The 72,089-nt window shown below is 44.5% G+C and overlaps 4 protein-coding genes across 4 annotated transcripts; all 4 read left to right on the plus strand.

Annotated features, from left to right (window-relative positions):
* Positions 1 to 12,841: 12,841 nt before the first annotated feature.
* Positions 12,842 to 18,087, plus strand: LOC130679654 (uncharacterized). The gene is given in 2 exon segments (XM_057489033.1): positions 12,842 to 14,993; positions 14,996 to 18,087. Coding segments are annotated over 2 exon segments (5,244 nt in total).
* Positions 18,088 to 20,937: 2,850 nt separating this feature from the next.
* Positions 20,938 to 26,183, plus strand: LOC130679655 (uncharacterized). The gene is given in 2 exon segments (XM_057489034.1): positions 20,938 to 23,089; positions 23,092 to 26,183. Coding segments are annotated over 2 exon segments (5,244 nt in total).
* A 2,850-nt stretch (positions 26,184 to 29,033) lies between these two features.
* LOC130679656 (uncharacterized) lies at positions 29,034 to 34,279 on the plus strand. The gene is given in 2 exon segments (XM_057489035.1): positions 29,034 to 31,185; positions 31,188 to 34,279. Coding segments are annotated over 2 exon segments (5,244 nt in total).
* Positions 34,280 to 45,987: 11,708 nt separating this feature from the next.
* Positions 45,988 to 52,245, plus strand: LOC130679657 (uncharacterized; the record flags this gene model as incomplete). The annotated part of the gene is given in 2 exon segments (XM_057489036.1): positions 45,988 to 49,714; positions 50,636 to 52,245. Coding segments are annotated over 2 exon segments (5,337 nt in total), but the record flags the coding sequence as incomplete, so codon positions are not given.
* Positions 52,246 to 72,089: the final 19,844 nt, after the last annotated feature.

Consider the following 72,089-nt stretch of genomic DNA (forward strand, 5'->3'; position numbering starts at 1 on the left):
GACTCACTATCAAACCTTACTCCTGAATCGTGATCGTGTGGAATTTGCCCCGCCTGCCATCCTAAACCCGGCTACTCTGCTCCCCGATGTGGGAAAAGAAGTGCTTCATACCTGCCAGGAAATCCTGGCTGAGGAGACGGGGACCCGTCGGGACTTACGAGATCAGCCCTTAGAAGGACCGGGACTCCTGACCTGGTACACAGAAGGGAGCAGTTACATCATGGGAGGTAAGAGGATGGCAGGAGCTGCAGTAGTAGATGATGACCGAATTGTGTGGGCCAGCGGACTCCCAACGGGCACTTCTGCGCAGCGGGCAGAGCTCGTTGCCCTGACCCAGGCTTTAAAGATGGCAGAAGGTAAGAAACTTAATGTCTATACTGACAGCCGTTACGCTTTTGCCACTGCTCATATACACGGGGCTATATATAGACAGAGAGGGCTGCTGACTTCTGCCGGGAAAGATGTTAAGAATAAACAAGAAATCTTAGATCTGTTAGAAGCCATCCATAGACCTAGAGAAGTAGCAATAATACATTGTCCTGGGCATCAAAAAAGTGACTCTCCAATAGCTCAAGGAAACAGAAGGGCGGACCAAGCTGCAAAACAAGCAGCCCAGGGAACGAACATCTTACCCCTCCAGGTGTACCCAGAAGCCACATGTAGTAAGAACTTTCAGTATACCCCCGAGGATCTTGCTCAGATGGACAAGTTGGGGATCCAAAAATCCCCACCCCTTGGAATGTATAAGTCAGAAGATGGGAAAATTATCCTGCCCCAGAAAAAGGCAGGAGAATACTTAAGGCAATTACATCAGTTGACACATTTGGGGGCCAATAACCTGAAAACCCTGGTTCGAGATTCCCCTTATCATGTCATTGGTTTGGGAAAATTGGCAGACGAGGTTGTAAGAAATTGTGTTCCTGGCCAATTAGTAAATGTGAACAAACATCAAGTAATATGCGGAAAGAGACTTCGAGGGGATCGGCCAGGAGCCTACTGGGAAGTTGACTTCACTGAAAATAAGCCTGCTAAGTATGGATATAAATACCTCCTAGTTTTCCTAGACACCTTTTCAGGATGGGCAGAGGCGTTCCCCACCAAAACTGAGACAGCTCAGATGGTGTCCAAGAAGATCCTTGAAGAAATATTTCCCAGGTTCGGGATCCCAAAGGTAATCGGCTCTGACAACGGTCCTGCCTTTGTTGCCCAGGTAAGTCAGGGATTGGCCAAGATCCTGGGGACAGATTGGAAATTACACTGTGCATATAGACCCCAGAGCTCAGGACAGGTAGAAAGGATGAATAGAACTTTAAAAGAGACCCTGACTAAATTATCCATAGAGACTGGTTTATGTGATTGGTTAGTCCTCCTTCCTTTCGCCTTATTTCGAGTCAGGAACACCCCCAGCCGTTTTAAACTAACACCTTTTGAAATAATGTTTAGAGCTCCAGCTCCGCTAAATGCAACTCTCCTCCATACATCCTCTGAATGTGTGACTAATAAGTTTCTGCTTGAAAGGTTACGGGCTCTGGGAGCTGTGCAGAAAGAAGTGTGAGCCTCTATCCGAGAAGTCTATCGGCCAGAGGACATCTCAGTACCTCATCAATTCCAAGTGGGAGACTCTGTCTACGTGAGACGACACTGAACGGAAAATCTTGAGCACCGGTGGAAAGGACCCTTCATTGTCCTTTTGACTACTCCCACAGCTGTGAAAGTAGATGGCATCTCCTCCTGGGTCCATGCTTCACATCTGAAGAGAGTGCCTCAACCAGGCCCGGATTGGCGAGTAATTCGAACTGATAACCCCCTTAAACTTCGTTTGTGTAAGAATGATTGTGTCACTGATGATTCTGATGCTCCTGCCACTTCCAACTCTCCAGAACCCCAATTCCCATGAACCCAGGTTGTTGACATGGCAAGTTTGCTCTCAGACAGCAGAGGTAGTGTGGTCCATTTCTAAGGTTGCCCCCCTTAAGACTTGGTGGCCATCCCTGCACCCCGATGTTTGTGCCCTGGTCGCTGGATTAGATACCTGGGATATACCTAATATACCTTGGGAACAGGCCCACAAAACTCTCAATCACCCCCTAGTGAGCGGTTGGTGGCCTGCCTGTTTGGATGCAGTACACCCGACGCTCGAAATAAGACAAAAGCTACTACTTTCTATGTCTGCCCCCGTGACGGACGAACCCATCAACTAGTCCGACAGTGTGGGGGCTTGGAATCTTTTTATTGTAGCTCTTGGGGTTGTGAGACTACGGGTAACGTTTATTGGAATCCTGTGTCGGACTGGGACCTCCTTAAAGTAACCCAGAACCGCACATCCCCCAACTGTGAATGGACAGGACTGTGCCTCCCCTTAAATATCACGTTTAGTGATAAGAGACGCCAGTATGATGAGTGGATCACTGGACGACAGTGGGGACTTAGATACTATAGATCTGGAGATGACAAAGGCCTCATATTTACTGTCCGACTTAAAGTTGAGACACTTCCAGCTGCCCCAATAGGACCTAATTCTGTCCTAAGAAATCAACCGCGTCTCCCAGCCTCGATCCTGAAACAGACTCCGGTGCCTCCAGTAGACCCTACCACTATTTCTGCTGCCCTCACCCCTGACCAAATAGCCCCCTTTCCTGACACTGGACAACGCCTCTTCAATCTTCTTGAGGGGGTTTTCCAAGTTCTAAACACCACCAACCCTAATACTACTAAATCCTGTTGGTTGTGTTTCTCCTCTGGACCTCCTTACTATGAAGGATTGGGGCTGTTGAGAAATATTAACAGAACGACTAGCCATGAGATCTGTAGCTGGGGAAGCCATAAGAAGCTGACCCTGACCGAGGTGACTGGGAGGGGGAAATGTTTAGGTTCAGTTCCCCCCACTTATGAAGCTTTGTGTAATGAAACCATATCCGTAAATTCCTCAGGTGAAAATGAGTATTTAGTCCCTCCTCCCGAAGGGTGGTGGGCCTGTAATACTGGATTGACCCCATGTGTCTCTACTTCCGTCTTCAATTCTTCCCTCGACTTCTGTATCATGGTTCAATTAGTACCTAGATTGATGTATCATGATGATTTCTCATTCGTAGCTGAATTTGAACCAAAACACAGGTATAGAAGGGAGCCAATCTCGCTGACCTTAGCTGTATTATTAGGAATAGGAGTTGCAGCTGGAGTAGGAACAGGGACAGCCGCCATTATCCAAGGGAACCAACATTATGCGGGATTGAGGACAGCAATTGATGAAGACCTAAAGACTATAGAACAATCCATTACCAAACTTGAAGAATCTCTAACCTCCCTGTCTGAAGTAGTCTTGCAGAACAGAAGAGGATTAGATCTGTTGTTTTTAAAAGAAGGAGGATTGTGTGCAGCCTTAAAGGAAGAATGCTGCTTTTACGCAGACCATTCTGGAATAGTAAGAGATTCAATGTCAAAACTTAGGGAAAGGTTAGATCAAAGAAAGAGAGAACGGGAGGCTGGACAAGGGCTATTTGAGTCCTGGTTTACTAGATCTCTGTGGCTTACAACCTTGATATCCACCTTGACTGGGCCTTTACTTATTCTTATACTACTCCTCACTTTGGGACCCTGTATACTAAATCGGCTGATAACTTTTGTTAGACAAAGAGTGAGTACCGTTCAAGTGCTAATGTTGAGGCAGCAATATCATTCACTCGCACAACAAGAGGACACAAGCATTCCATGATTGGAATGCTTCTTAAAAAGAAGTGGGGAAATGTAGAATCCTCCACTAAGAATCAACCTTATTGAAGATAGAAAGTTAGCATAAGTATAGCCATCTTAAAAGCTTAGACTCCGTTTTCTAACCTAGAAGGAAGAAAATAGGAAAATATTAGAACCTTGAAAAACAAGTTAGTCAGCCAGCATTGATTGCAGTGACCTTTAGTTAGCCAACCTCACTCAGTTAATCATACATACCAAGCTTACCTTACTAAGAACCACCCTAACATTCCGAGGGTGATCTTATCTCACTAGACCCCCAGGATGTGGCGTCAGCCAAAATGTATGTGTTTTTTTAGAAAAACAATGTGATGTGTTTGTGGAAAAATACTGCCCTTTTTGAAAATGCTATAAAAACCTCTGACTCTAAGTGCTCGGGGTCCTTGTTGAGACCCGCTGCGTCGGGCTGACACTTGGACCCCAGCTAGCTGGTCTCTGAATAAATTCCTCTTGCTTATTGCATCAAGAGACACCTTATGTGAGTGATTTGGGGCGGCGCTCTCCTCTGGGAGAATCCAACATTTGGGGGCTCGTCCGGGATTGTGCGCTCGCCCCGTTTCACTCCTGAAAGTCGCCCTTGGAGGGAGAGGTAAGACTAAGTGGCGCCTTGAGTTGTCTGTGTTCTGTGTTCTATTTCTTGGTAAGACCGGTCAGAATTCTGAAAAGGGGTACCCTTGTCTGGCAGTCGTCCCGATCCCGTAAAGGGATCGAGACTGCGGTCGGTAGACGTACTTGGAGAACCGCAGGCTGCAACCCTGGGGGACGCCTCAGGGAGATTGGAGGGCCAGGGACGCCTGGTGGCCTCTCATCTGTTTTTCCGGCAAAGTGAATCTGATGAGATAAGGTTGATATTCGGGCGCCAAGAGTATCAGCCCACTGATTCTTTTCGGTTTTTGGTCAGAAATCTGTAGAAAAATTAAGTGCGGCCGCTGTGTGTCTAATCTCTGTGTGTCTCTGTTTTTTGTGTTCTGTACGTGTCTAATAATTGTTATACTGACCATGGGACAGACGGTAACGACTGCACTCAGTCTGACGTTAGATCATTGGACCGAAGTGACAGCGAGGGCACACAATTTGTCAGTAGAAGTTAAGAAGGGGCTATGGCAGACTTTCTGTACCTCCGAGTGGCCCACTCTTAATGTAGGGTGGCCCCCGGAGGGGACTTTTGACCTCTCCACTTTACTTGCAGTAAAAGCTGTTGTTTTTCAGAGTTCGTCTCAAGGACATCCGGATCAGCAACCCTATATTGTGGTCTGGCAGGAGTTAGTGGAAAATCCACCACCCTGGGTAAAGCCCTGGGTGCAAAAGAAAATGAGCTCTCGAGTCTTAGTGGCCCAGGCCCAACCTCAGAGCAAGGAAAAAGAGACTACCAAAATTCACCCTGACACTCAAGATTTAATTATGGTTGATGATCCCCCTCCCTACCCTCCTGCCCCAGCCCCAGCTCCTCCAGCCCCGGCTCCCATAGAACCGGCGCCCTCAGCCCCGGCGCCTCCGGCCCAGGTGCCCCCAGCCCCAGCGCCCCCACTGCCCCTAGCTTCAGGCACCGGGGCAATGGCACCGCTTCCAGGACCGGCCCAGGGAACTCGACGCCGCCGAGGGGCCGCAATGGACCCACCGGGTATTTTTCCCCTCCGGTCTTATGGGGCCCCCATCCTCGGAGAGGAAGGGGACCCGCCTTTCCAACCTCTGCAATATTGGCCTTTCTCCTCTGCTGATTTATACAACTGGAAAGCTAACCACCCTCCTTTTTCAGAAGAACCACAGAAACTAACTGGACTGATAGAGTCCCTAATGTTTTCCCTACAGCCCACTTGGGATGACTGTCAGCAGCTTTTACAGGTGCTCTTCACCACGGAAGAAAGAGAAAGGATCCTCCTGGAAGCCAAAAGAACATGCCTGGAGCTGACGGACGACCATCACAACTCCCTCATGATATAGTAAGGGGGTTCCCACTGACCAGACCCAACTGGGACTTTAATTCTCCAGAAGGTAGGGAGCGACTAACCATCTATCGCCAGGCTCTGGTGGCGGGTCTTCGCGGGGCCGCGAGGCGCCCCACCAATTTGGCCAAGGTAAGAGAGGTCAGTCAGGGAGCCACTGAGGCGCCTGCAGTGTTCTTAGAACGCCTGATGGAAGCCTTCAGGCGGTATACTCCCTTTGACCCCACTTCCGAGGAACACAGTGCCTCAGTGGCTCTTGCTTTTATTGGGCAATCAGCACCCGATATTAGAAAGAAGCTTCAGAGATTGGAAGGCTTACAAGATTTGTCGCTGAGAGATTTAGTGAAAGAAGCTGAGAAAGTTTATCATAAGAGAGAGACTGAGGAAGAAAAGGAATTGAGGAAGGAGAAGGAAAGAGAAAGTAAAGAGGAAAAAAGGGATAGGAAACATGAGAAAAATTTAACAAGGATCTTGGCCGCAGTGGTAGAAGGCAAGGGACGCCCGCCCTCTAGCGGCAGAACTAGTAAGGCAGGGCACCTGGGCAACCGGCCTCCTTTGGATAAAGATCAATGTGCAAATTGCAAGGAAAAAGGGCACTGGGTAAAAGAATGCCCTAAAAAGCCTCTTAAAAAGCCTCCGAAGAAGGCGTTGTCCCTGCTGGAAGACGAGGATTAGGGAAGACGGGGCTCAGAGCCCCTCCCCGAGCCCAGGGTAACTCTGAAAGTGGAGGGGCAACCCGTTGAATTCCTGGTAGACACCGGTGCTCAACATTCTGTATTGACTCAGGCAAAGGGCCCCCTCTCTGATAAAAAATCTTGGGTGATTGGTGCTACGGGCCAGAAACAATATGTGTGGACTACCCGGAGAACAGTGGATTTAGGAGTAGGACGAGTAAACCACTCGTTCCTTGTTATACCGGAATGCCCCACACCCCTGTTAGGAAGAGACATCTTAACCAAAGCGGGGGCCCAAATATCCTTTCAAGCCGGGGAACCTCTGGTGACCAATCAAGAGAATAAACCTTTGAGCTTAAGCGTCCTGACTATAAGATTAGAAGATGAATACCGTCTTTTTAAGGAGCCGGAGCCCTCCAAAATAAGTCAGGAGTGGTTTGGCCGGTTCCCAGGAGCCTGGGCGGTAATGGCCGGCATGGGGCTCGCCAAGAACCAGCCCCCTGTAGTCATAGAACTAAAAGCTTCAGCCTTACCGTAACTGTGAGACAATATCCAATGAGTAAAGAAGCCAGGGATGGAATTAGGCCACATATCCAGAAGCTTATGGAACAGGGGATATTAGTAAGATGTCAATCCCCATGGAACACCCCCTTGCTGCCTGTAAAAAAGGCAGGAACGGGAGACTACCGACCAGTACAAGATTTAAGAGAAGTTAACAAAAGGACACAGGACATTCACCCCACCGTGCCAAATCCTTATAACCTACTAAGCTCCCTGGCCCCGGAAAACACCTGGTATTCAGTTTTAGATTTAAAAGATGCTTTCTTTTGTCTGCGCTTGCACCAGAGCAGCCAACCGCTGTTTGCTTTTGAATGGAAAGATCCCTCCACAGGAACTACTAGACAATTGACCTGGACTCGTTTGCCACAAGGATTTACGAACTCGCCCACCCTCTTCGATGAGGCTCTACATCAAGATTTGGCTTTCTACCGAGCTTCTAACCCACAGGTAACTTTGTTACAGTATGTTGATGACTTATTGATAGCCACCCCTACTCAGAGAACCTGCCAAAAGGCCACTGGAGCCCTTTTGGCTGAGCTTGCCAAATTGGGGTACAGGGTATCTGCTAAGAAGGCACAGATCTGCCAGCAACAAGTGACTTATTTGGGATACTCCCTGAGAAATGGGAAAAGGTGGCTTACTGAAGCCCGAAAGCAGACTGTGATGCAGATTCCGGTTCCCACTACTGCACGCCAGGTTCGCGAGTTTCTGGGGACAGCAGGGTTTTGTAGACTATGGATACCCGGATATGCTTCTTTGGCAGCCCCTCTGTATCCCCTCACTAAAGGAGCAGCCCCGTTTGTTTGGGGATCTGAACAACAACAGGCCTTTGATGATATCAAAAAGGCCCTCCTCTCGGCACCCACTCTGGCATTGCCAGACATAACTAAGCCATTTATCCTTTCTGTGGATGAACGGAACGGAGTCGCTCGAGGAGTATTGACCCAACAATGGGGACCTTGGAAGAGACCTGTCGCCTATTTGCCTAAAAAATTAGACCCCGTGAGTAGTGGATGGCCCACTTGTTTGAGAGTAGTGGCAGCTGTGGCCCTCTTAGTTAAAGATTCTGACAAGCTAACGCTGGGACAAAAACTCACTGTGGTTGCTCCTCATGCACTGGAAAGCGTAATTCGAGAACCACCCGAAAGATGGATGTCGAATGCTAGAATGACTCACTATCAAACCTTACTCCTGAATCGTGATCGTGTGGAATTTGCCCCGCCTGCCATCCTAAACCCGGCTACTCTGCTCCCCGATGTGGGAAAAGAAGTGCTTCATACCTGCCAGGAAATCCTGGCTGAGGAGACGGGGACCCGTCGGGACTTACGAGATCAGCCCTTAGAAGGACCGGGACTCCTGACCTGGTACACAGAAGGGAGCAGTTACATCATGGGAGGTAAGAGGATGGCAGGAGCTGCAGTAGTAGATGATGACCGAATTGTGTGGGCCAGCGGACTCCCAACGGGCACTTCTGCGCAGCGGGCAGAGCTCGTTGCCCTGACCCAGGCTTTAAAGATGGCAGAAGGTAAGAAACTTAATGTCTATACTGACAGCCGTTACGCTTTTGCCACTGCTCATATACACGGGGCTATATATAGACAGAGAGGGCTGCTGACTTCTGCCGGGAAAGATGTTAAGAATAAACAAGAAATCTTAGATCTGTTAGAAGCCATCCATAGACCTAGAGAAGTAGCAATAATACATTGTCCTGGGCATCAAAAAAGTGACTCTCCAATAGCTCAAGGAAACAGAAGGGCGGACCAAGCTGCAAAACAAGCAGCCCAGGGAACGAACATCTTACCCCTCCAGGTGTACCCAGAAGCCACATGTAGTAAGAACTTTCAGTATACCCCCGAGGATCTTGCTCAGATGGACAAGTTGGGGATCCAAAAATCCCCACCCCTTGGAATGTATAAGTAAGAAGATGGGAAAATTATCCTGCCCCAGAAAAAGGCAGGAGAATACTTAAGGCAATTACATCAGTTGACACATTTGGGGGCCAATAACCTAAAAACCCTGGTTCGAGATTCCCCTTATCATGTCATTGGTTTGGGAAAATTGGCAGACGAGGTTGTAAGAAATTGTGTTCCTTGCCAATTAGTAAATGTGAACAAACATCAAGTAATATGCGGAAAGAGACTTTGAGGGGATCGGCCAGGAGCCTACTGGGAAGTTGACTTCACTGAAATTAAGCCTGCTAAGTATGGATATAAATACCTCCTAGTTTTCCTAGACACCTTTTCAGGATGGGCAGAGGCGTTCCCCACCAAAACTGAGACAGCTCAGATGGTGTCCAAGAAGATCCTTGAAGAAATATTTCCCAGGTTCGGGATCCCAAAGGTAATCGGCACTGACAACGGTCCTGCCTTTGTTGCCCAGGTAAGTCAGGGATTGGCCAAGATCCTGGGGACAGATTGGAAATTACACTGTGCATATAGACCCCAGAGCTCAGGACAGGTAGAAAGGATGAATAGAACTTTAAAAGAGACCCTGACTAAATTATCCATAGAGACTGGTTTATGTGATTGGTTAGTCCTCCTTCCTTTCGCCTTATTTCGAGTCAGGAACACCCCCAGCCGTTTTAAACTAACACCTTTTGAAATAATGTTTAGAGCTCCAGCTCCGCTAAATGCAACTCTCCTCCATACATCCTCTGAATGTGTGACTAATAAGTTTCTGCTTGAAAGGTTACGGGCTCTGGAAGCTGTGCAGAAAGAAGTGTGAGCCTCTATCCGAGAAGTCTATCGGCCAGAGGACATCTCAGTACCTCATCAATTCCAAGTGGGAGACTCTGTCTATGTGAGACGACACCGAACGGGAAATCTTGAGCCCCGGTGGAAAGGACCCTTCATTGTTCTTTTGACTACTCCCACAGCTGTGAAAGTAGATGGCATCTCCTCCTGGGTCCACGCTTCACATCTGAAGAGAGCGCCTCAACCAGGCCCGGATTGGCGAGTAATTCGAACTAATAACCCCCTTAAACTTCGTTTGTGTAAGAATGATTGTGTCACTGATGATTCTGATGCTCCTGCCACTTCCAACTCTCCAGAACCCCAATTCCCATGAACCCAGGTTGTTGACATGGCAAGTTTGCTCTCAGACAGCAGAGGTAGTGTGGTCCATTTCTAAGGTTGCCCCCATTAAGACTTGGTGGCCGTCCCTGCACCCCGATATTTGTGCCCTGGTCGCTGGATTAGATACCTGGGATATACCTAATATACCCTGGGAACAGGCCCACAAAACTCTCAAACACCCCCTAGTGAGCGGTTGGTGGCCTGCCGGTTTTGGATGCAGTACACCCGACGCTCGAAATAAGAGAAAAGCTACTACTTTCTATGTCTGCCCCCGTGACGGACGAACCCATCAACTAGTCCGACAGTGTGGGGGCTTGGAATCTTTTTATTGTAGCTCTTGGGGTTGTGAGACTACGGGTAACGTTTATTGGAATCCTGTGTCGGACTGGGACCTCCTTAAAGTAACCCAGAACCGCACATCCCCCAACTGTGAATGGACAGGACTGTGCCTCCCCTTAAATATCACGTTTAGTGATAAGAGACGCCAGTATGATGAGTGGATCACTGGACGACAGTGGGGACTTAGATACTATAGATCTGGAGATGACAAAGGCCTCATATTTACTGTCCGACTTAAAGTTGAGACACTTCCAGCTGCCCCAATAGGACCTAATTCTGTCCTAAGAAATCAACCGCGTCTCCCAGCCTCGATCCTGAAACAGACTCCGGTGCCTCCAGTAGACCCTACCACTATTTCTGCTGCCCTCACCCCTGACCAAATAGCCCCCTTTCCTGACACTGGACAACGCCTCTTCAATCTTCTTGAGGGGGCTTTCCAAGTTCTAAACACCACCAGCCCTAATACTACTAAATCCTGTTGGTTGTGTTTCTCCTCTGGACCTCCTTACTATGAAGGATTGGGGCTGTTGAGAAATTTTAACAGAACGACTAGCCACGAGATCTGTAGCTGGGGAAGCCATAAGAAGCTGACCCTGACCGAGGTGACTGGGAGGGGGAAATGTTTAGGTTCAGTTCCCCCCACTTATGAAGCTTTGTGTAATGAAACCATATCCGTAAATTCCTCAGGTGAAAATGAGTGTCTAGTCCCTCCTCCCGAAGGGTGGTGGGCCTGTAATACTGGATTGACCCCATGTGTCTCTACTTCCGTCTTCAATTCTTCCCGCGACTTCTGTATCATGTTTCAATTAGTACCTAGATTGATGTATCATGATGATTTCTCATTCGTAGCTGAATTTGAACCAAAACACAGGTATAGAAGGGAGCCAATCTCGCTGACCTTAGCTGTATTATTAGGAATAGGAGTTGCAGCTGGAGTAGGAACAGGGACAGCCGCCATTATCCAAGGGAACCAACATTATGCGGGATTGAGGACAGCAATTGATGAAGACCTAAAGACTATAGAACAATCCATTACCAAACTTGAAGAATCTCTAACCTCCCTGTCTGAAGTAGTCTTGCAGAACAGACGAGGATTAGATCTGTTGTTTTTAAAAGAAGGAGGATTGTGTGCAGCCTTAAAGGAAGAATGCTGCTTTTACGCAGACCATTCTGGAATAGTAAGAGATTCAATGTCAAAACTTAGGGAAAGGTTAGATCAAAGAAAGAGAGAACGGGAGGCTGGACAAGGGCTATTTGAGTCCTGGTTTACTAGATCTCCATGGCTTACAACCTTGATATCCACCTTGACTGGGCCTTTACTTATTCTTATACTACTCCTCACTTTGGGACCCTGTATACTAAATCGGCTGATAACTTTTGTTAGAGAAAGAGTGAGTACCGTTCAAGTGCTAATGTTGAGGCAACAATAACATTCACTCGCACAACAAGAGGACACAAGCATTCCATGATTGGAATGCTTCTTAAAAAGAAGTGGGGAAATGTAGAATCCTCCACTAAGAATCAACCTTATTGAAGATAGAAAGTTAGCATAAGTATAGCCATCTTAAAAGCTTAGACTCCGTTTTCTAACCTAGAAGGAAGAAAATAGGAAAATATTAGAACCTTGAAAAACAAGTTAGTCAGCCAGCATTGATTGCAGTGACCTTTAGTTAGCCAACCTCACTCAGTTAATCATACATACCAAGCTTACCTTACTAAGAACCACCCTAACATTCCGAGGGTGATCTTATCTCACTAGACCCCCAGGATGTGGCATCAGCCAAAATGTATGTGTTTTTTTAGAAAAACAATGTGATGTGTTTGTGGAAAAATACTGCCCTTTTTGAAAATGCTATAAAAACCTCTGACTCTAAGTGCTCGGGGTCCTTGTTGAGACCCGCTGCGTCGGGCTGACACTTGGACCCCAGCTAGCTGGTCTCTGAATAAATTCCTCTTGCTTATTGCATCAAGAGACGCCTTCTGTGAGTGATTTGAGGCGGCGCTCTCCTCTGAGAGAATCCAACATTTGGGTTCTCGTCCGGGATTGTGCGCTCGCCCCGTTTCACTCCTGAAAGTCGCCCTTGGAGGGAGAGGTAAGACTAAGTGGCGCCTTGAGTTGTCTGTGTTCTGTGTTCTATTTCTTGGTAAGACCGGTCAGAATTCTGAAAAGGGGTACCCTTGTCTGGCAGTCGTCCCGATCCCGTAAAGGGATCGAGACTGCGGTCGGTAGACGTACTTGGAGAACCGCAGGCTGCAACCCTGGGGGACGCCTCAGGGAGATTGGAGGGCCAGGGACGCCTGGTGGCCTCTCATCTGTTTTTCCGGCAAAGTGAATCTGATGAGATAAGGTTGATATTCGGGCGCCAAGAGTATCAGCCCACTGATTCTTTTCGGTTTTTGGTCAGAAATCTGAAGAAAAATTAAGTGCGGCCGCTGTGTGTCTAATCTCTGTGTGTCTCTGTTTTTTGTGTTCTGTACGTGTCTAATAATTGTTATACTGACCATGGGACAGACGGTAACGACTCCACTCAGTCTGACGTTAGATCATTGGACCGAAGTGACAGCGAGGGCACACAATTTGTCAGTAGAAGTTAAGAAGGGGCTATGGCAGACTTTCTGTACCTCCGAGTGGCCCACTCTTAATGTAGGGTGGCCCCCGGAGGGGACTTTTGACCTCTCCACTTTACTTGCAGTAAAAGCTGTTGTTTTTCAGAGTTCGTCTCAAGGACATCCGGATCAGCAACCCTATATTGTGGTCTGGCAGGAGTTAGTGGAAAATCCACCACCCTGGGTAAAGCCCTGGGTGCAAAAGAAAATGAGCTCTCGAGTCTTAGTGGCCCAGGCCCAACCTCAGAGCAAGGAAAAAGAGACTACCAAAATTCACCCGGACACTCAAGATTTACTTATGGTTGATGATCCCCCTCCCTACCCTCCTGCCCCAGCCCCAGCTCCTCCAGCCCTGGCTCCCCCAGCCCCGGCGCCCTCAGCCCCGGCACCTCCGGCCCAGGTGCCCCCAGCCCCAGCGCCCCCACTGCCCCTAGCTTCAGGCACCGGGGCAATGGGACCGCTTCCAGGACCGGCCCACGGAACTCGACGCCGCCGAGGGGCCGCAATGGACCCACCGGGTATATTTCCCTTCCGGTCTTATGGGGCCCCCATCCTCGGAGAGGAAGAGGACACGCCTTTCCAACCTCTGCAATATTGGCCTTTCTCCTCTGCTGATTTATACAACTGGAAAGCTAACCACCCTCCTTTTTCAGAAGAACCACAGAAACTAACTGGACTGATAGAGTCCCTAATGTTTTCTCACCAGCCCACTTGGGATGACTGTCAGCAGCTTTTACAGGTGCTCTTCACCACGGAAGAAAGAGAAAGGATCCTCCTGGAAGCACAAAAGAACGTGCCTGGAGCTGACGGACGACCATCACAACTCCCTCATGATATAGAAAGGGGGTTCCCACTGACCAGACCCAACTGGAACTTTAATTCTCCAGAAGGTAGGGAGCGACTAACCATCTATCGCCAGGCTCTGGTGGCGGGTCTTCGCGGGGCCGCGAGGCGCCCCACCAATTTGGCCAAGGTAAGAGAGGTCAGTCAGGGAGCCACTGAGGCGCCTGCAGTGTTCTTAGAACGCCTGATGGAAGCCTTCAGGCAGTATACTCCCTTTGACACCACTTCCGAGGAACACAGTGCCTCAGTGGCTCTTGCTTTTATTGGGCAATCAGCACCCGATATTAGAAAGAAGCTTCAGAGATTGGAAGGCTTACAAGATTTGTCGCTGAGAGATTTAGTGAAAGAAGCTGAGAAAGTTTATCATAAGAGAGAGACTGAGGAAGAAAAGGAATTGAGGAAGGAGAAGGAAAGAGAAAGTAAAGAGGAAAAAAGGGATAGGAAACATGAGAAAAATTTAACAAGGATCTTGGCTGCAGTGGTAGAAGGCAAGGGACGCCCGCCCTCTAGCGGCAGAACTAGTAAGGCAGGGCACCTGGGCAACCGGCCTCCTTTGGATAAAGATCAATGTGCATATTGCAAGGAAAAAGGGCACTGGGTAAAAGAATGCCCTAAAAAGCCACTTAAAAAGCCTCCGAAGAAGGCGTTGTCCCTGCTGGAAGACGAGGATTAGGGAAGACGGGGCTCAGAGCCCCTCCCCGAGCCCAGGGTAACTCTGAAAGTGGAGGGGCAACCCGTTGAATTCCTGGTAGACACCGGTGCTCAACATTCTGTATTGACTCAGGCAAAGGGCCCCCTCTCTGATAAAAAATCTTGGGTGATTGGTGCTACGGGCCAGAAACAATATGTGTGGACTACCCGGAGAACAGTGGATTTAGGAGTAGGACGAGTAAACCACTCGTTCCTTGTTATACCGGAATGCCCCACACCCCTGTTAGGAAGAGACATCTTAACCAAAGCGGGGGCCCAAATATCCTTTCAAGCCGGGGAACCTCTGGTGACCAATCAAGAGAATAAACCTTTGAGCTTAAGCGTCCTGACTATAAGATTAGAAGATGAATACCGTCTTTTTAAGGAGCCGGAGCCCTCCAAAATAAGTCAGGAGTGGTTTGGCCGGTTCCCAGGAGCCTGGGCGGAAATGGCTGGCATGGGGCTCGCCAAGAACCAGCCCCCTGTAGTCATAGAACTAAAAGCTTCAGCCTTACCGTAACTGTGAGACAATATCCAATGAGTAAAGAAGCCAGGGATGGAATTAGGCCACATATCCAGAAGCTTATGGAACAGGGGATATTAGTAAGATGTCAATCCCCATGGAACACCCCCTTGCTGCCTGTAAAAAAGGCAGGAATGGGAGACTACCGACCAGTACAAGATTTAAGAGAAGTTAACAAAAGGACACAGGACATTCACCCCACCGTGCCAAATCCTTATAACCTACTAAGCTCCCTGGCCCCGGAAAACACCTGGTATTCAGTTTTAGATTTAAAAGATGCTTTCTTTTGTCTGCGCTTGCACCAGAGCAGCCAACCGCTGTTTGCTTTTGAATGGAAAGATCCCTCCACAGGAACTACTAGACAATTGACCTGGACTCGTTTGCCACAAGGATTTACGAACTCGCCCACCCTCTTCGATGAGGCTCTACATCAAGATTTGGCTTTCTACCGAGCTTCTAACCCACAGGTAACTTTGTTACAGTATGTTGATGACTTATTGATAGCCACCCCTACTCAGAGAACCTGCCAAAAGGCCACTGGAGCCCTTTTGGCTGAGCTTGCCAAATTGGGGTACAGGGTATCTGCTAAGAAGGCACAGATCTGCCAGCAACAAGTGACTTATTTGGGATACTCCCTGAGAAATGGGAAAAGGTGGCTTACTGAAGCCCGAAAGCAGACTGTGATGCAGATTCCGGTTCCCACTACTGCACGCCAGGTTCGCGAGTTTCTGGGGACAGCAGGGTTTTGTAGACTATGGATACCCGGATATGCTTCTTTGGCAGCCCCTCTGTATCCCCTCACTAAAGGAGCAGCCCCGTTTGTTTGGGGATCTGAACAACAACAGGCCTTTGATGATATCAAAAAGGCCCTCCCCTCGGCACCCGCTCTGGCATTGCCAGACATAACTAAGCCATTTATCCTTTTTGTGGATGAACGGAACGGAGTCGCTCGAGGAGTATTGACCCAACAATGGGGACCTTGGAAGAGACCTGTCGCCTATTTGCCTAAAAAATTAGACCCCGTGAGTAGTGGATGGCCCACTTGTTTGAGAGTAGTGGCAGCTGTGGCCCTCTTAGTTAAAGATTCTGACAAGCTAACGCTGGGACAAAAACTCACTGTGGTTGCTCCTCATGCACTGGAAAGCATAATTCGAGAACCACCCGAAAGATGGATGTCGAATGCTAGAATGACTCACTATCAAACCTTACTCCTGAATCGTGATCGTGTGGAATTTGCCCCGCCTGCCATCCTAAACCCGGCTACTCTGCTCCCCGATGTGGGAAAAGAAGTGCTTCATACCTGCCAGGAAATCCTGGCTGAGGAGACGGGGACCCGTCGGGACTTACGAGATCAGCCCTTAGAAGGACCGGGACTCCTGACCTGGTACACAGAAGGGAGCAGTTACATCATGGGAGGTAAGAGGATGGCAGGAGCTGCAGTAGTAGATGATGACCGAATTGTGTGGGCCAGCGGACTCCCAACGGGCACTTCTGCACAGCGGGCAGAGCTCGTTGCCCTGACCCAGGCTTTAAAGATGGCAGAAGGTAAGAAACTTAACGTCTATACTGACAGCCGTTACGCTTTTGCCACTGCTCATATACAGGAGGCTATATATAGACAGAGAGGGCTACTGACTTCTGCCGGGAAAGATGTTAAGAATAAACAAGAAATCTTAGATCTGTTAGAAGCCATCCATAGACCTAGAGAAGTAGCAATAATACATTGTCCTGGGCATCAAAAAAGTGACTCTCCAATAGCTCAAGGAAACAGAAGGGCGGACCAAGCTGCAAAACAAGCAGCCCAGGGAACGAACATCTTACCCCTCCAGGTGTACCCAGAAGCCACATGTAGTAAGAACTTTCAGTATACCCCCGAGGATCTTGCTCAGATGGACAAGTTGGGGATCCAAAAATCCCCACCCCTTGGAATGTATAAGTCAGAAGATGGGAAAATTATCCTGCCCCAGAAAAAGGCAGGAGAATACTTAAGGCAATTACATCAGTTGACACATTTGGGGGCCAATAACCTAAAAACCCTGGTTCGAGATTCCCCTTATCATGTCATTGGTTTGGGAAAATTGGCAGACGAGGTTGTAAGAAATTGTGTTCCTTGCCAATTAGTAAATGTGAACAAACATCAAGTAATATGCGGAAAGAGACTTCGAGGGGATCGGCCAGGAGCCTACTGGGAAGTTGACTTCACTGAAATTAAGCCTGCTAAGTATGGATATAAATACCTCCTAGTTTTCCTAGACACCTTTTCAGGATGGGCAGAGGCGTTCCCCACCAAAACTGAGACAGCTCAGATGGTGTCCAAGAAGATCCTTGAAGAAATATTTCCCAGGTTCGGGATCCCAAAGGTAATCGGCACTGACAACGGTCCTGCCTTTGTTGCCCAGGTAAGTCAGGGATTGGCCAAGATCCTGGGGACAGATTGGAAATTACACTGTGCATATAGACCCCAGAGCTCAGGACAGGTAGAAAGGATGAATAGAACTTTAAAAGAGACCCTGACTAAATTATCCATAGAGACTGGTTTATGTGATTGGTTAGTCCTCCTTCCTTTCGCCTTATTTCGAGTCAGGAACACCCCCAGCCGTTTTAAACTAACACCTTTTGAAATAATGTTTAGAGCTCCAGCTCCGCTAAATGCAACTCTCCTCCATACATCCTCTGAATGTGTGACTAATAAGTTTCTGCTTGAAAGGTTACGGGCTCTGGAAGCTGTGCAGAAAGAAGTGTGAGCCTCTATCCGAGAAGTCTATCGGCCAGAGGACATCTCAGTACCTCATCAATTCCAAGTGGGAGACTCTGTCTACGTGAGACGACACCGAACGGGAAATCTTGAGCCCCGGTGGAAAGGACCCTTCATTGTTCTTTTGACTACTCCCACAGCTGTGAAAGTAGATGGCATCTCCTCCTGGGTCCACGCTTCACATCTGAAGAGAGCGCCTCAACCAGGCCCGGATTGGCGAGTAATTCGAACTAATAACCCCCTTAAACTTCGTTTGTGTAAGAATGATTGTGTCACTGATGATTCTGATGCTCCTGCCACTTCCAACTCTCCAGAACCCCAATTCCCATGAACCCAGGTTGTTGACATGGCAAGTTTGCTCTCAGACAGCAGAGGTAGTGTGGTCCATTTCTAAGGTTGCCCCCATTAAGACTTGGTGGCCGTCCCTGCACCCCGATATTTGTGCCCTGGTCGCTGGATTAGATACCTGGGATATACCTAATATACCCTGGGAACAGGCCCACAAAACTCTCAAACACCCCCTAGTGAGCGGTTGGTGGCCTGCCGGTTTTGGATGCAGTACACCCGACGCTCGAAATAAGAGAAAAGCTACTACTTTCTATGTCTGCCCCCGTGACGGACGAACCCATCAACTAGTCCGACAGTGTGGGGGCTTGGAATCTTTTTATTGTAGCTCTTGGGGTTGTGAGACTACGGGTAACGTTTATTGGAATCCTGTGTCGGACTGGGACCTCCTTAAAGTAACCCAGAACCGCACATCCCCCAACTGTGAATGGACAGGACTGTGCCTCCCCTTAAATATCACGTTTAGTGATAAGAGACGCCAGTATGATGAGTGGATCACTGGACGACAGTGGGGACTTAGATACTATAGATCTGGAGATGACAAAGGCCTCATATTTACTGTCCGACTTAAAGTTGAGACACTTCCAGCTGCCCCAATAGGACCTAATTCTGTCCTAAGAAATCAACCGCGTCTCCCAGCCTCGATCCTGAAACAGACTCCGGTGCCTCCAGTAGACCCTACCACTATTTCTGCTGCCCTCACCCCTGACCAAATAGCCCCCTTTCCTGACACTGGACAACGCCTCTTCAATCTTCTTGAGGGGGCTTTCCAAGTTCTAAACACCACCAGCCCTAATACTACTAAATCCTGTTGGTTGTGTTTCTCCTCTGGACCTCCTTACTATGAAGGATTGGGGCTGTTGAGAAATTTTAACAGAACGACTAGCCACGAGATCTGTAGCTGGGGAAGCCATAAGAAGCTGACCCTGACCGAGGTGACTGGGAGGGGGAAATGTTTAGGTTCAGTTCCCCCCACTTATGAAGCTTTGTGTAATGAAACCATATCCGTAAATTCCTCAGGTGAAAATGAGTGTCTAGTCCCTCCTCCCGAAGGGTGGTGGGCCTGTAATACTGGATTGACCCCATGTGTCTCTACTTCCGTCTTCAATTCTTCCCGCGACTTCTGTATCATGTTTCAATTAGTACCTAGATTGATGTATCATGATGATTTCTCATTCGTAGCTGAATTTGAACCAAAACACAGGTATAGAAGGGAGCCAATCTCGCTGACCTTAGCTGTATTATTAGGAATAGGAGTTGCAGCTGGAGTAGGAACAGGGACAGCCGCCATTATCCAAGGGAACCAACATTATGCGGGATTGAGGACAGCAATTGATGAAGACCTAAAGACTATAGAACAATCCATTACCAAACTTGAAGAATCTCTAACCTCCCTGTCTGAAGTAGTCTTGCAGAACAGACGAGGATTAGATCTGTTGTTTTTAAAAGAAGGAGGATTGTGTGCAGCCTTAAAGGAAGAATGCTGCTTTTACGCAGACCATTCTGGAATAGTAAGAGATTCAATGTCAAAACTTAGGGAAAGGTTAGATCAAAGAAAGAGAGAACGGGAGGCTGGACAAGGGCTATTTGAGTCCTGGTTTACTAGATCTCCATGGCTTACAACCTTGATATCCACCTTGACTGGGCCTTTACTTATTCTTATACTACTCCTCACTTTGGGACCCTGTATACTAAATCGGCTGATAACTTTTGTTAGAGAAAGAGTGAGTACCGTTCAAGTGCTAATGTTGAGGCAACAATAACATTCACTCGCACAACAAGAGGACACAAGCATTCCATGATTGGAATGCTTCTTAAAAAGAAGTGGGGAAATGTAGAATCCTCCACTAAGAATCAACCTTATTGAAGATAGAAAGTTAGCATAAGTATAGCCATCTTAAAAGCTTAGACTCCGTTTTCTAACCTAGAAGGAAGAAAATAGGAAAATATTAGAACCTTGAAAAACAAGTTAGTCAGCCAGCATTGATTGCAGTGACCTTTAGTTAGCCAACCTCACTCAGTTAATCATACATACCAAGCTTACCTTACTAAGAACCACCCTAACATTCCGAGGGTGATCTTATCTCACTAGACCCCCAGGATGTGGCATCAGCCAAAATGTATGTGTTTTTTTAGAAAAACAATGTGATGTGTTTGTGGAAAAATACTGCCCTTTTTGAAAATGCTATAAAAACCTCTGACTCTAAGTGCTCGGGGTCCTTGTTGAGACCCGCTGCGTCGGGCTGACACTTGGACCCCAGCTAGCTGGTCTCTGAATAAATTCCTCTTGCTTATTGCATCAAGAGACGCCTTCTGTGAGTGATTTGAGGCGGCGCTCTCCTCTGAGAGAATCCAACATTTGGGTTCTCGTCCGGGATTGTGCGCTCGCCCCGTTTCACTCCTGAAAGTCGCCCTTGGAGGGAGAGGTAAGACTAAGTGGCGCCTTGAGTTGTCTGTGTTCTGTGTTCTATTTCTTGGTAAGACCGGTCAGAATTCTGAAAAGGGGTACCCTTGTCTGGCAGTCGTCCCGATCCCGTAAAGGGATCGAGACTGCGGTCGGTAGACGTACTTGGAGAACCGCAGGCTGCAACCCTGGGGGACGCCTCAGGGAGATTGGAGGGCCAGGGACGCCTGGTGGCCTCTCATCTGTTTTTCCGGCAAAGTGAATCTGATGAGATAAGGTTGATATTCGGGCGCCAAGAGTATCAGCCCACTGATTCTTTTCGGTTTTTGGTCAGAAATCTGAAGAAAAATTAAGTGCGGCCGCTGTGTGTCTAATCTCTGTGTGTCTCTGTTTTTTGTGTTCTGTACGTGTCTAATAATTGTTATACTGACCATGGGACAGACGGTAACGACTCCACTCAGTCTGACGTTAGATCATTGGACCGAAGTGACAGCGAGGGCACACAATTTGTCAGTAGAAGTTAAGAAGGGGCTATGGCAGACTTTCTGTACCTCCGAGTGGCCCACTCTTAATGTAGGGTGGCCCCCGGAGGGGACTTTTGACCTCTCCACTTTACTTGCAGTAAAAGCTGTTGTTTTTCAGAGTTCGTCTCAAGGACATCCGGATCAGCAACCCTATATTGTGGTCTGGCAGGAGTTAGTGGAAAATCCACCACCCTGGGTAAAGCCCTGGGTGCAAAAGAAAATGAGCTCTCGAGTCTTAGTGGCCCAGGCCCAACCTCAGAGCAAGGAAAAAGAGACTACCAAAATTCACCCGGACACTCAAGATTTACTTATGGTTGATGATCCCCCTCCCTACCCTCCTGCCCCAGCCCCAGCTCCTCCAGCCCTGGCTCCCCCAGCCCCGGCGCCCTCAGCCCCGGCACCTCCGGCCCAGGTGCCCCCAGCCCCAGCGCCCCCACTGCCCCTAGCTTCAGGCACCGGGGCAATGGGACCGCTTCCAGGACCGGCCCACGGAACTCGACGCCGCCGAGGGGCCGCAATGGACCCACCGGGTATTTTTCCCTTCCGGTCTTATGGGGCCCCCATCCTCGGAGAGGAAGAGGACATGCCTTTCCAACCTCTGCAATATTGGCCTTTCTCCTCTGCTGATTTATACAACTGGAAAGCTAACCACCCTCCTTTTTCAGAAGAACCACAGAAACTAACTGGACTGATAGAGTCCCTAATGTTTTCTCACCAGCCCACTTGGGATGACTGTCAGCAGCTTTTACAGGTGCTCTTCACAACGGAAGAAAGAGAAAGGATCCTCCTGGAAGCACAAAAGAACGTGCCTGGAGCTGACGGACGACCATCACAACTCCCTCATGATATAGAAAGGGGGTTCCCACTGACCAGACCCAACTGGAACTTTAATTCTCCAGAAGGTAGGGAGCGACTAACCATCTATCGCCAGGCTCTGGTGGCGGGTCTTCGCGGGGCCGCGAGGCGCCCCACCAATTTGGCCAAGGTAAGAGAGGTCAGTCAGGGAGCCACTGAGGCGCCTGCAGTGTTCTTAGAACGCCTGATGGAAGCCTTCAGGCGGTATACTCCCTTTGACCCCACTTCCGAGGAACACAGTGCCTCAGTGGCTCTTGCTTTTATTGGGCAATCAGCACCCGATATTAGAAAGAAGCTTCAGAGATTGGAAGGCTTACAAGATTTGTCGCTGAGAGATTTAGTGAAAGAAGCTGAGAAAGTTTATCATAAGAGAGAGACTGAGGAAGAAAAGGAATTGAGGAAGGAGAAGGAAAGAGAAAGTAAAGAGGAAAAAAGGGATAGGAAACATGAGAAAAATTTAACAAGGATCTTGGCTGCAGTGGTAGAAGGCAAGGGACGCCAGCCCTCTAGCGGCAAAACTAGTAAGGCAGGGCACCTGGGCAACCGGCCTCCTTTGGATAAAGATCAATGTGCATATTGCAAGGAAAAAGGGCACTGGGTAAAAGAATGCCCTAAAAAGCCACTTAAAAAGCCTCCGAAGAAGGCGTTGTCCCTGCTGGAAGACGAGGATTAGGGAAGACGGGGCTCAGAGCCCCTCCCCGAGCCCAGGGTAACTCTGAAAGTGGAGGGGCAACCCGTTGAATTCCTGGTAGACACCGGTGCTCAACATTCTGTATTGACTCAGGCAAAGGGCCCCCTCTCTGATAAAAAATCTTGGGTGATTGGTGCTACGGGCCAGAAACAATATGTGTGGACTACCCGGAGAACAGTGGATTTAGGAGTAGGACGAGTAAACCACTCGTTCCTTGTTATACCGGAATGCCCCACACCCCTGTTAGGAAGAGACATCTTAACCAAAGCGGGGGCCCAAATATCCTTTCAAGCCGGGGAACCTCTGGTGACCAATCAAGAGAATAAACCTTTGAGCTTAAGCGTCCTGACTATAAGATTAGAAGATGAATACCGTCTTTTTAAGGAGCCGGAGCCCTCCAAAATAAGTCAGGAGTGGTTTGGCCGGTTCCCAGGAGCCTGGGCGGAAATGGCTGGCATGGGGCTCGCCAAGAACCAGCCCCCTGTAGTCATAGAACTAAAAGCTTCAGCCTTACCGTAACTGTGAGACAATATCCAATGAGTAAAGAAGCCAGGGATGGAATTAGGCCACATATCCAGAAGCTTATGGAACAGGGGATATTAGTAAGATGTCAATCCCCATGGAACACCCCCTTGCTGCCTGTAAAAAAGGCAGGAATGGGAGACTACCGACCAGTACAAGATTTAAGAGAAGTTAACAAAAGGACACAGGACATTCACCCCACCGTGCCAAATCCTTATAACCTACTAAGCTCCCTGGCCCCGGAAAACACCTGGTATTCAGTTTTAGATTTAAAAGATGCTTTCTTTTGTCTGCGCTTGCACCAGAGCAGCCAACCGCTGTTTGCTTTTGAATGGAAAGATCCCTCCACAGGAACTACTAGACAATTGACCTGGACTCGTTTGCCACAAGGATTTACGAACTCGCCCACCCTCTTCGATGAGGCTCTACATCAAGATTTGGCTTTCTACCGAGCTTCTAACCCACAGGTAACTTTGTTACAGTATGTTGATGACTTATTGATAGCCACCCCTACTCAGAGAACCTGCCAAAAGGCCACTGGAGCCCTTTTGGCTGAGCTTGCCAAATTGGGGTACAGGGTATCTGCTAAGAAGGCACAGATCTGCCAGCAACAAGTGACTTATTTGGGATACTCCCTGAGAAATGGGAAAAGGTGGCTTACTGAAGCCCGAAAGCAGACTGTGATGCAGATTCCGGTTCCCACTACTGCACGCCAGGTTCGCGAGTTTCTGGGGACAGCAGGGTTTTGTAGACTATGGATACCCGGATATGCTTCTTTGGCAGCCCCTCTGTATCCCCTCACTAAAGGAGCAGCCCCGTTTGTTTGGGGATCTGAACAACAACAGGCCTTTGATGATATCAAAAAGGCCCTCCCCTCGGCACCCGCTCTGGCATTGCCAGACATAACTAAGCCATTTATCCTTTTTGTGGATGAACGGAACGGAGTCGCTCGAGGAGTATTGACCCAACAATGGGGACCTTGGAAGAGACCTGTCGCCTATTTGCCTAAAAAATTAGACCCCGTGAGTAGTGGATGGCCCACTTGTTTGAGAGTAGTGGCAGCTGTGGCCCTCTTAGTTAAAGATTCTGACAAGCTAACGCTGGGACAAAAACTCACTGTGGTTGCTCCTCATGCACTGGAAAGCGTAATTCGAGAACCACCCGAAAGATGGATGTCGAATGCTAGAATGACTCACTATCAAACCTTACTCCTGAATCGTGATCGTGTGGAATTTGCCCCGCCTGCCATCCTAAACCCGGCTACTCTGCTCCCCGATGTGGGAAAAGAAGTGCTTCATACCTGCCAGGAAATCCTGGCTGAGGAGACGGGGACCCGTCGGGACTTACGAGATCAGCCCTTAGAAGGACCGGGACTCCTGACCTGGTACACAGAAGGGAGCAGTTACATCATGGGAGGTAAGAGGATGGCAGGAGCTGCAGTAGTAGATGATGACCGAATTGTGTGGGCCAGCGGACTCCCAACGGGCACTTCTGCACAGCGGGCAGAGCTCGTTGCCCTGACCCAGGCTTTAAAGATGGCAGAAGGTAAGAAACTTAATGTCTATACTGACAGCCGTTACGCTTTTGCCACTGCTCATATACACGGGGCTATATATAGACAGAGAGGGCTGCTGACTTCTGCCGGGAAAGATGTTAAGAATAAACAAGAAATCTTAGATCTGTTAGAAGCCATCCATAGACCTAGAGAAGTAGCAATAATACATTGTCCTGGGCATCAAAAAAGTGACTCTCCAATAGCTCAAGGAAACAGAAGGGCGGACCAAGCTGCAAAACAAGCAGCCCAGGGAACGAACATCTTACCCCTCCAGGTGTACCCAGAAGCCACATGTAGTAAGAACTTTCAGTATACCCCCGAGGATCTTGCTCAGATGGACAAGTTGGGGATCCAAAAATCCCCACCCCTTGGAATGTATAAGTCAGAAGATGGGAAAATTATCCTGCCCCAGAAAAAGGCAGGAGAATACTTAAGGCAATTACATCAGTTGACACATTTGGGGGCCAATAACCTAAAAACCCTGGTTCGAGATTCCCCTTATCATGTCATTGGTTTGGGAAAATTGGCAGACGAGGTTGTAAGAAATTGTGTTCCTTGCCAATTAGTAAATGTGAACAAACATCAAATAATATGCGGAAAGAGACTTTGAGGGGATCGGCCAGGAGCCTACTGGGAAGTTGACTTCACTGAAATTAAGCCTGCTAAGTATGGATATAAATACCTCCTAGTTTTCCTAGACACCTTTTCAGGATGGGCAGAGGCGTTCCCCACCAAAACTGAGACAGCTCAGATGGTGTCCAAGAAGATCCTTGAAGAAATATTTCCCAGGTTCGGGATCCCAAAGGTAATCGGCTCTGACAACGGTCCTGCCTTTGTTGCCCAGGTAAGTCAGGGATTGGCCAAGATCCTGGGGACAGATTAAAAATTACACTGTGCATATAGACCCCAGAGCTCAGGACAGGTAGAAAGGATGAATAGAACTTTAAAAGAGACCCTGACTAAATTATCCATAGAGACTGGTTTATGTGATTGGTTAGTCCTCCTTCCTTTCGCCTTATTTCGAGTCAGGAACACCCCCAGCCGTTTTAACCTAACACCTTTTGAAATAATGTTTAGAGCTCCAGCTCCGCTAAATGCAACTCTCCTCCATACATCCTCTGAATGTGTGACTAATAAGTTTCTGCTTGAAAGGTTACGGGCTCTGGAAGCTGTGCAGAAAGAAGTGTGAGCCTCTATCCGAGAAGTCTATCGGCCAGAGGACATCTCAGTACCTCATCAATTCCAAGTGGGAGACTCTGTCTACGTGAGACGACACCGAACGGGAAATCTTGAGCCCCGGTGGAAAGGACCCTTCATTGTTCTTTTGACTACTCCCACAGCTGTGAAAGTAGATGGCATCTCCTCCTGGGTCCACGCTTCACATCTGAAGAGAGCGCCTCAACCAGGCCCGGATTGGCGAGTAATTCGAACTAATAACCCCCTTAAACTTCGTTTGTGTAAGAATGATTGTGTCACTGATGATTCTGATGCTCCTGCCACTTCCAACTCTCCAGAACCCCAATTCCCATGAACCCAGGTTGTTGACATGGCAAGTTTGCTCTCAGACAGCAGAGGTAGTGTGGTCCATTTCTAAGGTTGCCCCCATTAAGACTTGGTGGCCGTCCCTGCACCCCGATGTTTGTGCCCTGGTCGCTGGATTAGATACCTGGGATATACCTAATATACCCTGGGAACAGGCCCACAAAACTCTCAAACACCCCCTAGTGAGCGGTTGGTGGCCTGCCGGTTTTGGATGCAGTACACCCGACGCTCGAAATAAGAGAAAAGCTACTACTTTCTATGTCTGCCCCCGTGACGGACGAACCCATCAACTAGTCCGACAGTGTGGGGGCTTGGAATCTTTTTATTGTAGCTCTTGGGGTTGTGAGACTACGGGTAACGTTTATTGGAATCCTGTGTCGGACTGGGACCTCCTTAAAGTAACCCAGAACCGCACATCCCCCAACTGTGAATGGACAGGACTGTGCCTCCCCTTAAATATCACGTTTAGTGATAAGAGACGCCAGTATGATGAGTGGATCACTGGACGACAGTGGGGACTTAGATACTATAGATCTGGAGATGACAAAGGCCTCACATTTACTGTCCGACTTAAAGTTGAGACACTTCCAGCTGCCCCAATAGGACCTAATTCTGTCCTAAGAAATCAACCGCGTCTCCCAGCCTCGATCCTGAAACAGACTCCGGTGCCTCCAGTAGACCCTACCACTATTTCTGCTGCCCTCACCCCTGACCAAATAGCCCCCTTTCCTGACACTGGACAACGCCTCTTCAATCTTCTTGAGGGGGCTTTCCAAGTTCTAAACACCACCAGCCCTAATACTACTAAATCCTGTTGGTTGTGTTTCTCCTCTGGACCTCCTTACTATGAAGGATTGGGGCTGTTGAGAAATTTTAACAGAACGACTAGCCACGAGATCTGTAGCTGGGGAAGCCATAAGAAGCTGACCCTGACCGAGGTGACTGGGAGGGGGAAATGTTTAGGTTCAGTTCCCCCCACTTATGAAGCTTTGTGTAATGAAACCATATCCGTAAATTCCTCAGGTGAAAATGAGTGTCTAGTCCCTCCTCCCGAAGGGTGGTGGGCCTGTAATACTGGATTGACCCCATGTGTCTCTACTTCCGTCTTCAATTCTTCCCGCGACTTCTGTATCATGTTTCAATTAGTACCTAGATTGATGTATCATGATGATTTCTCATTCGTAGCTGAATTTGAACCAAAACACAGGTATAGAAGGGAGCCAATCTCGCTGACCTTAGCTGTATTATTAGGAATAGGAGTTGCAGCTGGAGTAGGAACAGGGACAGCCGCCATTATCCAAGGGAACCAACATTATGCGGGATTGAGGACAGCAATTGATGAAGACCTAAAGACTATAGAACAATCCATTACCAAACTTGAAGAATCTCTAACCTCCCTGTCTGAAGTAGTCTTGCAGAACAGACGAGGATTAGATCTGTTGTTTTTAAAAGAAGGAGGATTGTGTGCAGCCTTAAAGGAAGAATGCTGCTTTTACGCAGACCATTCTGGAATAGTAAGAGATTCAATGTCAAAACTTAGGGAAAGGTTAGATCAAAGAAAGAGAGAACGGGAGGCTGGACAAGGGCTATTTGAGTCCTGGTTTACTAGATCTCCATGGCTTACAACCTTGATATCCACCTTGACTGGGCCTTTACTTATTCTTATACTACTCCTCACTTTGGGACCCTGTATACTAAATCGGCTGATAACTTTTGTTAGAGAAAGAGTGAGTACCGTTCAAGTGCTAATGTTGAGGCAACAATAACATTCACTCGCACAACAAGAGGACACAAGCATTCCATGATTGGAATGCTTCTTAAAAAGAAGTGGGGAAATGTAGAATCCTCCACTAAGAATCAACCTTATTGAAGATAGAAAGTTAGCATAAGTATAGCCATCTTAAAAGCTTAGACTCCGTTTTCTAACCTAGAAGGAAGAAAATAGGAAAATATTAGAACCTTGAAAAACAAGTTAGTCAGCCAGCATTGATTGCAGTGACCTTTAGTTAGCCAACCTCACTCAGTTAATCATACATACCAAGCTTACCTTACTAAGAACCACCCTAACATTCCGAGGGTGATCTTATCTCACTAGACCCCCAGGATGTGGCGTCAGCCAAAATGTATGTGTTTTTTTAGAAAAACAATGTGATGTGTTTGTGGAAAAATACTGCCCTTTTTGAAAATGCTATAAAAACCTCTGACTCTAAGTGCTCGGGGTCCTTGTTGAGACCCGCTGCGTCGGGCTGACACTTGGACCCCAGCTAGCTGGTCTCTGAATAAATTCCTCTTGCTTATTGCATCAAGAGACGCCTTCTGTGAGTGATTTGAGGCGGCGCTCTCCTCTGAGAGAATCCAACATTTGGGTTCTCGTCCGGGATTGTGCGCTCGCCCCGTTTCACTCCTGAAAGTCGCCCTTGGAGGGAGAGGTAAGACTAAGTGGCGCCTTGAGTTGTCTGTGTTCTGTGTTCTATTTCTTGGTAAGACCGGTCAGAATTCTGAAAAGGGGTACCCTTGTCTGGCAGTCGTCCCGATCCCGTAAAGGGATCGAGACTGCGGTCGGTAGACGTACTTGGAGAACCGCAGGCTGCAACCCTGGGGGACGCCTCAGGGAGATTGGAGGGCCAGGGACGCCTGGTGGCCTCTCATCTGTTTTTCCGGCAAAGTGAATCTGATGAGATAAGGTTGATATTCGGGCGCCAAGAGTATCAGCCCACTGATTCTTTTCGGTTTTTGGTCAGAAATCTGAAGAAAAATTAAGTGCGGCCGCTGTGTGTCTAATCTCTGTGTGTCTCTGTTTTTTGTGTTCTGTACGTGTCTAATAATTGTTATACTGACCATGGGACAGACGGTAACGACTCCACTCAGTCTGACGTTAGATCATTGGACCGAAGTGACAGCGAGGGCACACAATTTGTCAGTAGAAGTTAAGAAGGGGCTATGGCAGACTTTCTGTACCTCCGAGTGGCCCACTCTTAATGTAGGGTGGCCCCCGGAGGGGACTTTTGACCTCTCCACTTTACTTGCAGTAAAAGCTGTTGTTTTTCAGAGTTCGTCTCAAGGACATCCGGATCAGCAACCCTATATTGTGGTCTGGCAGGAGTTAGTGGAAAATCCACCACCCTGGGTAAAGCCCTGGGTGCAAAAGAAAATGAGCTCTCGAGTCTTAGTGGCCCAGGCCCAACCTCAGAGCAAGGAAAAAGAGACTACCAAAATTCACCCGGACACTCAAGATTTACTTATGGTTGATGATCCCCCTCCCTACCCTCCTGCCCCAGCCCCAGCTCCTCCAGCCCTGGCTCCCCCAGCCCCGGCGCCCTCAGCCCCGGCACCTCCGGCCCAGGTGCCCCCAGCCCCAGCGCCCCCACTGCCCCTAGCTTCAGGCACCGGGGCAATGGGACCGCTTCCAGGACCGGCCCACGGAACTCGACGCCGCCGAGGGGCCGCAATGGACCCACCGGGTATTTTTCCCTTCCGGTCTTATGGGGCCCCCATCCTCGGAGAGGAAGAGGACACGCCTTTCCAACCTCTGCAATATTGGCCTTTCTCCTCTGCTGATTTATACAACTGGAAAGCTAACCACCCTCCTTTTTCAGAAGAACCACAGAAACTAACTGGACTGATAGAGTCCCTAATGTTTTCTCACCAGCCCACTTGGGATGACTGTCAGCAGCTTTTACAGGTGCTCTTCACCACGGAAGAAAGAGAAAGGATCCTCCTGGAAGCACAAAAGAACGTGCCTGGAGCTGACGGACGACCATCACAACTCCCTCATGATATAGAAAGGGGGTTCCCACTGACCAGACCCAACTGGAACTTTAATTCTCCAGAAGGTAGGGAGCGACTAACCATCTATCGCCAGGCTCTGGTGGCGGGTCTTCGGGGGGCCGCGAGGCGCCCCACCAATTTGGCCAAGGTAAGAGAGGTCAGTCAGGGAGCCACTGAGGCGCCTGCAGTGTTCTTAGAACGCCTGATGGAAGCCTTCAGGCGGTATACTCCCTTTGACCCCACTTCCGAGGAACACAGTGCCTCAGTGGCTCTTGCTTTTATTGGGCAATCAGCACCCGATATTAGAAAGAAGCTTCAGAGATTGGAAGGCTTACAAGATTTGTCGCTGAGAGATTTAGTGAAAGAAGCTGAGAAAGTTTATCATAAGAGAGAGACTGAGGAAGAAAAGGAATTGAGGAAGGAGAAGGAAAGAGAAAGTAAAGAGGAAAAAAGGGATAGGAAACATGAGAAAAATTTAACAAGGATCTTGGCCGCAGTGGTAGAAGGCAAGGGACGCCCGCCCTCTAGCGGCAGAACTAGTAAGGCAGGGCACCTGGGCAACCGGCCTCCTTTGGATAAAGATCAATGTGCATATTGCAAGGAAAAAGGGCACTGGGTAAAAGAATGCCCTAAAAAGCCACTTAAAAAGCCTCCGAAGAAGGCGTTGTCCCTGCTGGAAGACGAGGATTAGGGAAGACGGGGCTCAGAGCCCCTCCCCGAGCCCAGGGTAACTCTGAAAGTGGAGGGGCAACCCGTTGAATTCCTGGTAGACACCGGTGCTCAACATTCTGTATTGACTCAGGCAAAGGGCCCCCTCTCTGATAAAAAATCTTGGGTGATTGGTGCTACGGGCCAGAAACAATATGTGTGGACTACCCGGAGAACAGTGGATTTAGGAGTAGGACGAGTAAACCACTCGTTCCTTGTTATACCGGAATGCCCCACACCCCTGTTAGGAAGAGACATCTTAACCAAAGCGGGGGCCCAAATATCCTTTCAAGCCGGGGAACCTCTGGTGACCAATCAAGAGAATAAACCTTTGAGCTTAAGCGTCCTGACTATAAGATTAGAAGATGAATACCGTCTTTTTAAGGAGCCGGAGCCCTCCAAAATAAGTCAGGAGTGGTTTGGCCGGTTCCCAGGAGCCTGGGCGGAAATGGCTGGCATGGGGCTCGCCAAGAACCAGCCCCCTGTAGTCATAGAACTAAAAGCTTCAGCCTTACCGTAACTGTGAGACAATATCCAATGAGTAAAGAAGCCAGGGATGGAATTAGGCCACATATCCAGAAGCTTATGGAACAGGGGATATTAGTAAGATGTCAATCCCCATGGAACACCCCCTTGCTGCCTGTAAAAAAGGCAGGAATGGGAGACTACCGACCAGTACAAGATTTAAGAGAAGTTAACAAAAGGACACAGGACATTCACCCCACCGTGCCAAATCCTTATAACCTACTAAGCTCCCTGGCCCCGGAAAACACCTGGTATTCAGTTTTAGATTTAAAAGATGCTTTCTTTTGTCTGCGCTTGCACCAGAGCAGCCAACCGCTGTTTGCTTTTGAATGGAAAGATCCCTCCACAGGAACTACTAGACAATTGACCTGGACTCGTTTGCCACAAGGATTTACGAACTCGCCCACCCTCTTCGATGAGGCTCTACATCAAGATTTGGCTTTCTACCGAGCTTCTAACCCACAGGTAACTTTGTTACAGTATGTTGATGACTTATTGATAGCCACCCCTACTCAGAGAACCTGCCAAAAGGCCACTGGAGCCCTTTTGGCTGAGCTTGCCAAATTGGGGTACAGGGTATCTGCTAAGAAGGCACAGATCTGCCAGCAACAAGTGACTTATTTGGGATACTCCCTGAGAAATGGGAAAAGGTGGCTTACTGAAGCCCGAAAGCAGACTGTGATGCAGATTCCGGTTCCCACTACTGCACGCCAGGTTCGCGAGTTTCTGGGGACAGCAGGGTTTTGTAGACTATGGATACCCGGATATGCTTCTTTGGCAGCCCCTCTGTATCCCCTCACTAAAGGAGCAGCCCCGTTTGTTTGGGGATCTGAACAACAACAGGCCTTTGATGATATCAAAAAGGCCCTCCCCTCGGCACCCGCTCTGGCATTGCCAGACATAACTAAGCCATTTATCCTTTTTGTGGATGAACGGAACGGAGTCGCTCGAGGAGTATTGACCCAACAATGGGGACCTTGGAAGAGACCTGTCGCCTATTTGCCTAAAAAATTAGACCCCGTGAGTAGTGGATGGCCCACTTGTTTGAGAGTAGTGGCAGCTGTGGCCCTCTTAGTTAAAGATTCTGACAAGCTAACGCTGGGACAAAAACTCACTGTGGTTGCTCCTCATGCACTGGAAAGCGTAATTCGAGAACCACCCGAAAGATGGATGTCGAATGCTAGAATGACTCACTATCAAACCTTACTCCTGAATCGTGATCGTGTGGAATTTGCCCCGCCTGCCATCCTAAACCCGGCTACTCTGCTCCCCGATGTGGGAAAAGAAGTGCTTCATACCTGCCAGGAAATCCTGGCTGAGGAGACGGGGACCCGTCGGGACTTACAAGATCAGCCCTTAGAAGGACCGGGACTCCTGACCTGGTACACAGAAGGGAGCAGTTACATCATGGGAGGTAAGAGGATGGCAGGAGCTGCAGTAGTAGATGATGACCGAATTGTGTGGGCCAGCGGACTCCCAACGGGCACTTGTGCACAGCGGGCAGAGCTCGTTGCCCTGACCCAGGCTTTAAAGATGGCAGAAGGTAAGAAACTTAACGTCTATACTGACAGCCGTTACGCTTTTGCCACTGCTCATATACACGAGGCTATATATAGACAGAGAGGGCTACTGACTTCTGCCGGGAAAGATGTTAAGAATAAACAAGAAATCTTAGATCTGTTAGAAGCCATCCATAGACCTAGAGAAGTAGCAATAATACATTGTCCTGGGCATCAAAAAAGTGACTCTCCAATAGCTCAAGGAAACAGAAGGGCGGACCAAGCTGCAAAACAAGCAGCCCAGGGAACGAACATCTTACCCCTCCAGGTGTACCCAGAAGCCACATGTAGTAAGAACTTTCAGTATACCCCCGAGGATCTTGCTCAGATGGACAAGTTGGGGATCCAAAAATCCCCACCCCTTGGAATGTATAAGTCAGAAGATGGGAAAATTATCCTGCCCCAGAAAAAGGCAGGAGAATACTTAAGGCAATTACATCAGTTGACACATTTGGGGGCCAATAACCTAAAAACCCTGGTTCGAGATTCCCCTTATCATGTCATTGGTTTGGGAAAATTGGCAGACGAGGTTGTAAGAAATTGTGTTCCTTGCCAATTAGTAAATGTGAACAAACATCAAGTAATATGCGGAAAGAGACTTCGAGGGGATCGGCCAGGAGCCTACTGGGAAGTTGACTTCACTGAAATTAAGCCTGCTAAGTATGGATATAAATACCTCCTAGTTTTCCTAGACACCTTTTCAGGATGGGCAGAGGCGTTCCCCACCAAAACTGAGACAGCTCAGATGGTGTCCAAGAAGATCCTTGAAGAAATATTTCCCAGGTTCGGGATCCCAAAGGTAATCGGCTCTGACAACGGTCCTGCCTTTGTTGCCCAGGTAAGTCAGGGATTGGCCAAGATCCTGGGGACAGATTAAAAATTACACTGTGCATATAGACCCCAGAGCTCAGGACAGGTAGAAAGGATGAATAGAACTTTAAAAGAGACCCTGACTAAATTATCCATAGAGACTGGTTTATGTGATTGGTTAGTCCTCCTTCCTTTCGCCTTATTTCGAGTCAGGAACACCCCCAGCCGTTTTAACCTAACACCTTTTGAAATAATGTTTAGAGCTCCAGCTCCGCTAAATGCAACTCTCCTCCATACATCCTCTGAATGTGTGACTAATAAGTTTCTGCTTGAAAGGTTACGGGCTCTGGAAGCTGTGCAGAAAGAAGTGTGAGCCTCTATCCGAGAAGTCTATCGGCCAGAGGACATCTCAGTACCTCATCAATTCCAAGTGGGAGACTCTGTCTACGTGAGACGACACCGAACGGGAAATCTTGAGCCCCGGTGGAAAGGACCCTTCATTGTTCTTTTGACTACTCCCACAGCTGTGAAAGTAGATGGCATCTCCTCCTGGGTCCACGCTTCACATCTGAAGAGAGCGCCTCAACCAGGCCCGGATTGGCGAGTAATTCGAACTAATAACCCCCTTAAACTTCGTTTGTGTAAGAATGATTGTGTCACTGATGATTCTGATGCTCCTGCCACTTCCAACTCTCCAGAACCCCAATTCCCATGAACCCAGGTTGTTGACATGGCAAGTTTGCTCTCAGACAGCAGAGGTAGTGTGGTCCATTTCTAAGGTTGCCCCCATTAAGACTTGGTGGCCGTCCCTGCATCCCGATGTTTGTGCCCTGGTCGCTGGATTAGATACCTGGGATATACCTAATATACCCTGGGAACAGGCCCACAAAACTCTCAAACACCCCCTAGTGAGCGGTTGGTGGCCTGCCGGTTTTGGATGCAGTACACCCGACGCTCGAAATAAGAGAAAAGCTACTACTTTCTATGTCTGCCCCCGTGACGGACGAACCCATCAACTAGTCCGACAGTGTGGGGGCTTGGAATCTTTTTATTGTAGCTCTTGGGGTTGTGAGACTACGGGTAACGTTTATTGGAATCCTGTGTCGGACTGGGACCTCCTTAAAGTAACCCAGAACCGCACATCCCCCAACTGTGAATGGACAGGACTGTGCCTCCCCTTAAATATCACGTTTAGTGATAAGAGACGCCAGTATGATGAGTGGATCACTGGACGACAGTGGGGACTTAGATACTATAGATCTGGAGATGACAAAGGCCTCATATTTACTGTCCGACTTAAAGTTGAGACACTTCCAGCTGCCCCAATAGGACCTAATTCTGTCCTAAGAAATCAACCGCGTCTCCCAGCCTCGATCCTGAAACAGACTCCGGTGCCTCCAGTAGACCCTACCACTATTTCTGCTGCCCTCACCCCTGACCAAATAGCCCCCTTTCCTGACACTGGACAACGCCTCTTCAATCTTCTTGAGGGGGCTTTCCAAGTTCTAAACACCACCAGCCCTAATACTACTAAATCCTGTTGGTTGTGTTTCTCCTCTGGACCTCCTTACTATGAAGGATTGGGGCTGTTGAGAAATTTTAACAGAACGACTAGCCACGAGATCTGTAGCTGGGGAAGCCATAAGAAGCTGACCCTGACCGAGGTGACTGGGAGGGGGAAATGTTTAGGTTCAGTTCCCCCCACTTATGAAGCTTTGTGTAATGAAACCATATCCGTAAATTCCTCAGGTGAAAATGAGTGTCTAGTCCCTCCTCCCGAAGGGTGGTGGGCCTGTAATACTGGATTGACCCCATGTGTCTCTACTTCCGTCTTCAATTCTTCCCGCGACTTCTGTATCATGTTTCAATTAGTACCTAGATTGATGTATCATGATGATTTCTCATTCGTAGCTGAATTTGAACCAAAACACAGGTATAGAAGGGAGCCAATCTCGCTGACCTTAGCTGTATTATTAGGAATAGGAGTTGCAGCTGGAGTAGGAACAGGGACAGCCGCCATTATCCAAGGGAACCAACATTATGCGGGATTGAGGACAGCAATTGATGAAGACCTAAAGACTATAGAACAATCCATTACCAAACTTGAAGAATCTCTAACCTCCCTGTCTGAAGTAGTCTTGCAGAACAGACGAGGATTAGATCTGTTGTTTTTAAAAGAAGGAGGATTGTGTGCAGCCTTAAAGGAAGAATGCTGCTTTTACGCAGACCATTCTGGAATAGTAAGAGATTCAATGTCAAAACTTAGGGAAAGGTTAGATCAAAGAAAGAGAGAACGGGAGGCTGGACAAGGGCTATTTGAGTCCTGGTTTACTAGATCTCCATGGCTTACAACCTTGATATCCACCTTGACTGGGCCTTTACTTATTCTTATACTACTCCTCACTTTGGGACCCTGTATACTAAATCGGCTGATAACTTTTGTTAGAGAAAGAGTGAGTACCGTTCAAGTGCTAATGTTGAGGCAACAATAACATTCACTCGCACAACAAGAGGACACAAGCATTCCATGATTGGAATGCTTCTTAAAAAGAAGTGGGGAAATGTAGAATCCTCCACTAAGAATCAACCTTATTGAAGATAGAAAGTTAGCATAAGTATAGCCATCTTAAAAGCTTAGACTCCGTTTTCTAACCTAGAAGGAAGAAAATAGGAAAATATTAGAACCTTGAAAAACAAGTTAGTCAGCCAGCATTGATTGCAGTGACCTTTAGTTAGCCAACCTCACTCAGTTAATCATACATACCAAGCTTACCTTACTAAGAACCACCCTAACATTCCGAGGGTGATCTTATCTCACTAGACCCCCAGGATGTGGCATCAGCCAAAATGTATGTGTTTTTTTAGAAAAACAATGTGATGTGTTTGTGGAAAAATACTGCCCTTTTTGAAAATGCTATAAAAACCTCTGACTCTAAGTGCTCGGGGTCCTTGTTGAGACCCGCTGCGTCGGGCTGACACTTGGACCCCAGCTAGCTGGTCTCTGAATAAATTCCTCTTGCTTATTGCATCAAGAGACGCCTTCTGTGAGTGATTTGAGGCGGCGCTCTCCTCTGAGAGAATCCAACATTTGGGTTCTCGTCCGGGATTGTGCGCTCGCCCCGTTTCACTCCTGAAAGTCGCCCTTGGAGGGAGAGGTAAGACTAAGTGGCGCCTTGAGTTGTCTGTGTTCTGTGTTCTATTTCTTGGTAAGACCGGTCAGAATTCTGAAAAGGGGTACCCTTGTCTGGCAGTCGTCCCGATTCCGTAAAGGGATCGAGACTGCGGTCGGTAGACGTACTTGGAGAACCGCAGGCTGCAACCCTGGGGGACGCCTCAGGGAGATTGGAGGGCCAGGGACGCCTGGTGGCCTCTCATCTGTTTTTCCGGCAAAGTGAATCTGATGAGATAAGGTTGATATTCGGGCGCCAAGAGTATCAGCCCACTGATTCTTTTCGGTTTTTGGTCAGAAATCTGAAGAAAAATTAAGTGCGGCCGCTGTGTGTCTAATCTCTGTGTGTCTCTGTTTTTTGTGTTCTGTACGTGTCTAATAATTGTTATACTGACCATGGGACAGACGGTAACGACTCCACTCAGTCTGACGTTAGATCATTGGACCGAAGTGACAGCGAGGGCACACAATTTGTCAGTAGAAGTTAAGAAGGGGCTATGGCAGACTTTCTGTACCTCCGAGTGGCCCACTCTTAATGTAGGGTGGCCCCCGGAGGGGACTTTTGACCTCTCCACTTTACTTGCAGTAAAAGCTGTTGTTTTTCAGAGTTCGTCTCAAGGACATCCGGATCAGCAACCCTATATTGTGGTCTGGCAGGAGTTAGTGGAAAATCCACCACCCTGGGTAAAGCCCTGGGTGCAAAAGAAAATGAGCTCTCGAGTCTTAGTGGCCCAGGCCCAACCTCAGAGCAAGGAAAAAGAGACTACCAAAATTCACCCGGACACTCAAGATTTACTTATGGTTGATGATCCCCCTCCCTACCCTCCTGCCCCAGCCCCAGCTCCTCCAGCCCTGGCTCCCCCAGCCCCGGCGCCCTCAGCCCCGGCACCTCCGGCCCAGGTGCCCCCAGCCCCAGCGCCCCCACTGCCCCTAGCTTCAGGCACCGGGGCAATGGGACCGCTTCCAGGACTGGCCCAGGGAACTCGACGCCGCCGAGGGGCCGCAATGGACCCACCGGGTATTTTTCCCCTCCTGTCTTATGGGGCCCCATCCTCGGAGAGGAAGGGGACCCGCCTTTCCAACCTCTGCAATATTGGCCTTTCTCCTCTGCTGATTTATACAACTGGAAAGCTAACCACCCTCCTTTTTCAGAAGAACCACAGAAACTAACTGGACTGATAGAGTCCCTAATATTTTCTCACCAGCCCACTTGGGATGACTGTCAGCAGCTTTTACAGGTGCTCTTCACCACGGAAGAAAGAGAAAGGATCCTCCTGGAAGCACAAAAGAATGTGCCTGGAGCTGACGGACGACCATCACAACTCCCTCATGATATAGAAAGGGGGTTCCCACTGACCAGACCCAACTGGAACTTTAATTCTCCAGAAGGTAGGGAGCGACTAACCATCTATCGCCAGGCTCTGGTGGCGGGTCTTCGCGGGGCCGCGAGGCGCCCCACCAATTTGGCCAAGGTAAGAGAGGTCAGTCAGGGAGCCACTGAGGCGCCTGCAGTGTTCTTAGAACGCCTGATGGAAGCCTTCAGGCAGTATACTCCCTTTGACCCCACTTCCGAGGAACACAGTGCCTCAGTGGCTCTTGCTTTTATTGGGCAATCAGCACCCGATATTAGAAAGAAGCTTCAGAGATTGGAAGGCTTACAAGATTTGTCGCTGAGAGATTTAGTGAAAGAAGCTGAGAAAGTTTATCATAAGAGAGAGACTGAGGAAGAAAAGGAATTGAGGAAGGAGAAGGAAAGAGAAAGTAAAGAGGAAAAAAGGGATAGGAAACATGAGAAAAATTTAACAAGGATCTTGGCTGCAGTGGTAGAAGGCAAGGGACGCCCGCCCTCTAGCGGCAGAACTAGTAAGGCAGGGCACCTGGGCAACCGGCCTCCTTTGGATAAAGATCAATGTGCATATTGCAAGGAAAAAGGGCACTGGGTAAAAGAATGCCCTAAAAAGCCACTTAAAAAGCCTCCGAAGAAGGCGTTGTCCCTGCTGGAAGACGAGGATTAGGGAAGACGGGGCTCAGAGCCCCTCCCCGAGCCCAGGGTAACTCTGAAAGTGGAGGGGCAACCCGTTGAATTCCTGGTAGACACCGGTGCTCAACATTCTGTATTGACTCAGGCAAAGGGCCCCCTCTCTGATAAAAAATCTTGGGTGATAGGTGCTACGGGCCAGAAACAATATGTGTGGACTACCCGGAGAACAGTGGATTTAGGAGTAGGACGAGTAAACCACTCGTTCCTTGTTATACCGGAATGCCCCACACCCCTGTTAGGAAGAGACATCTTAACCAAAGCGGGGGCCCAAATATCCTTTCAAGCCGGGGAACCTCTGGTGACCAATCAAGAGAATAAACCTTTGAGCTTAAGCGTCCTGACTATAAGATTAGAAGATGAATACCGTCTTTTTAAGGAGCCGGAGCCCTCCAAAATAAGTCAGGAGTGGTTTGGCCGGTTCCCAGGAGCCTGGGCGGAAATGGCCGGCATGGGGCTCGCCAAGAACCAGCCCCCTGTAGTCATAGAACTAAAAGCTTCAGCCTTACCGTAACTGTGAGACAATATCCAATGAGTAAAGAAGCCAGGGATGGAATTAGGCCACATATCCAGAAGCTTATGGAACAGGGGATATTAGTAAGATGTCAATCCCCATGGAACACCCCCTTGCTGCCTGTAAAAAAGGCAGGAACGGGAGACTACCGACCAGTACAAGATTTAAGAGAAGTTAACAAAAGGACACAGGACATTCACCCCACCGTGCCAAATCCTTATAACCTACTAAGCTCCCTGGCCCCGGAAAACACCTGGTATTCAGTTTTAGATTTAAAAGATGCTTTCTTTTGTCTGCGCTTGCACCAGAGCAGCCAACCGCTGTTTGCTTTTGAATGGAAAGATCCCTCCACAGGAACTACTAGACAATTGACCTGGACTCGTTTGCCACAAGGATTTACGAACTCGCCCACCCTCTTCGATGAGGCTCTACATCAAGATTTGGCTTTCTACCGAGCTTCTAACCCACAGGTAACTTTGTTACAGTATGTTGATGACTTATTGATAGCCACCCCTACTCAGAGAACCTGCCAAAAGGCCACTGGAGCCCTTTTGGCTGAGCTTGCCAAATTGGGGTACAGGGTATCTGCTAAGAAGGCACAGATCTGCCAGCAACAAGTGACTTATTTGGGATACTCCCTGAGAAATGGGAAAAGGTGGCTTACTGAAGCCCGAAAGCAGACTGTGATGCAGATTCCGGTTCCCACTACTGCACGCCAGGTTCGCGAGTTTCTGGGGACAGCAGGGTTTTGTAGACTATGGATACCCGGATATGCTTCTTTGGCAGCCCCTCTGTATCCCCTCACTAAAGGAGCAGCCCCGTTTGTTTGGGGATCTGAACAACAACAGGCCTTTGATGATATCAAAAAGGCCCTCCTCTCGGCACCCGCTCTGGCATTGCCAGACATAACTAAGCCATTTATCCTTTTTGTGGATGAACGGAACGGAGTCGCTCGAGGAGTATTGACCCAACAATGGGGACCTTGGAAGAGACCTGTCGCCTATTTGCCTAAAAAATTAGACCCCGTGAGTAGTGGATGGCCCACTTGTTTGAGAGTAGTGGCAGCTGTGGCCCTCTTAGTTAAAGATTCTGACAAGCTAACGCTGGGACAAAAACTCACTGTGGTTGCTCCTCATGCACTGGAAAGCGTAATTCGAGAACCACCCGAAAGATGGATGTCGAATGCTAGAATGACTCACTATCAAACCTTACTCCTGAATCGTGATCGTGTGGAATTTGCCCCGCCTGCCATCCTAAACCCGGCTACTCTGCTCCCCGATGTGGGAAAAGAAGTGCTTCATACCTGCCAGGAAATCCTGGCTGAGGAGACGGGGACCCGTCGGGACTTACGAGATCAGCCCTTAGAAGGACCGGGACTCCTGACCTGGTACACAGAAGGGAGCAGTTACATCATGGGAGGTAAGAGGATGGCAGGAGCTGCAGTAGTAGATGATGACCGAATTGTGTGGGCCAGCGGACTCCCAACGGGCACTTCTGCGCAGCGGGCAGAGCTCGTTGCCCTGACCCAGGCTTTAAAGATGGCAGAAGTTAAGAAACTTAACGTCTATACTGACAGCCGTTACGCTTTTGCCACTGCTCATATACACGGGGCTATATATAGACAGAGAGGGCTGCTGACTTCTGCCGGGAAAGATGTTAAGAATAAACAAGAAATCTTAGATCTGTTAGAAGCCATCCATAGACCTAGAGAAGTAGCAATAATACATTGTCCTGGGCATCAAAAAAGTGACTCTCCAATAGCTCAAGGAAACAGAAGGGCGGACCAAGCTGCAAAACAAGCAGCCCAGGGAACGAACATCTTACCCCTCCAGGTGTACCCAGAAGCCACATGTAGTAAGAACTTTCAGTATACCCCCGAGGATCTTGCTCAGATGGACAAGTTGGGGATCCAAAAATCCCCACCCCTTGGAATGTATAAGTCAGAAGATGGGAAAATTATCCTGCCCCAGAAAAAGGCAGGAGAATACTTAAGGCAATTACATCAGTTGACACATTTGGGGGCCAATAACCTAAAAACCCTGGTTCGAGATTCCCCTTATCATGTCATTGGTTTGGGAAAATTGGCAGACGAGGTTGTAAGAAATTGTGTTCCTGGCCAATTAGTAAATGTGAACAAACATCAAGTAATATGCGGAAAGAGACTTCGAGGGGATCGGCCAGGAGCCTACTGGGAAGTTGACTTCACTGAAATTAAGCCTGCTAAGTATGGATATAAATACCTCCTAGTTTTCCTAGACACCTTTTCAGGATGGGCAGAGGCGTTCCCCACCAAAACTGAGACAGCTCAGATGGTGTCCAAGAAGATCCTTGAAGAAATATTTCCCAGGTTCGGGATCCCAAAGGTAATCGGCACTGACAACGGTCCTGCCTTTGTTGCCCAGGTAAGTCAGGGATTGGCCAAGATCCTGGGGACAGATTGGAAATTACACTGTGCATATAGACCCCAGAGCTCAGGACAGGTAGAAAGGATGAATAGAACTTTAAAAGAGACCCTGACTAAATTATCCATAGAGACTGGTTTATGTGATTGGTTAGTCCTCCTTCCTTTCGCCTTATTTCGAGTCAGGAACACCCCCAGCCGTTTTAAACTAACACCTTTTGAAATAATGTTTAGAGCTCCAGCTCCGCTAAATGCAACTCTCCTCCATACATCCTCTGAATGTGTGACTAATAAGTTTCTGCTTGAAAGGTTACGGGCTCTGGAAGCTGTGCAGAAAGAAGTGTGAGCCTCTATCCGAGAAGTCTATCGGCCAGAGGACATCTCAGTACCTCATCAATTCCAAGTGGGAGACTCTGTCTACGTGAGACGACACCGAACGGGAAATCTTGAGCCCCGGTGGAAAGGACCCTTCATTGTTCTTTTGACTACTCCCACAGCTGTGAAAGTAGATGGCATCTCCTCCTGGGTCCACGCTTCACATCTGAAGAGAGCGCCTCAACCAGGCCCGGATTGGCGAGTAATTCGAACTAATAACCCCCTTAAACTTCGTTTGTGTAAGAATGATTGTGTCACTGATGATTCTGATGCTCCTGCCACTTCCAACTCTCCAGAACCCCAATTCCCATGAACCCAGGTTGTTGACATGGCAAGTTTGCTCTCAGACAGCAGAGGTAGTGTGGTCCATTTCTAAGGTTGCCCCCATTAAGACTTGGTGGCCGTCCCTGCACCCCGATATTTGTGCCCTGGTCGCTGGATTAGATACCTGGGATATACCTAATATACCCTGGGAACAGGCCCACAAAACTCTCAAACACCCCCTAGTGAGCGGTTGGTGGCCTGCCGGTTTTGGATGCAGTACACCCGACGCTCGAAATAAGAGAAAAGCTACTACTTTCTATGTCTGCCCCCGTGACGGACGAACCCATCAACTAGTCCGACAGTGTGGGGGCTTGGAATCTTTTTATTGTAGCTCTTGGGGTTGTGAGACTACGGGTAACGTTTATTGGAATCCTGTGTCGGACTGGGACCTCCTTAAAGTAACCCAGAACCGCACATCCCCCAACTGTGAATGGACAGGACTGTGCCTCCCCTTAAATATCACGTTTAGTGATAAGAGACGCCAGTATGATGAGTGGATCACTGGACGACAGTGGGGACTTAGATACTATAGATCTGGAGATGACAAAGGCCTCATATTTACTGTCCGACTTAAAGTTGAGACACTTCCAGCTGCCCCAATAGGACCTAATTCTGTCCTAAGAAATCAACCGCGTCTCCCAGCCTCGATCCTGAAACAGACTCCGGTGCCTCCAGTAGACCCTACCACTATTTCTGCTGCCCTCACCCCTGACCAAATAGCCCCCTTTCCTGACACTGGACAACGCCTCTTCAATCTTCTTGAGGGGGCTTTCCAAGTTCTAAACACCACCAGCCCTAATACTACTAAATCCTGTTGGTTGTGTTTCTCCTCTGGACCTCCTTACTATGAAGGATTGGGGCTGTTGAGAAATTTTAACAGAACGACTAGCCACGAGATCTGTAGCTGGGGAAGCCATAAGAAGCTGACCCTGACCGAGGTGACTGGGAGGGGGAAATGTTTAGGTTCAGTTCCCCCCACTTATGAAGCTTTGTGTAATGAAACCATATCCGTAAATTCCTCAGGTGAAAATGAGTGTCTAGTCCCTCCTCCCGAAGGGTGGTGGGCCTGTAATACTGGATTGACCCCATGTGTCTCTACTTCCGTCTTCAATTCTTCCCGCGACTTCTGTATCATGTTTCAATTAGTACCTAGATTGATATATCATGATGATTTCTCATTCGTAGCTGAATTTGAACCAAAACACAGGTATAGAAGGGAGCCAATCTCGCTGACCTTAGCTGTATTATTAGGAATAGGAGTTGCAGCTGGAGTAGGAACAGGGACAGCCGCCATTATCCAAGGGAACCAACATTATGCGGGATTGAGGACAGCAATTGATGAAGACCTAAAGACTATAGAACAATCCATTACCAAACTTGAAGAATCTCTAACCTCCCTGTCTGAAGTAGTCTTGCAGAACAGACGAGGATTAGATCTGTTGTTTTTAAAAGAAGGAGGATTGTGTGCAGCCTTAAAGGAAGAATGCTGCTTTTACGCAGACCATTCTGGAATAGTAAGAGATTCAATGTCAAAACTTAGGGAAAGGTTAGATCAAAGAAAGAGAGAACGGGAGGCTGGACAAGGGCTATTTGAGTCCTGGTTTACTAGATCTCCATGGCTTACAACCTTGATATCCACCTTGACTGGGCCTTTACTTATTCTTATACTACTCCTCACTTTGGGACCCTGTATACTAAATCGGCTGATAACTTTTGTTAGAGAAAGAGTGAGTACCGTTCAAGTGCTAATGTTGAGGCAACAATAACATTCACTCGCACAACAAGAGGACACAAGCATTCCATGATTGGAATGCTTCTTAAAAAGAAGTGGGGAAATGTAGAATCCTCCACTAAGAATCAACCTTATTGAAGATAGAAAGTTAGCATAAGTATAGCCATCTTAAAAGCTTAGACTCCGTTTTCTAACCTAGAAGGAAGAAAATAGGAAAATATTAGAACCTTGAAAAACAAGTTAGTCAGCCAGCATTGATTGCAGTGACCTTTAGTTAGCCAACCTCACTCAGTTAATCATACATACCAAGCTTACCTTACTAAGAACCACCCTAACATTCCGAGGGTGATCTTATCTCACTAGACCCCCAGGATGTGGCGTCAGCCAAAATGTATGTGTTTTTTTAGAAAAACAATGTGATGTGTTTGTGGAAAAATACTGCCCTTTTTGAAAATGCTATAAAAACCTCTGACTCTAAGTGCTCGGGGTCCTTGTTGAGACCCGCTGCGTCGGGCTGACACTTGGACCCCAGCTAGCTGGTCTCTGAATAAATTCCTCTTGCTTATTGCATCAAGAGACGCCTTCTGTGAGTGATTTGAGGCGGCGCTCTCCTCTGAGAGAATCCAACATTTGGGTTCTCGTCCGGGATTGTGCGCTCGCCCCGTTTCACTCCTGAAAGTCGCCCTTGGAGGGAGAGGTAAGACTAAGTGGCGCCTTGAGTTGTCTGTGTTCTGTGTTCTATTTCTTGGTAAGACCGGTCAGAATTCTGAAAAGGGGTACCCTTGTCTGGCAGTCGTCCCGATCCCGTAAAGGGATCGAGACTGCGGTCGGTAGACGTACTTGGAGAACCGCAGGCTGCAACCCTGGGGGACGCCTCAGGGAGATTGGAGGGCCAGGGACGCCTGGTGGCCTCTCATCTGTTTTTCCGGCAAAGTGAATCTGATGAGATAAGGTTGATATTCGGGCGCCAAGAGTATCAGCCCACTGATTCTTTTCGGTTTTTGGTCAGAAATCTGAAGAAAAATTAAGTGCGGCCGCTGTGTGTCTAATCTCTGTGTGTCTCTGTTTTTTGTGTTCTGTACGTGTCTAATAATTGTTATACTGACCATGGGACAGACGGTAACGACTCCACTCAGTCTGACGTTAGATCATTGGACCGAAGTGACAGCGAGGGCACACAATTTGTCAGTAGAAGTTAAGAAGGGGCTATGGCAGACTTTCTGTACCTCCGAGTGGCCCACTCTTAATGTAGGGTGGCCCCCGGAGGGGACTTTTGACCTCTCCACTTTACTTGCAGTAAAAGCTGTTGTTTTTCAGAGTTCGTCTCAAGGACATCCGGATCAGCAACCCTATATTGTGGTCTGGCAGGAGTTAGTGGAAAATCCACCACCCTGGGTAAAGCCCTGGGTGCAAAAGAAAATGAGCTCTCGAGTCTTAGTGGCCCAGGCCCAACCTCAGAGCAAGGAAAAAGAGACTACCAAAATTCACCCGGACACTCAAGATTTACTTATGGTTGATGATCCCCCTCCCTACCCTCCTGCCCCAGCCCCAGCTCCTCCAGCCCTGGCTCCCCCAGCCCCGGCGCCCTCAGCCCCGGCACCTCCGGCCCAGGTGCCCCAGCCCCAGCGCCCCCACTGCCCCTAGCTTCAGGCACCGGGGCAATGGGACCGCTTCCAGGACTGGCCCAGGGAACTCGACGCCGCCGAGGGGCCGCAATGGACCCACCGGGTATTTTTCCCCTCCTGTCTTATGGGGCCCCATCCTCGGAGAGGAAGGGGACCCGCCTTTCCAACCTCTGCAATATTGGCCTTTCTCCTCTGCTGATTTATACAACTGGAAAGCTAACCACCCTCCTTTTTCAGAAGAACCACAGAAACTAACTGGACTGATAGAGTCCCTAATATTTTCTCACCAGCCCACTTGGGATGACTGTCAGCAGCTTTTACAGGTTCTCTTCACCACGGAAGAAAGAGAAAGGATCCTCCTGGAAGCACAAAAGAACGTGCCTGGAGCTGACGGACGACCATCACAACTCCCTCATGATATAGAAAGGGGGTTCCCACTGACCAGACCCAACTGGAACTTTAATTCTCCAGAAGGTAGGGAGCGACTAACCATCTATCGCCAGGCTCTGGTGGCGGGTCTTCGCGGGGCCGCGAGGCGCCCCACCAATTTGGCCAAGGTAAGAGAGGTCAGTCAGGGAGCCACTGAGGCGCCTGCAGTGTTCTTAGAACGCCTGATGGAAGCCTTCAGGCGGTATACTCCCTTTGACCCCACTTCCGAGGAACACAGTGCCTCAGTGGCTCTTGCTTTTATTGGGCAATCAGCACCCGATATTAGAAAGAAGCTTCAGAGATTGGAAGGCTTACAAGATTTGTCGCTGAGAGATTTAGTGAAAGAAGCTGAGAAAGTTTATCATAAGAGAGAGACTGAGGAAGAAAAGGAATTGAGGAAGGAGAAGGAAAGAGAAAGTAAAGAGGAAAAAAGGGATAGGAAACATGAGAAAAATTTAACAAGGATCTTGGCCGCAGTGGTAGAAGGCAAGGGACGCCCGCCCTCTAGCGGCAGAACTAGTAAGGCAGGGCACCTGGGCAACCGGCCTCCTTTGGATAAAGATCAATGTGCATATTGCAAGGAAAAAGGGCACTGGGTAAAAGAATGCCCTAAAAAGCCACTTAAAAAGCCTCCGAAGAAGGCGTTGTCCCTGCTGGAAGACGAGGATTAGGGAAGACGGGGCTCAGAGCCCCTCCCCGAGCCCAGGGTAACTCTGAAAGTGGAGGGGCAACCCGTTGAATTCCTGGTAGACACCGGTGCTCAACATTCTGTATTGACTCAGGCAAAGGGCCCCCTCTCTGATAAAAAATCTTGGGTGATTGGGGCTACGGGCCAGAAACAATATGTGTGGACTACCCGGAGAACAGTGGATTTAGGAGTAGGACGAGTAAACCACTCGTTCCTTGTTATACCGGAATGCCCCACACCCCTGTTAGGAAGAGACATTTTAACCAAAGTGGGGGCCCAAATATCCTTTCAAGCCGGGGAACCTCTGGTGACCAATCAAGAGAATAAACTTTTGAGCTTAAGCGTCCTGACTATAAGATTAGAAGATGAATACCGTCTTTTTAAGGAGCCTGAGCCATCCAAAATAAGTCAGGAGTGGTTTGGCCGGTTCCCAGGAGCCTGGGCGGAAACGGCCGGCATGGGGCTCGCCAAGAACCAGCCCCCTGTAGTCATAGAACTAAAAGCTTCAGCCTTACCAGTAACTGTGAGACAATATCCAATGAGTAAAGAAGCCAGGGATGGAATTAGGCCACATATCCAGAAGCTTATGGAACAGGGGATATTAGTAAGATGTCAATCCCCATGGAACACCCCCTTGCTGCCTGTAAAAAAGGCAGGAACGGGAGACTACCGACCAGTACAAGATTTAAGAGAAGTTAACAAAAGGACACAGGACATTCACCCCACCGTGCCAAATCCTTATAACCTACTAAGCTCCCTGGCCCCGGAAAACACCTGGTATTCAGTTTTAGATTTAAAAGATGCTTTCTTTTGTCTGCGCTTGCACCAGAGCAGCCAACCGCTGTTTGCTTTTGAATGGAAAGATCCCTCCACAGGAACTACTAGACAATTGACCTGGACTCGTTTGCCACAAGGATTTACGAACTCGCCCACCCTCTTCGATGAGGCTCTACATCAAGATTTGGCTTTCTACCGAGCTTCTAACCCACAGGTAACTTTGTTACAGTATGTTGATGACTTATTGATAGCCACCCCTACTCAGAGAACCTGCCAAAAGGCCACTGGAGCCCTTTTGGCTGAGCTTGCCAAATTGGGGTACAGGGTATCTGCTAAGAAGGCACAGATCTGCCAGCAACAAGTGACTTATTTGGGATACTCCCTGAGAAATGGGAAAAGGTGGCTTACTGAAGCCCAAAAGCAGACTGTGATGCAGATTCCGGTTCCCACTACTGCACGCCAGGTTCGCGAGTTTCTGGGGACAGCAGGGTTTTGTAGACTATGGATACCCGGATATGCTTCTTTGGCAGCCCCTCTGTATCCCCTCACTAAAGGAGCAGCCCCGTTTGTTTGGGGATCTGAACAACAACAGGCCTTTGATGATATCAAAAAGGCCCTCCTCTCGGCACCCGCTCTGGCATTGCCAGACATAACTAAGCCATTTATCCTTTTTGTGGATGAACGGAACGGAGTCGCTCGAGGAGTATTGACCCAACAATGGGGACCTTGGAAGAGACCTGTCGCCTATTTGCCTAAAAAATTAGACCCCGTGAGTAGTGGATGGCCCACTTGTTTGAGAGTAGTGGCAGCTGTGGCCCTCTTAGTTAAAGATTCTGACAAGCTAACGCTGGGACAAAAACTCACTGTGGTTGCTCCTCATGCACTGGAAAGCGTAATTCGAGAACCACCCGAAAGATGGATGTCGAATGCTAGAATGACTCACTATCAAACCTTACTCCTGAATCGTGATTGTGTGGAATTTGCCCCGCCTGCCATCCTAAACCCGGCTACTCTGCTCCCCGATGTGGGAAAAGAAGTGCTTCATACCTGCCAGGAAATCCTGGCTGAGGAGACGGGGACCCGTCGGGACTTACGAGATCAGCCCTTAGAAGGACCGGGACTCCTGACCTGGTACACAGAAGGGAGCAGTTACATCATGGGAGGTAAGAGGATGGCAGGAGCTGCAGTAGTAGATGATGACCGAATTGTGTGGGCCAGCGGACTCCCAACGGGCACTTCTGCACAGCGGGCAGAGCTCGTTGCCCTGACCCAGGCTTTAAAGATGGCAGAAGGTAAGAAACTTAACGTCTATACTGACAGCCGTTACGCTTTTGCCACTGCTCATATACACGGGGCTATATATAGACAGAGAGGGCTGCTGACTTCTGCTGGGAAAGATGTTAAGAATAAACAAGAAATCTTAGATCTGTTAGAAGCCATCCATAGACCTAGAGAAGTAGCAATAATACATTGTCCTGGGCATCAAAAAAGTGACTCTCCAATAGCTCAAGGAAACAGAAGGGCGGACCAAGCTGCAAAACAAGCAGCCCAGGGAACGAACATCTTACCCCTCCAGGTGTACCCAGAAGCCACATGTAGTAAGAACTTTCAGTATATCCCCGAGGATCTTGCTCAGATGGACAAGTTGGGGATCCAAAAATCCCCACCCCTTGGAATGTATAAGTCAGAAGATGGGAAAATTATCCTGCCCCAGAAAAAGGCAGGAGAATACTTAAGGCAATTACATCAGTTGACACATTTGGGGGCCAATAACCTAAAAACCCTGGTTCGAGATTCCCCTTATCATGTCATTGGTTTGGGAAAATTGGCAGACGAGGTTGTAAGAAATTGTGTTCCTTGCCAATTAGTAAATGTGAACAAACATCAAGTAATATGCGGAAAGAGACTTCGAGGGGATTGGCCAGGAGCCTACTGGGAAGTTGACTTCACTGAAATTAAGCCTGCTAAGTTTGGATATAAATACCTCATAGTTTTCCTAGACACCTTTTCAGGATGGGCAGAGGCGTTCCCCACCAAAACTGAGACAGCTCAGATGGTGTCCAAGAAGATCCTTGAAGAAATATTTCCCAGGTTCGGGATCCCAAAGGTAATCGGCTCTGACAACGGTCCTGCCTTTGTTGCCCAGGTAAGTCAGGGATTGGCCAAGATCCTGGGGACAGATTGGAAATTACACTGTGCATATAGACCCCAGAGCTCAGGACAGGTAGAAAGGATGAATAGAACTTTAAAAGAGACCCTGACTAAATTATCCATAGAGACTGGTTTATGTGATTGGTTAGTCCTCCTTCCTTTCGACTTATTTCGAGTCAGGATCACCCCCAGCCGTTTTAAACTAACACCTTTTGAAATAATGTTTAGAGCTCCAGCTCCACTAAATGCAACTCTCCTCCATACATCCTCTGAATGTGTGACTAATAAGTTTCTGCTTGAAAGGTTACGAGCTCTGGAAGCTGTGCAGATAGAAGTGTGAGCCTCTATCCGAGAAGTCTATCGGCCAGAGGACATCTCAGTACCTCATCAATTCCAAGTGGGAGACTCTGTCTACGTGAGACGACACCGAACGGGAAATCTTGAGCCCCGGTGGAAAGGACCCTTCATTGTCCTTTTGACTACTCCCACAGCTGTGAAAGTAGATGGCATCTCCTCCTGGGTCCACGCTTCACATCTGAAGAGAGCGCCTCAACCAGGCCCGGATTGGCGAGTAATTCGAACTGATAACCCCCTTAAACTTCGTTTGTGTAAGAATGATTGTGTCACTGATGATTCTGATGCTCCTGCCACTTCCAACTCTCCAGAACCCCAATTCCCATGAACCCAGGTTGTTGACATGGCAAGTTTGCTCTCAGACAGCAGAGGTAGTGTGGTCCATTTCTAAGATTGCCCCCCTTAAGACTTGGTGGCCGTCCCTGCACCCCGATGTTTGTGCCCTGGTCGCTGGATTAGATACCTGGGATATACCTAATATACCCTGGGAACAGGCCCACAAAACTCTCAATCACCCCCTAGTGAGCGGTTGGTGGCCTGCCTGTTTGGATGCAGTACACCCGACGCTCAAAATAAGACAAAAGCTACTACTTTCTATGTCTGCCCCCGTGACGGACGAACCCATCAACTAGTCCGACAGTGTGGGGGCTTGGAATCTTTTTATTGTAGCTCTTGGGGTTGTGAGACTACGGGTAACGTTTATTGGAATCCTGTGTCGGACTGGGACCTCCTTAAAGTAACCCAGAACCGCACATCCCCCAACTGTGAATGGACAGGACTGTGCCTCCCCTTAAATATCACGTTTAGTGATAAGAGACGCCAGTATGATGAGTGGATCACTGGACGACAGTGGGGACTTAGATACTATAGATCTGGAGATGACAAAGGCCTCATATTTACTGTCCGACTTAAAGTTGAGACACTTCCAGCTGCCCCAATAGGACCTAATTCTGTCCTAAGAAATCAACCGCGTCTCCCAGCCTCGATCCTGAAACAGACTCCGGTGCCTCCAGTAGACCCTACCACTATTTCTGCTGCCCTCACCCCTGACCAAATAGCCCCCTTTCCTGACACTGGACAACGCCTCTTCAATCTTCTTGAGGGGGCTTTCCAAGTTCTAAACACCACCAGCCCTAATACTACTAAATCCTGTTGGTTGTGTTTCTCCTCTGGACCTCCTTACTATGAAGGATTGGGGCTGTTGAGAAATTTTAACAGAACGACTAGCCACGAGATCTGTAGCTGGGGAAGCCATAAGAAGCTGACCCTGACCGAGGTGACTGGGAGGGGGAAATGTTTAGGTTCAGTTCCCCCCACTTATGAAGCTTTGTGTAATGAAACCATATCCGTAAATTCCTCAGGTGAAAATGAGTGTCTAGTCCCTCCTCCCGAAGGGTGGTGGGCCTGTAATACTGGATTGACCCCATGTGTCTCTACTTCCGTCTTCAATTCTTCCCGCGACTTCTGTATCATGTTTCAATTAGTACCTAGATTGATATATCATGATGATTTCTCATTCGTAGCTGAATTTGAACCAAAACACAGGTATAGAAGGGAGCCAATCTCGCTGACCTTAGCTGTATTATTAGGAATAGGAGTTGCAGCTGGAGTAGGAACAGGGACAGCCGCCATTATCCAAGGGAACCAACATTATGCGGGATTGAGGACAGCAATTGATGAAGACCTAAAGACTATAGAACAATCCATTACCAAACTTGAAGAATCTCTAACCTCCCTGTCTGAAGTAGTCTTGCAGAACAGACGAGGATTAGATCTGTTGTTTTTAAAAGAAGGAGGATTGTGTGCAGCCTTAAAGGAAGAATGCTGCTTTTACGCAGACCATTCTGGAATAGTAAGAGATTCAATGTCAAAACTTAGGGAAAGGTTAGATCAAAGAAAGAGAGAACGGGAGGCTGGACAAGGGCTATTTGAGTCCTGGTTTACTAGATCTCCATGGCTTACAACCTTGATATCCACCTTGACTGGGCCTTTACTTATTCTTATACTACTCCTCACTTTGGGACCCTGTATACTAAATCGGCTGATAACTTTTGTTAGAGAAAGAGTGAGTACCGTTCAAGTGCTAATGTTGAGGCAACAATAACATTCACTCGCACAACAAGAGGACACAAGCATTCCATGATTGGAATGCTTCTTAAAAAGAAGTGGGGAAATGTAGAATCCTCCACTAAGAATCAACCTTATTGAAGATAGAAAGTTAGCATAAGTATAGCCATCTTAAAAGCTTAGACTCCGTTTTCTAACCTAGAAGGAAGAAAATAGGAAAATATTAGAACCTTGAAAAACAAGTTAGTCAGCCAGCATTGATTGCAGTGACCTTTAGTTAGCCAACCTCACTCAGTTAATCATACATACCAAGCTTACCTTACTAAGAACCACCCTAACATTCCGAGGGTGATCTTATCTCACTAGACCCCCAGGATGTGGCATCAGCCAAAATGTATGTGTTTTTTTAGAAAAACAATGTGATGTGTTTGTGGAAAAATACTGCCCTTTTTGAAAATGCTATAAAAACCTCTGACTCTAAGTGCTCGGGGTCCTTGTTGAGACCCGCTGCGTCGGGCTGACACTTGGACCCCAGCTAGCTGGTCTCTGAATAAATTCCTCTTGCTTATTGCATCAAGAGACGCCTTCTGTGAGTGATTTGAGGCGGCGCTCTCCTCTGAGAGAATCCAACAAGAGCTATATAAATGTTTTTGTTTTAGTAATTAAAATAACTTTGAATATGATGAATTCAATTTTACTGAATTTTATCTAAAAGAAAATGCTCAAAAATGTCTTTCAGTTTTATGTGTTGATCTTAGTTGAAATAGTGACTAATTCAAAGCAGGCCAGGGAAGAGAAACAAAATAATTCTAAATGATCTGTCTTAAAAAACTGAGGAAAGGTACGATTATGAGGGCAGAGCAGAAAAAGGAACTGACTTTGGACACAAGGACTTTAGGAAATAAACAAAAAGTATTTTATTGATTCATATTTTTGAACATTGCTAGAAGCAATGAGTTATTTGCTCTTTACATTAGAAGTCTGGGAAAATATGGATCAATTACAGCTCATCAGGTGAAGGTTAAGAAAAGAGCATAGAACTTTCTCAATAGAGTGTTATTCTGAGCAGTCTTTTTGGAGAAGAATTTAAAGGAATTTCTGTCCCCTCAACAATAGTTCTTTTTTCAGATTTTTTTATTTTGTTAATGGCACAGACTTCCTGGCTTGAAACCTAGGGTGTTTCTTTGATTCAAACTACTTATTCAATTCATTTCTAACTAGATTATTTTTTCTTTGGTATACTGTGAAGGTACTTTCCCAATGCTAACACTGTATTTGATTTAGAGGTATTTTTCTACTTTATCCAGTAGCCATTCTTTTTCTAGTTCTGGTTCAGCAAATTGGCACAGATGTTCCCTGGCTGCAAGGACATTCTAGAGAATTTGTAAAGCTACAGATTAGAGATAGAACATCTTCATGGGAGTATAAATTCATACTCTTAAAAAAATTATGTAGTCTAGAATAAAAAAAACAAATTAACATGTTGCTATGAAAACATACAAGGAAAAATACACTCTACCACATACAAATATTCTCATTTCCAAGAGAATCTTAATCAAACTCTTTTATTAGGATAACTTCAGTGATGACCTTTGAGCAGCATTGTCCTTCTTTTACTTTATCCTAAGCACACCATGAATTTAATCTTTCTAATTGCTATTATATCTTGTTACTATTTCACTAAATGACCTACAGTGGCTTCCTATTGCTACCAATTAATGTCTTAATTCCTTAAGTAGACATTAAGATGATTTCCTGCTTTCTCATGGTTTAGTCTTCTGGCTGTATCTTCCACTTCTATACCAACCTTCTTTTCTTAAATAGATCAACCAGCCCTTTACATATATACATATTTTTTAAATATCAGCATTTTTCCAGTTCAAATGCCATTTTCTTCATGGAAGATTTTCTGCTTATTTTATTCATAAGTTCTTTTACTTTTTTATACACCCATACTCATTTGAATAAATATTATCTAATATTTACCATTCGTTTAGCACCTTTTATGTGCAACTTACACATTAGCAGTTGCTGATGTAAAAATAACAATGGATTATGAGCTTCTCAGATAATTGATCCATTTTATTCAAAATTCTCTTTATATTATGGCACTGGGGCAGATTGAGAGTGTACTTATCATTTCTAATATTTCTAATATCCACAATTTAAACACTTTTGCTTGTTACTAAACAAATTTCTCAGATAAAGGAATCTGATTTATTCTTTTGATTCTGTTACTCAGAGTGGTTACAAATAGTAACCATATACAGACATAGCTATTTTATTTTCTTCCGGTAGCTCTTCATTTCTTGTATACTGCCTTACATTATATACTTATTAGTATATATTCTCTGTTCTTTATCACTTAAAATAACTTGTCTCTACATTTCAGAGGAGAACTGAGTGAAATGTGATTCAGTTTACTTCCTCTGCCTTCTAGTAAAATAATTTTCATGTCCTTATGTTTGGTTATGACTTACAAATTATCTCTTTCTTTAAGATAATTTTTGGAGTGATATTCAATAGGAGTTTTAGGTTTAAGTCACATCTGTCTTCAGTGTTATCACTTATAAGGTCTGACTTCATGAAGTTATTAGTTATTACGGGCCTAGAGAAAGCTGCACTTCTGTACTGACAGTCCTTTCTATCTTAGTGAGGAAGAATCTCCACCTTTGCCTATCTTCCTTAATTTATTTATTGATTAGCATAATTAACCCCATCACCTGGTGGTGCCTTATGCTAAGATGGAAAACACCCAGAAAGAACTACATATATTAGCATGACTAACTTCCATCCTTCCTAAGATATGGTTTTCCTTGCCAATTCAAAAAAGGATTTATGGAACTTATATTTGTTCAGCACTCAGTAATGTCTGTGCCCAGCTGTCTTAACTTGTTCTGTGAAGAATCTTAAGTAGATGAGATGCTGCTCTATTTCATAGATACCCAGATGTACCCAGTAACACATTTTAACACTTGAAGACCGGAGATGGCTTACAATCAATGACATCTTATAAGTAATATCTTCCAGGTGGCCAGAGGAGTTAGTTTTCATTAGCTTTGCAGCATCCCTCTGGTCATAGGTGTTCATATAATTGCACTTTCATTTGATCTATGTGCAGTTAGGTGCATTTTGTTACTAAGCATGTTGGGTTTCCTTACCTATTTAAATTACTTTCAAAAGGATTGAACTACAGCAGTCGTAAGAAAGAAAAAAAAAGAGATAAATTCATTAGAATATATTCTACAGAAGCCATTCAGTATGCCTCAAGACTGTCAAGGTCATAAAGACCAAAGAAAGACTAAAACAGTGTCAGAGATCAGAGGATGTGTAGGAACCATGACAATTACATAAAATGTAATGCCTATTGGATCTTGGAACATAAAGGTGAAAGATACTGGAAAAACTGGTGAAGTCTAAATAAAGGCTAGAATTTAATTAATAGTAATATAGCCAGTGTCTTTTTCATTTTGACAAATATAAGATGGCAGTTTAAGTGTACAGTAGGAGAAGCTGGGCAAGAAGTATATGGGAATCTCTGTACTATTTTTGCTACTTTTCTGTAAATCTAAAGTTACTAAAAAATAAAGGTTTATTCAAAAGATTGCACTCTGATAATTGAAATAAAAAGATTGTGTGCACAGAAGGGTATAGAATCTGAGAAGTGGAGCATTAATTTGATGCTATGAAGCAAACACTTATCAGTGGAGAAATTTTAGCAATTCCTTATTTTTTTCCAAAACAACAACTAAGTGCTTTAAAGAGAATGAAGAATGGCCAATGGGTATATAAAGATGTCTTAATGCCTTACCAGTGAGTTTTGTGTAGATGAAATGCCTGTCTTACTAAAGCCATACAACAGAAGGCTGAAGAAATAGACTGGTCCCTCTCAATAGATGAAAGGAATGTGGAAGCTCCAGTGAGAGCTGATGTAACCAGTTCATGCCCTGTACAAAACAACTGAATGTCGTTTTGTCTGAAACTCCTTGTTAAACTTTTAAGAAGCTGCTTGTACTCTAGAAATATTATTCAACTAAAGAAAATGAGAAACTAGAGAGTTTGTCAATTAAGAGAACCTCAACATTTTTGTTATAATGATTTTGTTATAGAGTTATTTTGTTATATCATGTGACTATCAAATTTAAAATTTTAAGTTAAATCTTAATTCAGTAAAACTCTTGGAACAAAGAAGAATATATTGTCAAACAGATGGGTATCAACAATGCTGATTAAAAGAATTTATTTAGAAGTATGAATTCTAAACTTATAGACATTTTAGGAATTTGTAAAATAATTTTGTGGACTGTATTTTATTTTTATGAATATGAAACGATATGTGACTAAGCCTAAGTAAAAATGAACTCTCCATATGCATAAAAAATGATAACTGGCTAAGAAGCATTGTACAATAATTTTATCAGCGCTGTATTAACTTCCTTTGTGATATACAATGTCATGTATTACAATCTTTTCTATAGAAACAGCTATATATATTCATATACATTCTTATTTATACAAATATACACATATATAATTATACACATAAAAATACAAAAAAATGTTTTTTCTAAAATAGCAATATTTATTGATTTTTTGGTTACCTAACAGAGTAGTGTCTACTTGTTTGTTCCTAGTATACATAAATACAATTTAAAATTTTGTATTCAGAAATTTTACCAAGTATATATGATCTCATATTTTCATTTTCTAATAATTAGTACATAGCATTTTATACAATCATTAGATAATCTAATAGTTTTAATTTTAAAATGATGACAGTATTTTCTATTTGCAATTTTTATACATATTTTCTTTTATTTTTTTGCTTCAATGACTTGTACTTGATATAAAATGCTAGACAGAAATGGTTCTCAAACAAGAGAGAGAACTTTTAATCTTTCAACCAACACATAATTATGATTTTTTTCAAACTTTTTTCTACATCTACTGAGATAATTATGTAAATTTCCTGTTTTAATTGGTTAATATTCTGTGTTAACTGATTTTTCTAATGTTAACATCTTGTATTCCTCAGAATGCAGAACTCAATCTGATTATGGATACTAGCTTATTTAAATATAGCTGTATTAACATGTTAATACTTTAGGACTTATATTCCTAATGAAGACTGACTTAAAGGTTTCTAATGATCTGCTTTGTTTTGTCCAGCTCTATATTTGGTTATCATTTTATGGATGCACAAAATGGAGTCTAATTTGTGTAATATTAAAGTAAGCCTTTTATTCCTAAGAAGGGATCTCTTTGTCTCTAATAATGTGTTTTGCTTTAGATGTGGTTTATTTTATATTAAGAAAGCAACCACCAACTTTCTTTTAGTTAATTATTAAATGGTATATTGGTTGCCCCCTTTATCTTTCACAGTCTTCAAAAAATGTTTGCACTTCTTGCATGTCTTTAAAAGACCTTATTAGTATTTATGGATATTTTATACAGTCAAATATTTTTTAAATCTGGAGCAGTTAGTCAATTTACATTTATCTAACTTGCTCTTTTATTGGGTCATACGTTTTATTTAAATGCTTTCCACATTTGCTGCCTATTCTTTGTTCATTTTCTCTTTCCTTTTTTTTTTTTTGCCTTCTTTTGGAAGGATGAGATATTCTTTTATATCATCCCCCTTTATATGAGAGTCTGAAAGTTATAATCTCAATTTCTGTTCTTTTAATGGTTATTTCTTTGTGGTAGCCAACTCAAATGGTTATTTCTTTCTGGTAGACTGCTCAAAGCATGACCAGACATATCAGATGACATGTTCTGTCAGCTTGGGTTCTGGAGTGGGGCATGTAGTTTAGACCACCCAGCCTACTTATAATGATCGAGTGTGAGAAAAACTTTGGTAATTATAAGCCACTAAGCTTTTTGTTTCTTGTTACCGCATCATAATGAGACAGGGACCATAGATGTAGTCAGAGTAGGGTGAGAGCCTCTGGAGGGGGCAGGGTGGGATATTTGCATGTCTCCTGAGTCATTCTGGGTAAGGAGGGTCGCAGCGAGATACCCTTTCATTGGTGCCATGACTCAGATGAGGCTCTCCCATTGACATTGTTCTTCCTCCGGGAACCTGAGCTGCTTTGGGAACCCTCACTGCCCAATCCTCCTCCACAGGCTCACTGTCCACTTCCCCGGTCGCTCGTCTTCTCGCCCAACACTGGCCTTCGATTTGGTGAGTCTGCCCTTCTTGGTCAACTTAAATGTCCCTTTGGAACTTGGAAGTGACTGCTGAGTGTCCGGCACCCCCAAGGGCTCCTCTGGGACAGGGGCACCCCCAACCATGACTTTCAGAGTCACGGTTGATCCCCATAGTCAACCCTTCTCTGCCTCCCCATGGTGAGAATCCTCATCTACTGAAGCCCGGTCTCCCTTTATCTATGTATCTACTTGACTCGAAAACTCCTGGTACCAGGTACCAAGCCTCCCTGGTGTTTTCGCCTTGACCCCACAGTTAGAGATGGTGACAACCCCCTAACTATGCCTGGTCTTCTCCGAGACCTTCTCAATAGCTCAGGGATGCCTCAGCAACTTCTGAATGGTCTCGTTCTCACCATGGGATCTAGCCCCTCCGTTCCCACAGATTCACCGCTAGGGTGCTTAATCAATAATCTAAAGTCCCTCCACCTCACTCCAGACCTCAAACCTGTTCACTGCTTAATGAGATCTGGCCACAATATCCCTTGGACAATCAGTCTAAATGGCCTCCAAATGGCTCTTTAGATCCTAAAATTCTCCACAATTTATACAACTTCTGTGAGTGTATGGGCAAATGGAAAGAGATCCCATATATCCAGGCTTTCTCCTACCTCTGAACCAAGCTCTCTCTCTGTCTCCTCTGCAATCCTAAATACCTACTACTTGCCTTAAAGTCCACACCCTTAAGCTTTTTTCACGTTCCCAAATATCCTCAACTGCCTATAAAACTCCTAGACAATGCACCACCATGGGCTCTCTTACCCCTCCTGGATCACACTAGGAGCTCTGTCTGTCCTCTCACTGTATCATTACATCTCAATCTGTATGTTTGTGTCTAAGTGTGTAAATGAAAAATATTTTTCTACCTCCAGCTGGTATTAATAAAAATTGATTTAAAGACAAGCACTTGTAAAAATTGGGCATTCTAAAATTTCCAGAAAATTCTAATAGAAGATATTAAGCATTAATGTTAATTTAAGTTGAACTGAATAGACACGTCCTTATGATTATCAGCTGCCTAAGTTTACCTAAAGTCATTTAAGTTGATGCTATCTGTTAAATCTTTCAAAGAAAAATGCTTAAAGTGAAGTGTAACTTTGTCTAATGTGAGTAACTAAGCAAGTGCCTTAAAACTTTTAACAGCTTCCCAAAATCAAATTCAAAAAGGTGCTTTTTACATCTAGTTCACTCTGATATTTTCCAGAGGGCCCCTGGAACATGTCAGAGGAATTTTTTCTCATTGAGGAAAATATTTGGCCAATTTAGCTTGGCTTATTTACCTGCTTAATTACCTAGAAGGCACTGTCACAGGGAATGATGCTAAACTTTGTTACTGAATGTTTTGTGTTACAGAAAGATCCAAATTTCCTTATGACAACTGTCTTATATTAAGCTCTCATCAGATCTTTAACCATTGTCATTTGTAAGTCTTTTGTCATCTATAGTCACTGTTTTATTACTCCTAAACTAGTAAAAAACTAGATTTCAGCAGAACAGGTATTAGTTACATAGGATTAAGTAAATTAAGGAAGATAATTTTGTGGCTTTTGTTTCAAATGTTGTTGATAAAGTGTTTTAAGCTTTTTCTCTTAAGCTGACAACAGTTTAGTAAGTGACTGTCTTTATAAGCAGAATTGAAACTTTATCTTTCTCTCTACCTGATCCCTCCAGAATTTAAAAATTCTCAGTGACTTTTTATATTTCATGGCAGTATGTTTGTTTGCATAAGTTCAATAAGAATCTGCTTTCCTTGTAAGAGGACCAATTAAAACACTATTTATATTACCAAGGCTTTGACTGGAATGTCATACCTGAGAGACATGTGTGTAAACTCAGATATGAACCAACAGCTTTAAGGAACTAAGATTGACTTTATAAAGCCAACAAAGCCCCTTAGAAGAACTGGCCTGGTACCTTGCTTACAGAGTTCCCAGTAGCCTTACCAGGTGAGTAAGGAAGGTCACTTCCTGGCAGGTGCAAGAACCTCAGGAAGAGAGGAATTCACCCAAATCTACAGGTACTGCAGGCACAAGCTGATGGCAAGTCTGGCTTGGCTTTCTGGCCTCAAGAAGCCCTTAAAAGTCCAATCTGAAATTCCTTGCAAAAAGTTCCAGCAAAGCACATCTAAAAGATCCCATGTAATCAATTATTCTTCTTGCTGCACTTATGCAAATAATCAAGCCAACTGTTAATTATTTTCTTAATCCAGCTACTTCTAATAAAAATTAGGGTGATTTTAGAGAAAAGTATTGTTTCAATAATGCAGTCTTATCTATACTAAATCCTAATACTAGTCATTGAGATGTAAACTTGATCCAGAATTCTAGTTTCCCCGTGATACCTGGCGATGATTCTCAATTAGACTCTTCATATTTCTAGTTCTCATATTCAGCCATGCATTCTTAATCTCATCAAGTTTGTCCTTCCAGAATAGAAGCGCCAACCTTCTGAGGCCCTCTCAACTGACCAGTGGTAGAAACCTAGCTGCACCCTTTACTGCGCCCTGTCTCAGCATGAAGCAGCCAGAGTGGTCATCGTCCCTTTTCCCTAGCAGCAGCTAGAGTCTCTATCTGTAGATGAGAAAGTGAAACAGGGACCATAAGCTTAGACAGAATAAGATGAGAGCCTCTAGAGAAAGCAAGGCAAGATATTTGCAGTCAGAGCAATGTAACTACATGCTAAGAACCGGCCCCCGCATGACTCCCCTTGTCAGCTGGAAGTAGCCAGATCAAGTCATTGCTCATTATGACCAAAAGGCTGGAATGTTAGGCTGGAGGAAGGAAAAACAAGGACATACAAAAAGAACAGAGAGATACCATAAAAGGAGAATAGACCAGACTCCAAGGTCCATGCCTTATATGGAAAGGGGACAGCTCTTCCTGAATTCCATCCTTCTGATGTGCCAACTAAGACCCGGATGTAAGCCTCCTCCCTCTCGGAAGGAAAAAAAGTTTCTAGTTGTCTATTATGTCATCTTTAGCCAATCATACCTCTCCACACCCCCTAGGATAGCTTGCCCAATCCTCCCCCTCCAAACCACTTATAAGCCCCCACCTCCCTGACCAGGTGTGACTTTGCCCGCCTGTGTTTCAGACTGAGGAACATCACCTGGGAACTGCACTCAAATAAACTGCCTAGCCCTTTGTTGCCTCTCGTCGCCTACTTATTTCAATTGAAATTTTTCTTACATTGGAATTTATCTTACAGCTATTACATGTTACTAGATTGGTCAGAAGATGGGGATCGAGTAAATTGTTTAAGGCAAGATTTCTGGAAGGGTGGATTGTGGGTAAAATTGTAGCATTTCCAGAATATCTTGCCTGGCTTTAGTGTATCTGCATGTAAATAGGCATTCAGAGGTGGAAAGAAGTATGGCTTTAGTGCATTTGCATCTTTCCTCAGGGGTGGAGAAGTTCATCTCCATATCAATGGGTGATTACCTGGGCAACAGAGGGCTTATCTATAGCTGAGAGGTGAAGGGGAAGGCTGGTGTGGTTGCTGCTGGAGCAGAGAAGAAAGATGGACTGGGACTGCAGTTTGTGAGAAATAAATGGGTTTTAAATTTTATTTCTCCCTTCAACTGATTTTAGTTTTTAGAGGTAGTTTGCCCCTGGATTTCTTTTCCCCGGACTGACAGCTATAAATAATGAACTATTCTTCATCTCTGACTCAGAAGTCTCGTGTCTTTTACAGGCATCCATGGTGTTAGCTTGCATGCCTGGTAAAATCTCAAATGCTCATCATTTCATGACAAAAACAATCCTTAATTCCTGTACTTGAAGTGTATTGTGAAACTCCTTACTCATCAGGTACCTAGTATCATGGGGAACAAAAAGTCATTAGAAAACAAACTACTATACTCACCAAATATTGCTTAACAATATAAGTAACACCCTGGGCTGTGTCTCTGTTGTGGATTAGGAATAAAATACATAAGAGAACCACCATGAGAAATGGAATGCAGAATGCTTATACCAGTAGTTTAAGCCTTTTGCCAGAAACTCTGTTTCCCTTAGAGATTACACAGCCCAGCAGAGGAGAACATTAAACATTAAAAATATCAAGAGCAGTAGGGAAAATACAATATTTTGATTCAATGATAAACCTTTCAGAAAGTAGCATCGAAATGTGTTATACTGACTTTGCAACCCAACCATGACTTTATCTAACAGTCTGAGGCAACTCTAGACTGATCTCCATTTATGGACGTCTGATAAATAATGGTTTAAAATATTACTTTTGAGGAAAAGAGGTTTACTGTGACAAAATACTTAATCTCTGGGAGAAATTCATTACCCAAATTCTTAAATAGTTATCAGCATGTATAAATACAGAGGCAAAAGCACAACTGATTACATTCATCAGATAAAATTTTGCCTAAAAATACAACAATTCTCTAATCTGGTAATCTTGTAGGGTCATGGATAGGATAAAAGTTTGCTTTTTAAATACAGTATTGATATGATACACTTTTAATTGTTTTTAATCTTAAATTTATAACTGATTTTTTTTAAGTGACAAAGTGTGTAATTGAAATGATTAAGAGAGCCCCCTTCTACTTTTAATGGACTACTCATTCTGTAGGAAGAAAACATTTTATTTAACAGAAACACTCCATTTTAATGACTCATATTTGCATTGAATGAAATGTTCAATCAATCTCACATCCAGAGAGAGAGAGATTGGTATTTGGTGAAGTTTATCAGGACAAAACAGAATTATGATGCTGAGTGATATATAGCACTAGTGATTTTTTGGAATTGTGAATCACTTTCTAGTGATTAGAATGGCATTTCTTTCCTAACATTGTTATGAGTTCAATCCAGTGCCAATTGCCTAGGGGTATTCATAAAGAACAAACATTGTATATTGATGATTCAGATTCCTAAGTAATTTTCTTTGAGCATTTTATAGGACACAAAAAGTCTTAGTCTGATTTCATGTGACTTTATATGAAATTTATGTACATATGCAATCTTATAAAATTATATATATATATTATTCCTTAAGTCACTTAAGCAACTCAATATTTTAAACTGTGATATAATTCAGATAACAAATTTCACAATTATGATCAATAATGACAATTTAACCCCATTCACAATATTGAAAACACTATATAACAATTCTGAATTAATAAAATGTGATATTACAAAATGAATCAGACATTAGTAGCTTAAAATGTCTGTGGGTATGTGTGTTGAACTCAAATACGTATATTACTTTACATTAAAGCAAAACCAAGGGAATTAAGTAAAATATGGGTCTCAGTCCCACAGAAGTTTCTTCTTGCAATGTTATCTCCTTTTATCCCATTAATCTTACACAAGTTACCTAAGTATGTAAATACTTGCTATATCTGTTCTTTTGGTATTTGCTTAAATGTCCATCTAGAGTGCTATAATATTTATTATTGAAATGATATAGTTTATTATTAAATAATATTGTTTTTATGTATGCCAGACAATATATATGTCACGAATGTAAAGGATATCCAAAAATCATCATAATTCATTTTAAGAAATAAAGGCACTAAGTAATGATTTATTTTACTAAGAATTATAAATGTAACACAATTATTGTTGTATTAGAAGCATATTTGATACAATTTAGAAGGCACAGGCTATTCAGTTTAACATATGAAAACACCTAAACCAGAAGAACAAGGCTAGCCTAGTGTAGGCTACTAAGTCTGCAGGAAGATGTTTTATATAATAGAAATATTCACATAATTTTAATACATACTATAAGAGACAGCATATTAAACATAAGTAATATTTTGGATTTTGCTTTAATTCCTTAGTTACAGTTAAAAAGGAAAATACTATATAAGCTATATTTGAAAAATACATTGCATAATATATTATATAATAGATACATTAACTTCTTCTAATTAAGCCTTTTGGAAAAAATACATCCAATCATTAGAGCAATTTGTACTACCTGATCCTCTGTTATTTTATTTTTTAAATTACTGTTTCCAATGCTTTCTGTCATGTCTTCCATTATTGCTTCTGCCCATTTATTTTCAAAGAAAAATAATAATTTTGCTGAAGTCCAAAAGCTTGAAATTTATTGAGAATTGATGAAATGCATATAACTTCACATTTTTAATAGAGTATAGAAATGACAAAAAGTAATTTTTAAACAAATAATCAGTACTAAAATAGAAAAATACATGAGAAGTGTATCCTTAAAGGACATAATTTGGCTGAATTTCTCAAGGATAGAAAGCAAAATGAACACAACTTCTAGAAAGGATTACATTAGAAATTGAGGTCTTTATAGCAGCCCCCAACTTCAGAGGTCTAAGAAGCAATTAGTAGAAGAGTATCTTAAGGCAACTGTCTGAGTGATTAATCTGAGTACCATATCTGAAGAAAGTGGCAATTTTCAAAGGAATGGATGCAAGAAATATTTATATCATTGAGTGCAAACTATGGAGGCGCAAAGGAATTCAGTGCTTCCAGGTGGACATGTAGCCACCCCAGAAGGAGTGTTTACACCTAGCAGGAAAATAAGTTATTGAAACAACGTATTGGTAAAATGACTCAATCATCCTAACCAAAGCTTCAGAGGCAGGGCATGGTATATAAAACTAGCTTCCATAGTCTACGGCTTCTCTTTTAACTTTTGTATGTGGTGACTTTTCTGAACAAATGCTTTCATTTTGGATTTTATAATTTATTAGTCCTTTCCTTAAAAGTTTCTGTGTATTGAGTCTTGATTAAGAAAGATTTTACTCCCCTCTTGACCTGCAAAAAATGTATTACATTGGTATGTATGGTAGGAATAGTATTTTTTCCAAATAGATACCATTTGTTTGTAATTTATAATATAAATTTAATATATACTATTATTTTTATATATTCATACATATTTATACTTTAGTATTCTTATAGATACTTACTGCACTGACCGCTTGATTCTACTATTTTATATATTTATAATGATGCTATATTATGATTCTTAGTCCTATAAATCCATGTATGTGATTATTAAAATATTCATTCTTTGTTCATGCTTGCCCTCTCAGATACATTTTAAAATTAATTTTTGGTGTTTCAAAACGTCTGCTGGGATTTTGGTTAGAATTCTATTAATTTAATGTACTAATAACAATTTTAAAATAATCATAAATGGTAAGAAGAATATTAGTCAAAACAAAGTACAATAGGGTTCTAGTCCCAGTTCTGCATTTATAGTAATTATGTGATATTAAACAACCTCAATCTTTTGTAAATTCTTGGACTGAAAAATGAGAGTAATAAACTGATAATAATTTCTAAAACATTATCCAGTTCTTATTTTCCTTGACTTTTTGATTAACTGAATTGATCCTGTCCATAATCCTATCATTTGGAAAATTGAACAGCTATTAAGGGATGCCCACTATCTCATCAAATTAACAATCTAAAATTAGAACAATTGGAATTAAACATGAACTATAGTTTTAATCTTTATAATTTTGCCTAGTGAATATATAGTATAGTAAAATTATTTCTAAGTATGAATAAGTCATGTATTGAGATCTTCCTTTGTTAAATATATGTATATATTTATAATTATATTTATGTATTTATAAATTTGAATTAGTAAAAGTGATGTATACAACAACAATAACCTATGTACTTATATTTTATAGTGCACAGTTCAAATCTTATATTTAGTAGGATTCATACATAAAAGCTTATATAGTTAATTCTTTTTGGCAGTGTATAAATTTGGATACCTTACCTATTTGAAATTATATGAACTAATAGGCAAATTTTGTAACATGAGCTGATGATTTTATAACTACAAAGTAAGTTGTAAAGTTTTTTTATTTAAATAGGATCTCTTGTTCTTCAAATAAATTTTCCTAATACTAGTTTTTATTTTAATTATCTGTATTTCTCTTACATACATTTTATATTTATTATATAAATTTGGATTGTTGTGAAGAAGTCATCACTATTTTAAATATAGTAATTTAAGTACAAATGCTAAATATACATTTAATCATTATAATTTGAAAGTTAATTAAGTTCTGTCCATTTCATAAAGTTGAAGATTGAAGAAAACCTTCCTTAAAACATAAAACAAATGTTATTTCTCTACTAGTTGAGTAAAATGAACTGGTTCTGTAATAGAATCGTCATGGCACACTGTATTTTCATCAAAAAGTGGAATATATAAACAATTTTTTTTCTCTGATGGTAGAGTTGTAGAGTTCAAAGTCATGATTTGCCCCTGTGGTAATATGGCTCTAACAAGGTTGCTTTGATGTGTGCCAATTGTAAACAAAATGGTTCTACCCAATTGCTGCCTCAGGTCCTTGGTCATAAATTATGTGAGATGGAGCCAAACATCCTATAATATAGTTGTTACTGTTTATCAAAATGAGGTCAAAATTAACACTGAGATATAAGTGATTTCAAAACACATGTGTTTGTGCTATTTTATTCCTTGCCAGATAATGTAATTAGGTTTGGGTATACTGTGTTTCTGAGAGTTTTGTAGGTGACCTTAAATTCATGGCTTAAACCTTTTTTTTTTTGTCTTTAACTGTCCATAGAAACAATTTATCTGAAGTAGCATTGATTTACAGTAGAAGGTAAAAAGGTTTTATTTAATAATAAGTGTTTAATAATAAATAAAAATAAATTTTTAAGTTCTAGTTCTTTATGACATTGTCAAACTTTCCCAGATCTTTTCTCTGAGCCTGGTCTCTTACCACTTCCTTGGATTCTGTATTCCAATAATTAGACATATTTATTTGATCTTAAAACGTGCAGTCCCCAATTATTAGAAAACTATACTGATACCCTCCCCTTCACCAGACCACACCACTAGAATTCTTTCGATGTCTTAAACTGTTAAAATCTCATCTTCTCCAAACACCTCTTTTCTGGGACTACCTAGGTGGAATTATAGACCCATGTATAGCAACCTTTATTGCCCTCATCATTTCTCTTTGGTTGTTTTGTTCATTCTAAAAGAGGCCACGCACCAAACACTGTGTCTAACTTGGTCATCATTAAGTCCTAAATACCAAACTCCAGGTTCCAATATATAATTTTTGAAAGACTAAATAATTGAATAGAAAATATCTCAAAAGTTTAAAATATTTTTCCGTCAGTTTCACAAAATATAAATTATATTCTACATCATTGAGAAAGTATTCTACTTAGAGATAACCTTAAGAATAATGCATTTATTACTTCTCATTTATATACTTTTTAAATTCATATATTCTGTCATTATGATAGTTGAGATTAGTTACACTAATCTCTATTATTGCTGTAAAATACAAAGAATGTAAATTTGCTATCCTAAAATTTATGTGCTTAAATATAATTGGTGACATTTTAAACTTAGCTTTTCCAATAACTCTTGTTATTTAGGATGGTAAAGAAAAATTTTTGTAGTGAGAATCCTATGATGCCCACTTTTATTCTTCTCATAAATCATTTGGAAAACATTATAGATTAGAAAGTATGTATTGATTTCTTATTAGTTTTAAAAGCAATATTAATATTCTGTATCCTATTGAGTAGAGAGAGAAAGAAAGAACAAAATAAAGTAGTAGAAATCTTCCATTCTTATTATTTCTTCACTGAATTTGGCTTTCTTCAATAATACATTTTAAGGTTGTGATATAGTGGGTACTTAATATATTTAAAATATGAATTAGAAGCTTATGTGGAATTTTCATTTAATTATCAAATTGTATTTTATGTATGCTATTATTATTCCAACATTGTCAGAGGACAGACCATCAGAAATGTTATGTAAAGTGATTATCGTTTCTTACATAAGATGCTAGACCTTTGATTGAACTCTGTCTTTCTGACTTCAGAAACCATAATCTTACCCTTGACTGCACTTTCTTCTTAATGGAGGACAGCATTTTCAGCAGTGAATTGCCATGCTTACCAAACCTCTTACTGTTTCAGAAGAATTGGATTTATTTGTTTCAATAAGACACAATGCATATCTGTATAAACTCACAATGCCCAGTGACCTTTTTTTTTTTTTTTTTTTGAGAGGGCATCTCTCATATTTATTGATCAAATGGTTGTTAACAACCATAAAATTCTGTATAGAGGATTCAATGCACAAACATTAATCAACCCCAATCCTAATTCTCAACAGTCTCCAATCTTCTGAAGCATAACGAACAAGTTCTTACATGGTGAACAGTGCAAGGGCAGTCATCACAGAAACTTTTGGTTTTGATCACGCATTATGAACTATAAACAATCAGGTCAAATATGAATATTTGTTTGATTTTTATTCTTGATTTATATGTGGATACCACATTTCTCCATTTATTATTATTATTATTATTATTATTTTTAATAAAATTCTGAAGTGGTAGGTAGATGCAAGATAAAGGTAGAAAACTTAGTTTAGTGTTGTAAGAGAGCAAATGTAGATGATCAGGTGTGTGCCTATAGGCTAAGTATTAATCCAAGCTAGACAAGAGCAACAAAACATCCACGGATGCAGAAGATTTCTCTCAAAACAGGGGGGGTGAGGTTCTAAGCCTCACCTCTGTTGATCCCCAATTTCTCACTTGATGGCCCCCGTGCAACTGTGTCTGTCTTAGGTTGTTCCTCCCTTGAGGAATCTTACCTGTCTCTGGTTAACCAGTCATCTTCCGGGGCCATACAGGGAGATGTAAAGTTGGTAAGTGAGAGAGAAGCCGTATTGTTTGAAAAGGTTAGCTTTTTACTTCTTTGCAGATTTATGCCCTGTGGCTTCTATGCCCAGCATTTGTCTTGAGGTATCTTTACCACTTGGAGGAATTATGATACTCGGTAAATTCGATATGAGGCACAAATTCTATTTAAGGGTTGTAATTAGGAAGGAAGAAGAAAAGCTATAGAGGTAGCAGACAGAAGAAAACATGGGAAGATTGATTATTTCTTTGACATATCTTGTAGAGTAATTTAAGCATGTATAGCTTTTAAACAACTAATTAAATTGCGCACACACATTAACATAACAGGAATACAGTTACATAACCAAAGCAGATCTATAATTACCAGCCATCTCCAGTGAGGCCAAGAGAACCAGTTAGACACCCTAGGAATTTGTGAAAATTTGTCTATGATATGATGGATATTGTCCAACTGTACTTGAACAGTCTGAGAGAAATCAGACAAATTAAAACAGCCCATTCCTGGGACTCATCCCATATGTTCTTTTAACAGTACATAGTCTATAGTTGTAAGATTTTGGAGCACTACAACTTGCACTTCTCCTAATTCTTGGTTGAGTTCCAACAGTGTAGATCCAGTCAAAATTGTTGTTTTACTGTATGCACAGGCCAGCTTAGATACCTCCTTCTTCATTTCAATGGCAAGTCCAGGAACCGGTGGGATGAATGAGGCTACAACTGCAGCATCGCCTGGATCTTTGTTGAGGTTTTTTGATGATCATCTTCTGGTATGAGTCTTCCAGAGAGTGCTGATGTTGGAAGATCTTCTACATATTGTATCTTAGTTCATTTTCTGAGTAGCCCAATTAGGCTTTGATCCTCTGTATAAACACAAACATACCCTTTGCCCACACTTTGATCTGCCCTTTATACTATTGTGTAGAACTCATTGGAGGTCCCCACATAGGAACTGCTTTTTTTTTTTTTTTTTAGAGAAAGGAATATTATCAGAAAAGTGTACCTCCATAGCCGATCTTCTGACACCGTTTAAGTGATCAAAATTAAGGATATTTAAAGCATGCATTAATCTTTGATTTACAGTTAGTTTTACCGTATCATGGAGTAATCCCCCTTTTCTTTCTTACTTCCTTTTTTTGTTGTTGTTGTTGTCTTTAATCTACACTTACATGAAGAATATTATGTTTACTAGGCTCTCCCTATACCAGGTCCCTGCTATAAACCCTTTTACAGTCACTGTCCATAAGCATAGCTAAATGTTGTAGAATCACTACTTGTCTTCTCCGTGTTGTACTGTCCTCCCCTTTCTCCCACCCCACCCATGCATACTGATCTTAATACCCCCTTCTTCCTCCTCCCTCCCCCTTATCCCTCCCTACTCACCCATTCTCCCCAGTCCCTTTCCCTTTGGTACCTGTTAGTCCATTCTTAGGTTCTGTGACTCCGCTCCTGTTTTGTCAATTCAGTTTTTCCTTTGTTCTTATACTCCACAGGTGAGTGAAATCATTTGGTATTTCTCTTTCTCCACTTGGCTTATTTCACTGAGCATAATACCCTCAGCTCCATCCATGTTGCTGCAAATGGTAGGATTTGCCCTCTTCTTATGGCTGAGTAGTATTCCATTGTGTATATGTACCACTTCTTCTTTATCCATTAATCTACCGATGGACATTTAGGTTGTTTCCAATTCTTGGCTATTGTAAATAGTGCTGCGATAAACATATAGGTGCATTGGTCTTTCTCAAACTTGATTGCTGCGTTCATAGGGTAAATTCCTTGGAGTGCAATTCCTGGGTCAAACGGTAAGTCAGTTTTGAGCATTTGATGAACCTCATACTGCTTTCCACAATGGTTGAACTAGTTTTCATTCCCCCCAGCAGTGTAGGAGGGTTCCCCTTTCTCCACAGCCTCGCCAACATTTGTTGTTGTTTGTCTTTTGGATGGCAGCCATCCTCACTGCTGTGATGTGATATCTCATTGTAGTTTTAATTTGCATTTCTCTGATAATTAGTGATGTGGAGCATCTTTTCATGTGTCTATTGGCCATCTGTATTTCTTTTTTGGAGAACTGTCTGTTAAGTTCCTCTGCCCATTCTTTAATTGGATTATTTGATTATTGTTTGTTGAGGCATGTGAGCTCTTTCTATATTTTAGACGTCAAGCCTTTATCATATCTGTCATTTACAAATATATTCTCCCATACAGTAGGGTTCCTTTTTGTTCTATTGATGGTGTCTTATGCTGTACAGAAGCTTATCAGCTTAATATAGTCCCACTTGTTTATTTTTGCTGTTGTTTTCCTTGCCCTGGGAGATATGTTCAAGAAGAGGTCACTCATGTTTATGTTTAAGAGGTTTTTGCCTATGTTTTTTCCACGAGTTTAACGGTTTCATGGCTTACATTCAGGTCATTGATCCATTTTGAATTTACTTTTGCATATGGGGTTAGACAATGGTCCAGCTTCATTCTCCTACATGTAGCTGTCCAGTTTTGCCAGCACCATCTGTTGAAGAGACTGTCATTTCGCCATTGTATGTCCATGGCTCCTTTATCAAATATTAATTGACCATATATGTCTGGGTTAATGTCTGGATTCTCTAGTCTGTTCCATTGGTCTGTGGCTCTGTTCTTGTGCCAGTACCAAACTGTCTTGATTACTATGGCTTTATAGTAGAGCTTGAAGTTGGGGAGTGAGATGTCCCCTACTTTATTCTTCTTTCTCAGGATTGCTTTGGCTATTCGGGGTCTTTGGTGTTTCCATATGAATGTTTGAATTATTTGTTCCAGTTCATTGAAGAATGTTGCTGGTAGTTTCATAGGGATTGCATCAAATCTGTATATTGCTTTGGGCAGGATGGCCATTTTGACGATATTAATTCTTCCTAGCCACGAGCATGGGATGAGTTTCCATCTGTTAGTGTCCCGTTTAATTTCTCTTAATAGTCACGTGTAGTTTTCAGAGTATAAGTCTTTCACTTCTTTGGTTAGAATTTTTCCTAGGTATTTTA

This window comes from Manis pentadactyla, chromosome 11 (assembly GCF_030020395.1).
Source record: "Manis pentadactyla isolate mManPen7 chromosome 11, mManPen7.hap1, whole genome shotgun sequence".
Lineage (NCBI taxonomy): Eukaryota > Metazoa > Chordata > Mammalia > Pholidota > Manidae > Manis > Manis pentadactyla.